Source organism: Ixodes scapularis, unplaced genomic scaffold, assembly GCF_016920785.2.
Source record: "Ixodes scapularis isolate PalLabHiFi unplaced genomic scaffold, ASM1692078v2 PGA_scaffold6__148_contigs__length_123643588, whole genome shotgun sequence".
NCBI classification, from domain to species: Eukaryota; Metazoa; Arthropoda; class Arachnida; order Ixodida; family Ixodidae; genus Ixodes; species Ixodes scapularis.
Window position 1 is genome coordinate 71,950,849 of NW_024609881.1, and position 70,473 is coordinate 72,021,321.

General features: G+C 45.2%; 5 protein-coding genes across 5 annotated transcripts; 2 read left to right on the plus strand and 3 right to left on the minus strand.

The window, feature by feature from the left end:
* Positions 1-5,145: 5,145 nt before the first annotated feature.
* On the minus strand, positions 5,146-13,513 carry LOC121838514 (the record flags this gene model as incomplete). The annotated part of the gene is made up of 3 exons (XM_042294804.1): positions 13,488-13,513; positions 5,416-5,560; positions 5,146-5,352 (listed from the first exon to the last, which is right to left on the minus strand). Coding segments are annotated over exons 1-3 (378 nt in total), but the record flags the coding sequence as incomplete, so codon positions are not given.
* Positions 13,514-16,035: 2,522 nt separating this feature from the next.
* LOC121048346 lies at positions 16,036-17,157 on the minus strand. The gene has a single exon (XM_040504566.2). The coding sequence runs from the start codon at positions 17,050-17,052 to the stop codon at positions 16,036-16,038; it is 1,017 nt and encodes a 338-aa protein (XP_040360500.2). The 5' UTR covers positions 17,053-17,157.
* A 4,311-nt stretch (positions 17,158-21,468) lies between these two features.
* Positions 21,469-28,087, plus strand: LOC121838411. The gene is made up of 4 exons (XM_042294658.1): positions 21,469-21,532; positions 24,892-25,094; positions 27,808-27,882; positions 27,976-28,087. Exons 2-4 carry the CDS (start codon positions 24,893-24,895, stop codon positions 28,077-28,079), a joined length of 381 nt encoding a protein of 126 aa, XP_042150592.1. The 5' UTR covers positions 21,469-21,532; position 24,892; the 3' UTR covers positions 28,080-28,087.
* A 17,136-nt stretch (positions 28,088-45,223) lies between these two features.
* On the minus strand, positions 45,224-46,049 carry LOC121838515 (piggyBac transposable element-derived protein 4-like). Its single transcript, XM_042294806.1, has one exon. It carries the CDS (start codon positions 46,019-46,021, stop codon positions 45,224-45,226), a length of 798 nt encoding a protein of 265 aa, XP_042150740.1. The 5' UTR covers positions 46,022-46,049.
* Positions 46,050-47,470: 1,421 nt separating this feature from the next.
* On the plus strand, positions 47,471-56,251 carry LOC115327885. The gene is made up of 5 exons (XM_040220477.3): positions 47,471-47,483; positions 51,896-52,012; positions 53,446-53,717; positions 53,976-54,141; positions 56,091-56,251. Exons 2-5 carry the CDS (start codon positions 51,991-51,993, stop codon positions 56,240-56,242), a joined length of 612 nt encoding a protein of 203 aa, XP_040076411.3. The 5' UTR covers positions 47,471-47,483; positions 51,896-51,990; the 3' UTR covers positions 56,243-56,251.
* The last annotated feature ends 14,222 nt before the right edge of the window (positions 56,252-70,473 follow it).

Below are 70,473 nucleotides of genomic sequence, written 5' to 3' on the forward strand. Positions count from 1 at the left end.
CCGTGACAGCGAGCTTTCACAGTTATTTTGCAACGCGCATTCCGAACACCGTCAAGATTTCCGGTCTTGGCAGACTAAAATTGTGGGCTCGTTCTGAGCGTGCGCTCTGAGCGACGCCTTCAAATATGGCGTCAAGTGAACCCCCCCCCCCCCCAAGGCCGTCTTCCAAAATTTCCGCAATCTCGCTTTTAGAGTAAAGGCACAGTACCTTGGCGTTCGAAGACCTACCAACGTCCAGCGTTCCTCCATTTCTGCTGTCACGTAACATGATCCGCCGGAGCACCTCAGATACATTCGAGTAAGATCTGCAACAAGGCCTTCCTCACTGCAAGCTGCCAGTGAGTATGACAAGATGACAACGGGAGGGAGGAGTGCCCCGCCTCCAGCTGGACCTTCCTGCCTTCTATAGTGCTTCGGCATCTCGCGATCCTCGAGCGCGCATGCGCAGCCAAAGTGAGGGTGAAGGCAACGAGGCGGTGCGGGAGCTGGGCCATTTGAAAGGGACGCTCTTCTATTCTAATCTTGTCTGTGACTGTGCGGAGCACAAGTTCGTCTGCGTCTTGCGCAGGTGTTGCGGAGATGTCAGAACGCCAAACTCTAGTTTTCTGACTGAAAAAAAAAATAGTGAGTAGTCCTTCTGGTTTAAAAGGTTAAAAAGCGCAACAAAACAGGTACAATAAAGACACAAAGACGCGAGGACGTGCGCTAACTCACAAATTATTTTATTAGAAAAAACACTCACTTTTGTACACAAGATCGTTTGCCCAAACCCATACTGCAACCAATCACCACTCTCACAAGCAGCTGTTTAGAAACATTACTTCTTCCTGGTGCAAAAAAGAGAGAAGGCATGCTAACGCATTTGTCATCTTTTCTTTTGATATAAAACGCCTCTGTAATCTCTCTCTCGGTCTTATCTTTTGATTTCTTTAAAAACTTTGTTTCAGCCAAAAGAGGCTTACAGTCAGCACATCGCCTGCAGTGGTCTGTCAGGTTTCCACCCGCGTTGTTGCGCACAGAAAGATTATGCGCACGTGCAATCTCGTTAAAACAGCGGCCGGTTTGTCCCATATAAACTTTTCCACAGCTTAATGGAATCTCGTATACAACAATGGTCACATATTCAGTGTAGTGTATAGCGTGCTGCCTAGAGCACAGTGCTTTTTTCTGCCGTGTAAGCATGAAACAGATTTTTGAGAGCTGACACGGGGCTTAAAAAACAACATTTACATCGTATCTACTAGCTATCTTTTCAATGTTGTGAGGCACTTTATGCCAATAAGGAATCACATGTACACGGCTTTTAACTTTATTTGTCTGGCTGCCCCCTTGTAAGTTAGTTCTTTTTATTTTTAGAAGTAGGCTCTCACAGCAGCTCGAAATTAGGTTAGGTGGGTACCCCACGTTTTCTAACCTTTTTACTTGCTGAGCAAAACTGATGTCCATCTGATGTTTGCAACTTTTTGCAAAACCTGCCTGAAGACATGTCTGTATTGATTGTGAGTCCACACATCTCGGTACCAGAAGAGAACTGACTCTCGTGCTTTATGCCATGAGCCCGCGCCAGGCTCCGAGCTGCTGCTCGAGCGCCCGCGCAACACCGATACATCTTCCGCTCTTTAAAGAAAAGAAATACAAAGAAAATAAGTACGAAAATAACATAACATACAAAAAATGCGGATAGCATGAAATGAAAAATAAACACACAAAAGAAACTATGGAAACTGTTCAAATGTTTTGTCGTAGGTTAGTCGACGTGGTGCGTGTCTGCTTCGTGATGATCTTCTCAGTGCTGGAGCCTCATCTGTCAAAGTTTCACCGGATGCTGGGGATGGATGTGTGGAACGATGGTCTGTATCTGGGTTACAATGTGGTTGTGGAAGCTGTGGAGACTGCGAAGTCCGTGAAGGCTGCGGATTGTCGTGGGCGTCGGAGTGCTGCTGTGGTGAAGCGGCATCTTCATCCAGGCAATCATTGAATGCCTCCGACGTTTTCAACAAATGACGGCGGTTTCTCCTATAGATCCTGTTCCGCTCGGTTTGGACAGTGTAGGAGCGTGGCCCGGCACAATTTGTTACCCTAGCTTTCTCAAACCAACCGCCTTTTCCTCGCGTGCGGACGACGTCACCGCTCTTCAGGTCCTTCAGCAACGTTCCAGGCTTGTTTTGTTGCCCCTTGCACACAGGTTTCCTCGGGTGCGATGAGAAATCAGTAAGTTGTGCTCGCAGTTTTCTTCCATACAGCAACTCTCCCGGAGACTGTCCTCCTATCAAAGGAGAACACCGATAGTTCAAGAGACCGAGAAAAAAATCCTCCCCTGCATCATCACATTTCTTTAAAATTCTCTCTGCAATTTGTACCCCTTTTTCAGCAAGACCATTGGATTGCGGAAAGTGGGGGCTTGATGTCACGTGATGGAAGTCATAAACCCTGGAAAACCGTTTAAACTCGGAAGATGAAAATTGTGGCCCATTGTCTGAGCAAACTTCTATTGGAATGCCGTGCCTTGCGAACCAGCCTGACAATGTATGGATGATGGTTTGCGAACAGGTGTCCTGGAGTCTTTCAACCTCTGGGTCGTTGGAATACGCATCAAACGCAACTAAATAACAGTAACCTCCATAGGCAAACAAGTCAATGCCAACACGATACCATGCGTAAGGAGGGGGCTCGCGCATCATTAGTGGTTCGCGGGGTTGCTGATATGCAAACTTCTTACATGTCGCGCATTCCGCAACAAAGGTGTGAATGTCCTGTGCCATTTTGGGCCAAAACATGAGTTGGCGTCCCCTTTCTTTACATTTGTTTACACCTAAGTGCCCTTGGTGGACCCGAGCTAACATAACTCGCCGAAGTGACGAAGGGATCACCACCTTCGTTCCTTTAAGAATGATTCCATTGACCACCGACAGTTCAGGGTCTAGTGAGCTGAAGTTGCCTTGCAGTGGGTACCCGTTCTCTAGACAGTGAAGAGCGTGTTGTAACTCAGGGTCCCTCTGTGTTTCAGTTCTGAGTCTGTCCTGTGTTGTCTCGCTCACAAGTGCGGCAAGCATTCCCACAGCGTGTACTTCAACATCCTCCAAGCCCTGCTTGTGATGAGGACTATGCTGCCCAGCTCTTGACAAAGCGTCAGCTAGCACAAGCTTTCTGCCAGGTAGAAACTGTAGCGTGAAGTCGTACCTCATCAGTCTCAAAAAGAAACGTTGTAGGCGAGGGGGAACATCCCCCAGTCTTTTTTTTTTTTTTTGATAAAGCGACCAACGGGCTGTGATCAGTCTCGAGAAGGATGTGTCTACCATATGTGAGGTGGTGAAACCTCTCACATCCAAATACCAGCCCAAGCGCCTCCCTCTCAATCTGAGAGTATCGTGATTCGCTGTCCGAGAGTGATCGGGAGGCATACGCTACAGGGCGCCACAACTTGTCGTACAGCTGCAATAAGGCCGCTCCGAGTCCATCTGTAGACGCGTCAGCCGACAGTTTTGTGGGTCTACTAGGTTCAAAAAGTGCGAGGACTGTAGCACTGGTCAGCATGAGTTTTAATTGCTCCCACTCATTGTCATGAGCCGCTGTCCACTCAAAAAGTACATCTTCGCGAAGAAGTTGTCTAAGATTTGCTGTACGTTCGGATAAACTCTTTAAGTATTTTCCAAAGTAATTTATAACGCCAAGCATGCGCTGGAGAGCTTCCTTGTTTGTGGGTGCATCCATCTTCACGATATTTTCTAAAAGACTCGGATCAGGCCTGATACCTTCTTTGCTCACTACATCCCCAAGGAAAATTACTTCTGGAATTCCAAACTGGCATTTCTCTGAGTTTAGCGTCAGGCCTGCGCTGTGTGCAGCTTGCAGAGCTGATCGCAGCCGATCATCATGCTCCTGTTGCGTAGCTCCCCAGACCAGCACGTCATCAATGTAAACACGTACCCCCTTCAGTCCTTCAAAAATTTCAGACATCGCACGCTGGAATACCTCTGGCGCAGAAGCGAATCCAAATGGCAACCTCAAAAATCGGTATCGTCCAAAAGGGGTGCCGAATGTGCAAACTCGCGATGTTTCGTCAGTCAACGGGATTTGGTGAAAGCCTGCCCGCGCATCAAGCTTTGAAAACACTGTGGCGCTAGCAAGCTCAGCTTGTATATCTTCCCTTCTCGGCATTTCGAAATGCTCACGCCTCAGACACTCATTGATTCTTCGTGGGTCCATGCATACCCTTAAATTGCCGTTCTTCTTTTTCACCAAGACTAGGGGGCTTACCCAGTCTGAGGGCTCCTTCATTCTTGTGATAATTCCTGCCTGCACCATGCGGTTCAGTTCTTGCTTCAGCGGCTCCATGAGGGCTTGAGGTAGCCTACGGGTGGGTTGAACGACAGGCACTGTGCCTTCCTTAAAAGAGATGCTGTATGGACGTTGAATTTTCCCGATGCCTTCAAACAGTGCTGGAAATTCTCGCTGAACTTCGGATTCAGTATTCGTGATGGTGGCGATCTCGTGCACACGGTTCACCAAGCCTAACTCTTCACAAGTAGGCAATCCTAGAAGTGCACGCCTGTTCTTCTTGACGACAAAAAACTCGGCGGAAACAACTTTTCCTTGGAACTTGAGCATGAGTCTGGCTTTTCCAAGGTGGCCGATAGCGCTGCCGTTGTAGCTTTGTAACACTGCCGGACTTGGTATCAGGTGCTGCCTGGAGTTGGCGCTTCAGAGGAGTGACAGCGGGAGAAGATTGACTTGGGAGCCGGTGTCTACCTTGAACTGTAGAGGCACCTTTTCAATCATTACCTTGATCAACCAGTCTTTCTCAGCGATTTTCCTGGACTCGCCGACTTGGAGTATCTCAAAGTTATCTTCTGACGGTATTTCTACTTCCTCCACTCGCCGACTGCTTTGCTCATCTTGAGGCTTTGCGTCACAACATATCGCGAAATGGTTTTTCTTTCCGCACAAATTGCATTTCTTGCCGAAAGCTGGGCATCGGCTTGGTGCGTGAAATCGGTTGCACTTTCGACATCGCAGACGTGACGCACTTTTTTCACTCTTTTGCATGGCATCTAATTGTTCTACTGGTGTCGGGTGCTGATCCATCCACATCCTCGCTTGTTGCAACGAATTCTCTGCAGCTTTGCAGATTCTCGTTTCTTTCTCAAGGGTCAGGTCATCCTCCCTCAGCAGACGTTCCCGCAGTTTGTGATCTCTGACGCCATCGACAATCTGATCTCTCACAAGAGAATCTGTCAGGTCGCCGAAATTACACGAGCGCACTTTGAGTTTAACGTCTCTCAAAAAGTTTTCAAATGACTGAGCTTCCATCTGGATCGACTTGCGGAAAACGTGGCGTTCGAATGTTTCGTTAGCTTTCGGTGCACAATAATCTTGAAACTTGTAAACTACCGCCTCGAAGCTTTCCCTTTGTTCTTCCGTGAGAGTGAATGTGTTGAAGACGTCGACAGCTTCAGGTCCCGCGACGTGCAGCAAGATAGCTATCTTCTGCCTGTCTGTTCGAACCTCTGGATCAGACCCGGTCGCTTCAAGGAAGAGCTCCACTCGTTGAAGGAATCGTTTCCAGTTGTCTCCGACGTTCCCTGAGAACGATAAACCTTCCGGTGGTTTCAGCATCTCCATATTGGACTTCAAGGTTCGCCCGGTCAGATATCAGTCGGGTTTCGGCACCATGTATTGTTTGTGAGTCCACACATCTCGGTACCAGAAGAGAACTGAATCTCGTGCTTTATGTCATGAGCCCGCGCCAGGCTCCGAGCTGCTGCTCGAGCGCCCGCGCAACACCGATACAATGTCAACGCGATACCTCTCTTGACCAGTTTGGAATGTTCACTTTTGTAAGAAACGAGGCTTTCCTTAGAACGCGCGCCATACTTCCAACAAACATGATCGTCGGAAAATATGACCATAAGGTCCAAAAACCGAATGCAGTTCATCACGGGCATTTCCCATGTAAACTTAAGTCAACCTGACGCTTCTTTCAAAACATCAAAGATCCCCGCAACAACCTCATCCAAACCCGAATTTGTGTCTAAAATGAAAAGATAATCGTCAACATATCTGAAGACTTTAATTACATGCAAATCAGGTAGGCATTCCAAAATGCGTCTGTCCAATGACGTTAAAAATATATTACATAAAACAGGGGCAACCAACGAGCGAATACAAACACCAGATTTCTGTACAAATAACACTCATTGTAACTGACGGCAGTGGACTGAAGGTAAAAGACCAACAACTCTAGAAACTATTCGCTACTAACGCCCGCAGAACTTTGAAAGTTGACCTCTCCCGACTCGTCTGTTTTATCCCGAACAGCTCGGAGTAACCCGTCGTGAGGCGCAGAATAATAGAGGTCCTTAACATTCACAGAGAAAGCCGAGAGGGCATTTTTACACCCCTCTCTAAACACGTCAATGACTTCATCCGAGTTTTGTACAAGGAAAGGGTCCTCCGAAGCCAAGGTTGCCAGGTGGCGCTGAAGATAACGGCTAACCATAAACTGCCACGTGTTCTTCTCAGACACAATGGCTCGGAAGGGACAATCAAGCTTATGCGTTTTTCCTGTGAAGAACACTTCCAAATAATTACTTTCCGCTTTTTTAGCTGCTTTCCTCAAACTTTCCAAATTCAAAACTTTTAGCATCTAAAAAGCGCGAGTGTTTTGTGACTTCGGATGGAACTTGATTTCCTTGAAATTCATAGCTAGCTATCGCTGACAACACCCTCTCTTGGAAAAAACCTTTCGGCAAAACAACGAAACCGCCCTCCTTATCAGCCTCGACAAGGGACAGATAATTTTGTTTTAAAAAACCCACAACTTTTTTCAAAAGGAGGCTTCGTCCTAGGAAGGTGACCCACAGTGTCTCGGGGGAAGTCCACACCATCGCCAATCGCACGATCTTTGTGCTGTCCACCGGCATGATCGGAAACGACGAGTGGCCATTCATGCCGGTGAACAGCAGAAAGAGCGTGCGATTGGCGATGGTGTGGACTTCCTCAAAGACACTGTGAGTCACCTTCCTAGGACGAAGCCTCCCTTTTGAAAAAGTTGTGGGTTTTTTAAAACAAAATGATCTATCCCTAGTCCAGGCTGATAAGGAGGGCCGTTTCGTCGTTTTGCCCGAAAGGTTTCTTCCAAGAGAGGGCGTTGTCAGAGATAGCTAAGAATTTCAGGGAAATCAAGCTCCGTCCGAAGTCGCAAAAAACTCCGGCTCTTAAGATGCTAAAAGTTTTGAATTTGGAAAGTTTGAGGAAAGCAGCCGAAAAAGTGGGAAGTAATTTTTTTTGGAAGTGTTCTTCACAGGAAAAACGCATAAGCTTGATTGTCCCTTCCGAGCCATTGTGCCTGAGAGGAACAAGTGGCAGTTTATGGCTAGCCGTTATCTGCAGCGCCACCTGGCAACCTTGGCTTTGGAGGACCCTTTCCTTGTACGAAACTCGGATGAAGTCATTGACGTGTTTAGAGACGGGTGTAAAAACGCCCTCTCGACTTTTTCTGTAGATGTTGAGGACCTCTATTATTCTGTGCCTCACGACAGGTTACTCCGATCTGTTCGGGATAAAATAGACAAGTCGGGAGAGGTCAACTTTCCAAGTTCTGCGGGCGTTAGTAGTGAACATTTTTTAGAGTTGTTGGTCTTTTACCTCCAGTCCACTGCCGTCAGTTTCAATGAGCGTTTCTTTGTACAGAAATCTGGTGTTTGTATAGGCTCGTCGGTTGCCCCTGTTTTATGTAATATATTTTTATCGTCATTGGACAGATGCATTCTGGAATGCCTACCTGATTTGCATGTAGTTAAAGTCTTCAGATATGTTGACGATTATCTTTTCATTTTAGACACAAATTCGAGTATGGATGAGGTTGTTGCGGGGTCGTTGATGTTCTTAAAGAAGCGTCAGGTGGACTTAAGTTTACATGGGAAATGCCCGTGCTGAACTGCATTCGGTTTTTGGACCTTATGGTCATATTTTCCGACGACAATGTTTGTTGGAAGTATAGCCCGCGCTCTAAGAAAAGCCTTGTTTCTTACAAAAGTGCACATTCCAAACTGGTCAAGAGAGGTATCGCGTTAACATGTCTTCAGGCAGCTCTTGCACAAAGTTGCAAACATCAGATGGACATCAGTTTTGCTCAGCAAGTAAAAAGGTTAGAAAACGTAGGGTACCCACCTAACCTAATTTCGAGTTGCTGTGAGAGCCTACTTCAAAAATAAAAAGAACTTACAAGGGGGCAGCCAGACAAATAAAGTTAAAAGACGTGTACATGTGATTCCTTACTGGCATAAAGTGTCTCACAACATTAAAAAGATAGCTAGTAGATACGATGTAAATGTTGTTTTTTCAGCCCCTTGCAAGCTCTCAAAAATTTGTTCGATGCTTACACGGCAGAAAAAAAAACACTGTGCTCTAAGAAGCACGCTGTACAGTACACTGAATGTGTGACCAATGTTGTATACGAGATTCCATTAAGCTGTGGAAAAGTTTATATTGGACAAACCGGCCGCTGTTTTAACGAGGGGGCACGTGAGCATAATCTTTCTGTGCGCAACAACGCGGGTGAACACCTGGCAGACCACTGCAGGCGATGTGCTGACCGTAAGCCTCTTTTGGCTGAAACAAAGTTTTTAAATAAATCAAAAGATAAGACCGAGAGAGAGATTATAGGGGCGTTTTATATCAAAAGGAAAGATGACAAATGCGTTAGCATGCCTTCTCTCTTTTTGCTCCCGGAAGAAGTAATGTTTCTAGATAGCTGCTTGTCAGTGTGGTGATTGGTTGCAGTGTGGGTTTGGCATACGATCTTGTGTATAAAAGTGACAGTGGTTTTTCTAATAAAATCAGTGTTGAGTTAGCGCCCGTCCTGTCGTCTTTGTGTCTTTATTGTCCCTGTTTTGTTGTGCTTTTTAACCTTTAGAGTCAATATGAACCAACTCGCCCAAACACAAGTTTTAATCCCTCCTGGCATCTAGCATCGAGGTCTATCAACCATCCTTTCAATCAAAGTCGATCAAAACTCAAGGTCGTTCCCACATCACCGCAACTCCTGCGCAAGAAGCAGACGACTTGCTCTCCGCATTGGAAGCGTGCGACAAGACAGTGGCGCCACGGTGCGGCTCCTATAGCAGGAAGATTTCGCAACTGAACACGGCCGGACTGGCTACAAAAACGGTGACCTTCTCTTGACCTTGGACGTCCTTCGAACCCCCAGTCCTTGAAGGTCTATCAAAGAGTTTCCTGCTTGTGGAAATTTTATTTTTCGCAGTTTATTGGGGATTCTCATGCCGCGAGACCACTCTGCCTCGCCGCGGCCACCGGCCATCCAGCCACACAAGACAGGGTTTTTCTTTTTCACCAAGTCTATCCGCGACAACCAACCCGGGTGTCATGGAACATCGTCCCGGTGAAACAAGATGCCTACGCCGACGCCAGCTCCACGGGCCTGGGTGTGTACTTGTCCCAGGGCAACGTTGCCGTCATCACCTCGTTACCGGCTCCGATCTTCCAGAGAGGGTTGTGGGCTGTGGTACTCGCCTTGTCCCGCACCCCTCGCCCCCCCCCCCTCCCCTTAAGAACTCTCATTTTTTCCGACATCCAAGCAGTTGTCCACGCACTTACTCGCGCCACGGGCATACGTTTTTTTTTTTTTTTTCGTTTGTGGCACTCACCTGTACGCTTCTCCTAACAATAAAGAATGGCTAGCTGGCTTTGTTGCACACCTACTGACAGCAACCCTGCCGACGGCCCCTCTCGCTTCCACCTTACGTAGCGCTGGGAGCGAAGGAGGTCGCCGCCAGGAAGCCTCACCCTTATAAAGGGAAGTGCCCTCTGAGCAAGGCCAGCTGCCGACGAGATCCGCGCCAAGCCAAACGGGTTTCTTTGCTCCAGGATAAACACCATTTATTCCCACGAGGAAGACGGGTCCTGTTGTTGCGACCCTCGTTCACCGTCGGTGCTAAGTCCGAGGACGACCATAAGACGACTACTTATGTTGGACATCTCTTGGCTACGTACAGTGCTCGCCTTGAGTTGGCCTTGCACAACAATCGGACGCAGACCCAGAGAGAGCTGCGGACCATCTGTTGGGATTAAAATTTACCGTATCGCGTATGTGGGCGGTGAGCGCGTGATATCAGCCGCCCATTCTGTGCATGGAATACGAGATAAAGAGAAAGACGAAGCACTCTCGTTCTGAGCCTGACTGAGAAATACGTCGTTTCATTCACCGGCGGGTCCCAGCTTTGGACTACGCTATGACCCACGCGAGGTAGCCCAAGCACGTAAGTCCTCATCATCAGACGAGGCGGCCACGACCAGCCCAGGTCTCCTAGATACAACACCATCCTCTCCGAGACATCTGCCCACATCGCGACAGCGGTCGCAGTGGCAGTTAGACGTGCCCCGGTCCAATCAGGAGGCGCCCGCTACCATTACACACATTTTATGCTTTAATAAATGGAATTACACTGTTTTTATGCCAAGCAGAATTCATAAATCAAACACGAAAGACCGTAAAGATAAGAGAGTTAATAGATTGTTCCGATCACTACGATAATGATACCCGATACTCCGCCAACGCCTTCGCGTACATTGTATTGTTATCGGGGCTATCGAAGGTATCAAAACGGCGTCTGCAACGCACGAACGTAAAATTACACTGAAAAGCGCATTTCGGAAACAGTATCTAAGTGCCCCCTATACCAATCTCCATAACTTGGCAAGCGGCGAAGGCTACGGCCCCAGCGATCGCGTGAGAGCGAGTCACGTGACAAATTTTCATCAAAGCAATTTTGCCCTGCGGAGAGTGATCACGTGTTTCGCGCCAACCCTCTGATTTGCTTGAAGCAGCCGTCGTGCTCATTCGCAGCCACACGAAGACACAAGAAGGCGGGGAGACTTAATAAACGGCCAGGTCTTAGGGTGATAGACAATACAGCTAAGCTCCCTCTGTTTGCTTTGTTTTTTCTTCTTGGCCTAAAAATCAGCAGATTCCGTTTTGCCTATTTCATATTTAATTTTTTTTTCAACCTTGGTTTTGAGTTGGTCAAAAAATCCGAATACCTGGTCAGCATAGCCAATTCACAGACGACACTCCCCATACTCAACGAAAAACGGTCGTTGATACGGTATGTCAGGATGGCGTCGGCGCGGCCCATCCGATACTTTACAGATATCGGCTGGATCAAAATGGTATCCGCACAATCTTCCTGATTTGACGCTAATATCGGTGCAATGCTGAGTGCTGCCTGGGACGAAATCGTGATTTGTATTCAGGTAGGCGATATATAAAGTGTTTTTTCTAACTACTGAGAAACGAAAAAAAAATTCATTGACCAACTAGCGAATTCACGCAAAAAAAAATTTAGTCCTCTTCTTTTGTTTCAGTTATGCAACGCTTTATTTGACCGTATTGAACTCACAAGTATGTTCTGTTTGATGCAGTCAGAGGGCTGTCCTCCTGTCTAATCTTGGCAGACGCAGACGTTCTTTCCGTGTCTTCCGCGTTTTTTGCAGTGGCCTTTCTTGTGACCGGTCTTCTTGCACATAAAATTGCAGGTCACTTGGCGACATGGAAACCTCATCCCTAAACAAACAAAAGGAGAGCGTACAGTCAAACATCGCTTATAACTATAGGGTTCTGTCTTTTCTGTATGTATCGATAAACACCGAATATTCAGTTCAATTCGTTTTGTTAGCAGAAACTCATGTACAAGTTACTGGCGAAGCATATGACCCCTTGGGTAATGGGCTAGTTTCGGTTTTTTTTTTTTAAATTAAGGCATCTGAGGCGTAGAGTAAGCATCACAGGTTATTAAGAACTAGATAGAAATACTAGAAATCTAAAAATACAGAACAAGAATTGTACAGTACCCAGGTAGCACACCACACTGGGCCAATATTGGGCCAAGCCAGGCATGCTTGGTCCAATGTTGGACCAGGTTTGCCATTTTATGGCCAATATTGGCAAATGTTGGGTGAAACTTGGTTTGCTCGGCCGTTATTGCCAATTTTAACCATTATTCTGCCAATGTTGGCTCAATATCGGGTTATATCGGCTAAATCGGGCCGTTATTACCCATTTTAACCATTATTCTGCCAATATTGGCTCAATATCGGGTCATATCGGCTAAATCGGGCCGTTATTGCCGATTTTCACCGTTATTCTTCCAATATTGGCTCAATATCGGGTTATATCGGCTAAATTGGGCCGTTATTGCCAATTTTAACCATTGTTCTGTCAATATTGGCTCAATATCGGGTCATATCGGCTAAATCGGGCCGTTATTGCCGATTTTAACCGTTTTCCCCCAATATTGGCTCAATAACGGCTAAATCGGGCCATTATTACCTGCTTTCACCATTATTCTGCCAATATTTGGCTCAATATCGGGTCATATCGGCTAAATCGGGCCGTTATTTCCAATTTTAGCCATTATTCTGCCAATATTGTCTCAATTTCGGGTCATATCGATTTGGATTGTTGACTAAAGTGGGTACTGGAACGTGACACAACCGTTGCCAGACTAAACTGTCCAAAACTCTGGTATTACCGATAATCGCAACTCCTTCGTGGACACAGTTCAACCACTGGTGGGATAGGACCATTAAAAAGGTTAACGACAACCATTCAAAAAATTAATTCTGTGCATGGTTCGTACAAGTGGTACGCGTGGTACGCCCTTAATTCGCACTTCACGCAGTGTCAATTTTCGGCACCTGCCGAAATTCGGAGCGCACAGCATTGTAGGTGGCGCCACAGCGCGTGTCATCTGCTTGGGCCTAATCCTCGGGGTGCTGTCGCGACTGCCACGTATACTTGCCGCTTCCTTTTGACCTGATTCGACAAAAGCAGCTGGCACACGTGCTAAACACGACCATGGGAACATCGTCCCTAGCGGGCTGTCCTTTGCTTGCTAATCTGTGCCACAATTGTTTTTGTTGCTCGGGCAGTCTCTTTACATGACAGTACAAGCTACTGAAGAAAATCAGCCTAGCTCCTGTTGCCTGACTAAGTCTAGAGTATGAGAATACAGTCAAACGTGGACATAGCAAGTTCAATGCTACAAAATTTTCAATCTAACGAAACTACTATTGCGTTGTCCACAACCCCTTGCTTACGCGGCGAGCAAGCTTGTCTGCTAGGCGCGCACAGCAAACGACAGCCGCCGTGGCGTCACGCCAATGTCGTATGCTTGATTTTCTGTCGTCTGGTCTGTGGCAGGTCGCAGCAATGGCCAGCCCTTTTCGGCGCCTGTCGGCAATTTACTGCCGTTTTAGGGATGAGGACAAAGTGTATCAAAAAGAGCAGAAATACGTCGAAAAGTAGGTTATTTACCCTGACGTGAAGCAGTTAACTGTGAGAGGACATGCACAAGTCTCGGCCGCCATGAGTTTTGCCGAGAGACGCGGAACCCGAAGACACTATGAAGCTCCTGTCTCGCCTCCACATTTCCTCGCTCAACTGCAGCAGACCAAAATGGGCCCACTTGCTGCACGTATAGGCATTATGCATTTTGGCCTCAATATACCAGGCTGAGTTCTGTCGCAATTTCAGTTTAACCAAGTGAGTGTGGCTCAGAAGAGAGAGAGAGAGAAAAATAAAAGCTCTGAGGCAGCACTATCAAAGTTCAGTCTTCAGAAGGAGTTTTGCTGCACAGAAGCGCTGGCAGGGTTACTTTACGGTAACAGGTCTCACAAAATAGCATGACCAGTTGCACCGGCGGGGCTTATTACATAGCGAGTGTCTGCTCCGTGGAACTGTGCAAGTGGCTATACAAAACTCCACATGCTTTATATAAATGCAGTTTTAGGCTATATAACCATTTTACACAGAAGTTCAAAGAATGTGAAAGAATTCATACTTGTTAGAGATCCATGTAAGGTCCACATTTTTCCAATGCTAAACGATTGTGATATCCATCCCCGAGATATCTATCCACCAGTCACCCACCTGCAGTACACTCCGACACATTTTCTCATGAGATCTCTGGACGTAAGCTACTGTTGTCCCAAATAAAGGCTAGTTTCGAAGAGCATATGCGGGAAGTGAGCTTGTCTGCTAGTTATGCAGAGCAGACAGTCGTGTGACGTCAGGCCGAGCTCCTGGGAGGATAGGGCAAACAATGTCCGCTCTCCAGCAGGTCTTTTATTACAGCTTCTTTGCCTTTTCTGCAGTTGTTGGAAGTTTACTGCCACCTCAGGGGCGAGGTGATGTTGGGTGAGGATGCGGCATACAGAAAAGAGAAGCGGAAATACCCAGAAGGGTACATTCTTTCACTTGATGGGAAGGTATTCACCTTGAGATAACACATCCAAGCCTCGGCCACCATGATTCATGGCCAGAGACGACGGACCCTGTGGTAGGCCAGAGACGATATATAGGTGCCATGAAGCTCATCTTTCTCCTCCACGCATGTTCTCTCATTATTATTATTTTAGTTTTATTATCTAATGCCCCACACAACCAATAGGTCTTGGTGTAGAGGCACAAAGAAAAAATTGAAAAACACAATCAAAACTACCTGTCCACTTGCACAGAGTATGTCCACACCTGAGCATCGTACCGGCTGCGCTCGTGTAATCACATACTGGTGATGCACGTTAAAGACCCCAGGATCGCAATTGTACAGCACTGGCCAAATTGCCCATCTACAGCATGAGACATGTATTAAGATGGCTGACCAACATAACGCTGTTGGTCAGCCATGCCCTCAACAGAGGGCCCTTAAGGATTAATAAATTAATGAAAAGATCCAGGTCCATTCCACGTTTGAATACAATGAAACGTGATCAAACAGGCGTGACGGACAATGACGAAGGACAGAACACAAACATGCCTTGCCCTTGTCCGTCACACCTGTTTAATCATGCTTCACTTGTACGAACTAGCATAGCGCACCACTTTGCATGAATATAACGAGATCAGAAAGCACATCAGTAGCAGGGGATAATCTGTTAACACACATTTGCATTCGAACAACCGGAGAAAATTTCACATGAGTAGAAAGTAAAACACATAACAGCCCCTAAAATCAGAAGGCAATGCATGAAAATTAAGAAATTATGCAAAATCACCATCCAGAAGGCCATGAATGGTTCTACATAAAAATAATGCATTGTAAGCAATTCTTTTTTATAGGTTCTGCAGGGAAAGTATTTTAAGGATGTATTTATACTCATAAGTACATAGGCTTCCAAAGTACTCATCATAAATAATATGAATAGGTCGCTTTTGTGCCTTTTTCTATGTGTCATGTCAAATCTAATCGAATTCCAAGCCACAGTACAAGACTTAAGTTGAACTTAAACTAAGGAACAAACTAGCCTAACAGCACATGCAGGATTAGCACCATCCAACGGGCTTGTGATTGGCCCCCTTGGCCTGTAGCTTCATTGCTTAGTCCAGCTTAGGGCGAGACAGAGTATAGAAGTTCACACAGGGCACAAAATACACCTGGAGATGCTCCAAGAGTCGACTGATGCCTGACAGTGCCGCTGCACATGACACTTCACCGTCAGCTCAAACACTGGCAACCACTCGCAGGTCGCCTGCTTGATGCCCTGTACAATGCGCTTGGCAGGCTTCATGAACAGCTTGAAAGGACATTGAGTGACGATTGGTAGCACTGCTGCACACAACACTCCACTGTCAGTTCAAATGCTCGCAGAAACGCACAGTTTGAAGGGTTGGCACCTTGCATGCTGCACTTGGAAGATTCCTTGCACAGTTCAGAAGAGCTCTGACGGACGCCTGGCAGCATTGTTGCACACAACACCGCACTGTCAGCTCGAATGCCAGCAGCAATGCACAGCTCATCTGCTTGAGGCCTTCCACACAGCATTTGGGAAAGCTCTGTCAGCTCAAAAGAGTCCTGATCAACATCCGGCAATTTTGTTGCCCACAAAACATAACTGTCAGCTTAACTGCTGACACTAGCGCACAGTTCAATTGCCAGAGGCCTTTCAGAATGCAGCCTGCAGAGGTTGGAAATCATACGAGGGCCTCAAAGAAGCTACAAAAGCTATGTTAAAGGCCTACAGCAGATGTAGAAGTGGAAGGATGACATGTTTGCTTTTGTAGTCCAGTCTGAGGTATTGAACAGCGGTGTCAAGTTCGGAAAGGTTGTACATTTTAGGCACGTGCGTGAGGGAATCGCACTGCCAGATGCCGATGGCGGACGACTTGATCGGCAGTTCAAAAAAATCTGTCATGTTTGGCAGAATGCTTGCCTTGAACCTGTCTTCAAGGAGCTTCAAGACGACAACTGCAGACTCGTTCAGCATGAAGCACTGACCTGCTTTGACAATGCGTTTCGGTTCCGAAATCTCAGGTTGATACAAATGTCTGACTTCAGACATTCGTCTGCTGATCTGCGCTAAAGGCTTGCTTGTTGAACGTAGCATTTTCTTAACCTTACCCAGGAAACTTTCAAAAGGAAACGCACTAAAACTGTCAAGAGGGCCATGGTCCAAACACTGCTCAGCCAGATGGCTGAGCGTGTGCACGTTGTAAACGAGCTGCTTGGCGCCATACAAGGTGCCAAACTCCTGCACAAAGTACCTAAGAAGGTCCCTGGCAAATCCGTTATAAACCTCGTAATGTGCAGGAGATACAAGAATTCTCACTGCCACATGCAGCATTAAAAAGTGACGGTACTGATCGTTTGGCAACACATGCTTCAAAACCACAGGTCCCACATACAAGAGGAAGCTTCGAAACTCTGTGGCCTTCCACCGGTCAAGTTCCTCAGTGCCTCTTGGCTTCCTTTGAAAGTTGCTGGGGAAACGCTTACTGCAACTTCGAAGTAAATCATTCAAATTTTCACGCTGCTGTCGACTTAGGCGTCTCCCGAACCCTTGGCTAACCCAGTTTCTCAGAAGGCGCCGCATAACGCCAAGACAGACGAGATGCATGTACTCCGTAGGAAACCATGACACCATGTCGACATCTAAAGATTCAAATGGCGACGTTCCCGTGTGATGGTGCTCGTCTTCCTGAGACCGGAACGACTCGTTGGTGCGTTGTGGTGAGTGTAAATCAGGAAATGTCATTCGACCCTCGAGATGCAGGCCCCTCTGACTGCACCGTTCGCAGGCGTGATAGCCAGTGTGCCCAACTATTTGCTTGATAAAGCTTCTTGCGGGTGCGTCGCACACCATGGCCGTGATGCTGACAGTGATGTGGCTCCCCTTGAAGACCATGCCATGCACTGTGAGCTTGCGGGCTTTCCTGTGCCGCAGTATAAACTGACCATAAAAGGTGACGGCAGAGGGGTCAAATTCGTTATCCGGCATAATAAGGGCCAGAAGCTCACCTGTGAGCTTTTGAACAGGGGCAGACCGTCAATGTTCCCTTGGAGCTTAATCTCCTTAGGAATGGGGCAGCCTTGCAATGACTGACGGATGCCTTCTTCTAAGCCGAAATGCACAAACTTGTCACATTGCTCTAGTCGGGACTTCCGTTCTGTGCACAACACAGTCCGCGCGTCTTTGGGTAGTCCGGCAATGCCTCGACGCCGACAAAAGGCAAGAACATCGTTCAGACATACGTGGCTCATGTTGTGCTTCCCAGCAATACTTGCGAGCTCGTCGCATGCCGAGAGTTCATGCGGCTGGGATGACGACGTAGTGACAGCGTTCGGATTCGCGCTGCCGTTTGGTGGCTCCGAGTTATGGTCAGCGCTTTCCTCTGACTGGTACTCATCGCTCGTATCGTCTTCCGACGAATCATTTTCTGAAGAACTCGCCAGCACGTCAGATCTCGAGACTTCAAAGCTCGCCGACTGCACCTGGACTTCCAAGTCACCCGAACAGCCAGCTTCACTGGACTGGAAAACGCCTCCGGCTGCAGGTTTATCAGAGCGCGCAACATCGCTGGAAACGGCATTGCCCGTCAAACCGCCTTCCGTTCTCGGCTTCTTGCAGCTTGCAGCTTGAAGATCCGCCATGAGCTGCTCATGGTCCTTCTTGAGCTTCCGGTACTTACGCCACTTGTTCATTATCAGGAAGTAGCGCACCAAATGCAGTCTTTAACACGGCGAAATACGAGCCACAACAGAACAGAGGCGCAGACCACTGTGGTGCAGACGCAAGTTGTTGCCAGATGGTCCCAACAAAAAACCGCCAAACGCCTGGGTGGTATAGCCCAAATATAGCCAAAACTAAAAACAATGGTTTTTAAGCCTTTTTTGACAATTTTTCACACACATACAAGGCACGTTACATTATCTTTTTCAAGCCCCAGATGCGCCACATTTTGTGCACATTATGTCACTTGCGAATTTAAAAAAAAAAAAAAAAAAAAACACTTCGGAAGGAAGAAAACAAAACTGTCACCTCCTTCGCAGGTCTTCAGAAGTACAAAACACACAAAGACAGTTTTATCGTGAGGCCCGGGATATGATCATTACAGTAAACGAACAGAATACAGAAGCAGAACGGTAACACTTGGTGTTTCAAACAGGGATCACAATATCTAAGGTCCTTACCAATATCCTACCCGTCTCTTTTTCTTTGTGTAGAATATGAGTGTTCCCCATTTCGGTTCACGCTATTTCTGATTGTGTTGTCCTTTCTTGGGGTGGGCGAAGACTGGAAGGTAGTCAATTGTTCAGCGGTGAAACTGCGGACTTTATATTTACGAACTTGGGTGCCTAAGGATTCTCTCAATGGGCACCAAAGCACGCTTGAACTTTGCAGAGTTTAGTCTAGGTCCGGGTAGAGGACGCCCTACCACTGTTTGGTTTGCTTCACCGCGCACTGTGGAGACCGCTTGAACTGTGCAAGCATTGCTTCTGTGCGCATTGTCAAAACGACGAAGTTTGTAGAAGTTAAAAGCCGTTCTCTTTCCTCTCTCTTCTATCGAATGGCCAAAAGAGATACAATTTTTTTCGAAGCTGATAAGAAGTTCAAAAATTAACTAGTCAAACCTCAAAGTTCCACGTCGAAACTGAGGTTTCGACAAAAGTTCGCCGCATCCTTAGAAGTAGCCCAAAAATACCTCCTACGGAGCAGAGTAGCGCAATCCTTTGAACCCCGTGTTTTGCCGACAACATGGCCGACAGAGCGGCTCGGCGCGAGTCACGTGGTACTCAGGGTTCCAGGAGACGGCCCGCCCTATGGGAGAATACATGGAGATCGACATAACACGGCTGATTAAAAAAAGTAACGGCGAGTTCACATTTTTCAAAACTAGCCTGTCGTGAAGTTAGTAAAGCGCTAAACGCTTTACCAAAGTTTTAATAATATCGGATGCGTGTGCAAATTTTGAGAAGGCAATTTCCAAGGCAATGGTGTTTGAAGCAGACGATTTTTGCTCGCAGCGGAGATGGGCTTTTCGGGTTGGCCGGAGCGGGTCACGTGAATGTTGTGACGTCGCCGCGTCATCTGCTGCATGATGCCGCTCAGGCAATTTTTTAAAAAAAGTTACGTCCTTGTATGGCACAAAACTTATCGCATATTATTCTAAAATGTTTAATTATTATGTCAAAAATGATTTCCATTCCGCACATCCCCACAAAACTGAAGAAACAACGATTTTCTCACGTTCTCCTTGCATTTCTGACCGCAGTTGGAACCTCCGGGCGTTCGCCACTAGTCGCCGAGAGACGGCGTTCTAGATTGCGCTACTCAGCTCCGAAGGAGCTATATCACAGCTATATAGTGCTCTAGCCGCAGCCACGCACACACTGGATATAGCGCTACATTGGTCGGCCATCTTTGTGTGGCGTGTGCTGGCGTGGTGCACCCACAAAGGACTACAACTTCCAGGATGCACCGCGGCCGTCGTGGGATCGGTCCATTGTGACATCTTGATGATAGCGTCACTTGCATCTGTTAGTATGTTTTGCCGATACTTTTTAACCAACCGCCAGGATCGGGCTTTCCGACAGCATGACAAACGTGACGTGGTCGGGTTTCCGCATCGCGAGCAACTTGATACATGGGAACTATAGGACAGTAAACGCGCCAGTAGAAGACGCGTTTCAGGCATCACAGTTCCCACCACGCAAAGGCCTTGTCCTTTGTCCCTCTTGTTCCCCTTCTTTAGGGATTATTTTCGTCATTCTTGTCCAGCTCGCTTGCACCTTTGCATTTAATCGCAATTTAATCGTAAGTCTGAAGAAGAGGTCTCTTAGCGGAACGTCGGCCACATTGTGAGGCTTCCAGGAGACTTTCATTTAAGTACGCAGAGGTTCGGCCATCAAATTTGAGTCTACAACAAAGGTGTGCTGCGAACATAATAACGTATTTCGTGCACCATGCCGTAGAAGGACCAGGCGACAGAGCCCCACAGTGCCATGGCCACAAGTTTATTTTGAGTAAAAAGAACAGGAAGCATCTGTGGGCAGAAAAGCACACACAGGAGAGCGCTCTTTTCATATGCGGGATTACCGCGCATGGGGCAGAAAGAGCAAGGTAATCCCACGAACTACCCGAAGGCGAACGACGTGACGCATTGAGGCAAGTTGCAGCCCAACGAAAAGACATGCAGGATGCGGCCAATGTCCATGTGACCGAGGTGGGCCCATTTATGCTCATTGCTGCCCCTATGTTCGAAGAATTACTCGCGCCATCAGAGGTCACGAGGAGCGGTACGGAAGGGAGCTGATATTTTTGAATGCAACAAGTTACTGAAAATGTCGTAACCCCTGCCCTCGCCCTCCCAGAAAAAGACCGCTTCTTCCTGAAGAAGGAATTGTAAGTACCGTAGCCAAGCCGGATTTCGACACCCAGCCGGCCCCTCCAAAATTTGTTCCCCATAACGCGGATCCCAAAAGGCCCAAAAACTGATTGGCGTTCACTCTGTTAGACATATGCCTAAATGTAGTCCATGCGGCATTGTATACGGGTCCCATGTCAACCACCGTTATTAGATCTAATAACGGTGATGTCAACGAGCCCCTCTACCTCGTTGGCCCATATATGTAAAAAAAGTACATTTGGAAGCACGTAATTTTGCGTGATTTAGCGGTCTCGCTTCACAAGAAATACATGTTAAAAATTTCGGTTACTCGTACAACAACTAGCGCACTGCTTGTTTTAGAACTTCCATCTTAAACCGGAGACACGGCAAAATAAAAAAAAAAAAAACGGACAACACAACAACAGTTGTTGTGTTGTCCGTTTTTTTTTATTTTGCCGTGTCTCCGGTTTAAGATGGAAGTACTTCACCAGCTCGCCTGTGCGTTTACCCTTTCTAACTAAAGAGTGCAAAATACTGTATAAACAGTTCATAGAGGGCGCGCTAAAACTTTTAGATTACGTTAGGCTTGATGACTTCATAGAACTACGTCTATTCATGCCTTGTTCTTTGCTTCTCCCAGCCACCTTCCCAGTATATCCGGTCACAGCGCATCCGGTCTCGGCCTCGTGGCTCGTTTCATTAGGGCTAGTTTCATTGTGTCGTGTTGTGCTGGAAGCTACTCGGCCCACTGTGACTCGGCCGATCATCGGTGTGCTTTTCCTCTCGACCTGTGACCTGTGTCGAAGTCTTCTGGAACATTTGGCTGCGAAGAGACGGCTTGTTTGCGTAAGTATAATGTCCTCTAATGTCCTAATAGCGGTGTACAACGTTGATATCGGAGATGCTGTTCCGGACACGACGGCGCTCGTCCGATAGGACTTTTGCTTTTAATGGATCATCACCGATTACCAATCTCTAATCTTCGCGTTTGCATTACAACACACTTCTGTTTTCATCAGTGCTGTCCCGGGTGAGATGGACTGCGGCCGAGACATGTTTCGAGGAACAAGTAGTATTGACCTCGAATCGTCGGTCCGAGCAATGGACGGGGTTAGAGGACCGGTTTTGTTCGATTTGGTTCAACTAATTCTAGCAGGTACAAAACGAGCTTCCTTTAGGAACCTTGACGGGCTCCGGTTAGTTCATATCGGAGACCCCCCCCCCCCCCCTAGCCCCTAGCCCCTAGCCCCGCGGCATCTCCAGTAATCTCGGGGGCGGCCTGGCAACCAGCGCGGAGGCGGTGGATGTCGGATTTGTAGCGTCTGCTTATCATTCTTTTGCCTTGTATTGCCTCAGCCGCTACGGATACAGCTTGAAATGTGGAATTTCAGAACTAAAGCACTTCTTTGCGGTGCACATACATTGTTGGTAAATCTCCAGGAGGCTAAGCTAAAACACGGGCCGGCTCACTCGAAGCAGCGTCTCATTAAATACTGTTAAGAAAGCGCTGTCAAAGGTAGCGCTCAAAAAATAAATCGCGCATCACGCGCTCCAACCTTGACAGTGCTTTTTTAAGTCTGTCTCAGCTGAGACTATTCGATCAAGTCGGCCCTGGGCAGCGGTCTTTCCGCGCGCTTTAGTTTACTCTATCGAGCTGTTTCCACAACAAAGGAGGACCTTTATTCTGCGAAAGCACACTGGAGCAGCAGACATTGTCATTATGATGCCTTCGACAACGAGAACTGACTTAAGCGATGTGAGGCGTCCGGCCGAAAATTCGGAAGGTCCAACAGGAATGAAAACGCACTCGTGGGGTATCAATCAACTTACCTTGCGGAGGCGGCTTCATTTTGTCACCACGAGTAAAGCCTAGTTCCACTTGTCTCGAAGTGTTTTAATTCACGTGTTTTATTTACATGACAAACGCTCCGAAAAATAAAACAATATATGCGACACAACAGTGCCTCGACCCATCGGTTGCGACACACGACGTCTATCGGGAAATGGGAGCATATTCGGAAGCGACATATATCAACTTTGAAGTTTCATCAGCAAAGGGTGTACGCACTCACCGAGGAAACGAAACACCAGTGGGCGAATGTCTGCTCGGACCGATTATTGCAATTTCCTACACTACACACTCCGGTCGTGGTTAGGAAATTCCAGAGACAATGCGTCCACAAAATCAAGCGCGACCGCCACGATCGCGAACACTCTGCCAGGTTATTCTTCGATAGAGACTACACCTTTAATGTCGTTCTCCGTCGTCAAAACTGTTGCTCAAGCGGTGTTCTGCGTTATCACGCGGATTTCACGCTTTGGTGGTTCGCAGACTCTGCATGTCGAGGATCTCGGGCATCGCCGCGCATCTCCTCCGTCGGTTTCGTCCGTCATGCTTAAAGCAGCTTAAAGTTAAACGCCAAAACAACAGGGACATGAGGATAGATGCAAACGGGACGAGGCGCCTCGTCCTGTCCGCATCTATCCTTGTACCCCTGTTGTTTTGGCACAAACAACCAACTAGCCTAACTCGCCGTCTAAATTCCGCCAATCAGTTCGTAAATTCTACCGAACGAGGTATAATTTTATAGTATACCGCCAACCGCACCACTTCCGGGCCGACTTTTTTTTATGACTAGGCTTCAAAAAAATCACGTGGTGCCATCCCCCTGCGAATATCGGTACGCCCGACGAAGGAATACCAAGTGTGGTACGAGGTGTTTTGACGCGAACTATTCGCGTAGTGCATGCGAGCAGAAATCGTTGTTAACTCCGGAGTTTGTTTCGTTCCACTGATCGGTTTTTACTCATAAATAGCGCTTCCTTGCCTAGCCCAACGAGGTGAGGGGCTTAAAGTGCTTAACCGGAAGTCCAAAAATGACCCCCCCGTAGGCGCTACCACCTTGACCATGTCCGCCGCCAGTCACGTGACTTTTTAGCAAAAGTGACGATACAGAAAGAATATCTGCTGTCCGAGTTACCCAAAGCGTCGGTTTTAGGCAAAGAAAGGTTTACTAGGGGGCTACTGAGGAACAGACGCCTAAATCACTTAATCAAAAGTGACTATAGCACCCTCTACTTTGAAGGCAGTACATCATTATTTAACTTTCGGCGAATCGACTTGGGCACTTTCGCCTCAATCTCTTTCAGCTGAAGTTCTCCTTGCTAAAAAAGACGCTTTGAATAGTTCAAAGCGCAGCAGTCTCGTGCGTCTTCGTCTTTTTAGCAGAAAAAGTCACTTGACTGACGATGGAAATGGCCAAGATGGCAGCGCCCGAGGGGGGGTCATTTCTGGGTGCGCAATGCAATGCCTGTTGAGCTCTCTAAGCCCCTCTACCTGGTTGGCCTAGACCTTAATTGAAAGACTACAGCCGATTGCAAGCTTCCATTTACAAATTTGGTACTGGAAGTGCTTATATACGTCCGGCGCGATGGCCGCGCCGTCTTCCGCATAGTTTCGAATTTGAATCGGCAGTGTTCGCCACGGCGTTTGTCGAGGCTTTCGGAACTGAACCGCCGTGGGATTGCAATATTCGGCGTCCATAGTTGCCCGCCGACCGTCAACACTGCAATTGCTTACAGCATGGTTATACGCTCACAACTGGCCTACGGTGAAACAAAAGCGGTGGCTCGGACAAGTAGGTAATCGCGCTGAACCCCGAATGCCGCGGTAGTGTGATGGGCATACAGTGGTCGCCCTCTCGCTATCGCAGGTCGAGCTTGGGGCCCCGATGCCAGCATAGGCTAAACTGACTGCAGCAGCATTCAGTCTGCTGCGCGTATACCCACCTCACCGAGGCCCCCCCCCCCCCCCCTACCCCCCGTCTCAGTAGGGAAAACTCACTATCGCACTAGTCTTGCACTAGTCGCTAGTGCAGTCGTTCCAACTTGCATCTCCTGCCACTCCGAGTTAAGATATGATAGAAAGGTTCCATAGATTTCACGGAAAGTGCTGCATCAGCTAAAACAATTGCTCACACAGCCTAGAAAGAAAAGGATAGCTAGTTGTGTTCTTATTCTTCGATCCACAGTTTGCGTGGAAGAAAACATTGAGACGCGTTCTGTAATTTGGAAACTTCCATGAAGATTTTGGACACTGAGAGTGCTTCTGTTGGTAATAATATGTGTCACCAATATTTTTTCTCATTTTCTGTGATACTAATGGTTAGAGCTTGAACAAAATGACAATTTTGTTGTCCCTGCAGAATGGCAAAGCAGTATGCGGTGGTGAATTTCACCGAGGAGGACCATGTGTCCGCTGTGCCAATTTCTTGGTTGGTGGTTGACAAGTGGAGTTGCCTGTGGCCAAAAGATTTCGCCGGATCCCGCCTCCTGGATGCAATTAGGGACAAGATTGATCCTGGCGCAAACTGGGGTCGATACCCGGTTAGGGTACTGACACGATGCAGTAAGCTTGCGCTCTCCTTCTCTGTATGCACTTCTGACTGAAACACTGAGAAAACAGAAAACACTTGGAAAAAAATATTGTGGAAGAGACCATAAGAATGGAAAGCATGACCTCTTTCGTGAGAGATTTATGCGAGTTCAATTTCTGTTGTCCGGTTGTAAAGCTGGGTGGCACCTTTGCCTGACAATTTTGATATTTGCATATATGAAACCTTTCTTCTACTTTCTCCTGTTTGTAATGAAGCCCATAGTAGTTCTTTCTGTTTTTTAATTGGAATAAAGTATTCCTTATAGCTTGACACGTTCCTTAAATGTTCATTGTTACGTAAGTCTACTAATCAGATTACAGTTCAAAATGATTAATATTAGAAGTTTTTGCTCCACATAACAGTGCAGCATATTGTGTCAGTCTGTTTGGCTTAGCACGCTAGCCTAATATTCATTCTGAGAAAGAAGAAACATGAGGCATACCTTACTTAGCATCGTCTGTTTCATGTAAAAAAGCTAATGTCATTGTCATGTAGCTTTAGTTCCTTTTGCAATTAGCACCTGTTTACAAGAGGTTACAAATTTATATTAACATGAACTAGCTGAAACTTAAGGATCATGCGAAATGTTGGAGACATAGTTGTACAACTAATTTATGTTTTAGGTGTATGGTCTAATTCATGCCTAAAGGGAACAGCACGTCTGTGGCTCGTGGTATGCGCAGCGCTGCCTGCGGGAGGCAGGGAAGTTTGGCACAGGCACAGACAATGCGCAGAGGTGCTGGTGTCTCTGTATCATTTCCCACTGCACTGCGCACTGCTGCGACGGTTATGACTGATGTTGCTGCCAAAGGGGAGAGAGGGACACCGTAAAACAGTGTTTAAGGCCTTCTTCCTTCTCTCTTTTTTCGGAAAAGGGCACTTGAAAAATTTTTAACCTTCAGGAACCCGCAGGGCAAGCAGCACTCTGTGTCATGGCAGGCATTGCGATGCCAGAAGTGCTCCCCCGCATTGCCTGTGCCTGTGCTGAAGGTTGGCTGGCTCCCATTGGTGGCGCTCTGCAAAGAGCGCGCCACTGGCACATTGTTCCCTTTAAGCCTGAAGCAGACTGTACTATCTTGATTCGAGTCAGCGGGAACACGGGAGTGCGTGGCATGATACTACCAGACCAGCCTAGCGGCGCGGAGCGGAAGTTTCAGTGCACGCGCATCGCGCCCGCTGAGGCAATATGGTCTCATCGTGCGCATCGCATCATTGGAGCGCTCGTGCGTCGTCTGCTACGCACATTGCGTGCTACACGCGTTGTCTGCTGTGGGTAGCGTGTCGTGTGAAGGCATGGGAGATAACTGCGTGTAGTTGAAATTGTCAGCCCATAACCATGCGATAAGCTTGCAAATATTTTGATGCGTAATACAGTGTCACACTCTTTTTAGTTTTCTCAACATTATTGAGAACATGTGGGCCGAATGAGGGCGGCCTAGGCCACGGGTTTCTATTTATTCGGCCATGGAAGACTAGCTATGGAACACATTCCTAGCAGAATGGGAACGCTTGAGAGTAGACGCGTTTTTGGGTCTAGTCTCTAAGACTGCCTGCCATCAAAGATGGCAGCTGTTGTCCACCAAATGGAAATAGAAGCAGTTCATGAGGCTGCTTCAATTGATGTGAGCTTTTTCAACGGCAGGTAGCAGCTTATAAATGTTAAGATTAAGTTTTGATTGAGCAATAAAGCTTGCTGCTGCTGACCTCTGACAGGCACACTCCTGACGGAACCTCGTCATTACTGCAATCGGCTGCAGCAAGCACTTCTGTCGTCTTATGGGCAAATAACTAAGGCGTCTGAACTCAACAGTCAGCGGCGCAGATCGAACTATAATGGACCAAAAAGGCAATAACGGTAAGGAAAACAACAACGCGGAGCTATGAGCGTTGTTACCAAAGTCAGGGTTACATTAATAGGCAGACACACTAGCCGACAATTAGTCTACGATCCCGGCCCTCGTCACAGAGATTTCACAGGAAGCGGGTTCAGCAAATCTGGCGTGATTGATATAAGAAAAACCCACAATTTTTATTTGTTTTAACAAATATTTAGGAACAGATGAGCACATTGGCGGAGCTTGTAATGTAGGGTTCGCCACCTGTTGGATAGACTGAATTTCTTGCTATCACCAGTAGCGTGCGCGTAGCGGGCGACACATGTGTCAGACGACACACATAGCAGACTACGCGCGTAGCAGACGACAGACGAGCGCCGCGATGACATGATGCGCGCGATGAGGAGGTAATCTCACCGCCCGCGTAACACGCATGCCCAGCAGTTGCGCGCTTGACCGGTAGAGCGCTCTGATAGGGTACGATGCCATGCGCTCCCGTGTTCCCGCTAACTCGGATCAAGATAGTACATAGTTTTTTCTTCTCCTCCAAAAATGTAATTCTTTGCCTTAAATTTTTGTGGAATAACTATAACAAGAAAGCTAGATATAAATTTACAAAATGAGTGCATGAGCTTCCATTGCATTGTTGTGAATAAGCTGAAAATTTGTAAAAGCTTGATTTTAGTTCTGCGGAACAAGAGTTCTCACAATCAAATATTTCTATGAATGAGCTTGGGGAAAACATGTGCTAATTTGCTTAATCGCTAACAATACAGGCCTTTTCTGTAGGGCATGCCTTTATTGTGTTCTAAAAGTATTTCTGGTGAGGTTCTTTGAATTCATTTACTAGAAACCTACAAGAAGGCCCTCAAGAAATCTCGGCTAGCCGAAGAAACATCAACACTTGAAACGTCGGAGTTTTCAGGTGTGTATTAATTTGCAAATGTCTTGGAAAATTGTTTTGAAGCAGAGAAACATATATTTAATGCAAGGGCATCTTTGCTTGTTGAAATTCCAGCCCCGGAGGCCGAAACTCCTGAGGATGTCTTCACAACCTATGACGATGCGCCATCGCACCGTCTGGCCTTGCCCTCTCCACGTAAGTTGAATAAATATTGGTAATGTAGGCATACACTAACTTCGGTCTCCTTTAAGGTATCTAAACTTATCTAAACATCATTGCATTTCTGAGCTAGCCTTGTAGACAGCCAGCCATATGGCTAGGAATTGCTGGAATAAAGCAAGCCAGCCAGTGAGGGTCTTAACGCATTGACTTCAGATGCAGTTAAACACTTGAGCTGTGGTTGACGTGGGTGACTTGTTGCAAACTGCAAGCCAATGTTAAAGTGCAGCAAATTTCATGGCTCACCAACATCTAAGGCTCTTATGTGCAAGACATAATTCTTATATGTGCCATGCAGGTGCTGTGGAATTACTTATTAAACGCTATGATATAACTAAAAGCAATTTGCAGTTGAAAACTTGCTTAGGGTGAATTTCTGCATATGTATATATGCTTCAGGAAATAGTAAAATTTAAAACCATTTGAAATGTGGGCATATGCACAGGTGTGTGATATATTTGGTAGATTACATGTCACCATAGAAATATTAGTTTCATTTCATGTGCATATGTTTTTATCTATTGCTTCACATTCTTATGCTTCTCTGTGGATCTTGTCTTTCGGTTACAAATGAGGCAGTCACCGGGTTTAGTTGCAACGGTTTGGTGACTTTGCCTTCAGGCCTCACCCCGAGCCACTTGTTTCAGCCAAGTCTGAAACAAAGACCAACTAGACCTGCTGTTGGACCAGCTGGTTAGAGTCACCTGAACAGATCACAGCACTAGAAAGGACAGATACAGAGACACACCACAACAGGATGAGTGCTACACAGTCATCTGGTTTATTTGCCATGAGAATTCGGCAAACAGTGTAAGCAGTGTAAGTGCAACATGCAACAAGAGAAATACGGAATCATACGTCAGAGTGCCAACAACATAGACAAAAGAATAGAAGGAGGCCATCCCAATTTGACATGAGTCAATGAAAAAGGCTCCACCATGTGGCATACATTTACTTTTTATATAATCTGCTTCCAAAAGTTTGTGTCGTGGTACCTTTGCTTGTTCCAAGGATCCTAACCTTCTGTTGGAGTGGCTCATGTGTGCAAGTGAGACAGTAAAAAGGCAGGTGCGTGCTTTTATTTGTAATAGATGGCTTCCCTATTGGAAAAACGTACAAGAAACAAACCTGCTGCTTGTACAGTCCTGGTATGACACCACCATAATTTATTGTTATTATACATGCAGCTAGTTTGGTTTTGCGTTCTCCATAACTGGAGATACCGGCACCGCTATGGCTCCGGGTCTGTCTATACTGGCAGCCGGTTTGCTCGCCGATATGACTCGGTATGGCTGGTATGATTTTGCGTCCGATGACGTAGGCGACCGCCATCTTTCCAACGAAACGCCTATACCACAAGACCACCGGTATAACTAAACCATACATGCAGAAAGACGACCGCCATCTTCCAACAAAAAACGTCCATCGTTTACCACCGGTATCGTTACATACATCATACATGTCGAAAAATAACATAAGCCGCGTTTACATGAATGCGACTTAGTCGCATTGAATCCAGTTGCCGCATTCAATATGCGGTCATGTAAACGGCATAATGCGCAAAGCGCATCGCATTAAAGTCGCTAGACAGAGGTGGATCGAGATGGCGAGTGCGCATTCATTCAGCCCATGCAAACGAAGATCGCATCGCATTTTGGAACGGGGAGGATTATCGGAAGGCGCTCGCTGCGGGAGCGAGTGAACAGCTGAGAACATGGTGGCGGCCAACCTCGTCGGCGGCGCGGAGAGCGGTCCCGCAATTTTTTTCCCGAGAACAAACGCAAGCTTTTATTGCGATCATAAGTAAGCGGAATTTAGCGGAGCTGCTCGGTGACGGCGGCCCCGTCCAAACCTTTGCGAAGTACGACTTGCGCGTCCGAAGGGGTCACAACGGCTTCGGTGCAAGCACGCATGACACCGAGAGCTCCGATCACTGTAGAGCACTGCATGGTTGCGCAGAACGAGCAGCTCCTACCTCGCTGCCGTTCCTGGCTGCGCAAGAGCCTCTCGGACTCGGGGTCTGGTCGCGATCGGCGAGGTCTGGTGCGGCGAAACGTGGAGGCTTCCTCAAAGCGTGCACACACACGTCGCCTCTCGTTCAGAGTGGACCGGCGGCCCGGACTGGAGTCCTAAACGCCTTGGTTTTGATGCTTCTTCCGTCTCCCAACTTCTTCCACAGCACCGAAGACAGCGGGCGCGATCTTTACGCTCACTGAATGCGTCGAAAGGCCTCCACGTGCGATGCACCGGAAAACGTGGTGCGGCTGGTGCCGGAACGGAACTGACGGAACTGCATAACTTCGAGCTTTGAGTCAACGTGCACGGCAACAAACCGATCGTGACACTAAGCCGCGGATACCGCATCGCCGGTCGACAGGGGCAAATGGCCCGTTGCTCGTATCGTGGGCCGTGACTCGTACTCGGCCAACTCGGCGTCTTTTCGTGGCCCCTCGCGTCGTCGCAACCAGCCGCAAACATACCAGCCCGCGACCGTGGCCGATGTCGGAGAAAAGCGAAACCGAAACGTAAAGCTTCCGCCCAGTGGCTTCCGCTGCCGCGCCTTTTCTAACTTCCCGGCCAGTCCCGGTTTACACACTTCCGGTCGTCGCGGAGATGGCGACGCAGCCAGACGTAGCGGTTTTGGCGCTGGCTCCTTCTGCGTTTTACGGGACAGATGTTTTACGGTCCGTTTCTACTGCGTCTCTGGCTCTCAACTCGACGACGCCTCTCATGGTTCAACCAGGCGTGGTCAGCCGGGGTCAGCACAGCGCGGCCGGCTCAACTCGTCCGATCGCCGGACCGCAGGCGACTTCCGATTTCGGCCGTTAGGCCTAGGATCCGAAGGACTCTGTTTCCGTGAATCGGTAAGCGAATCTCGTCCCGTTTTCGTTCTACTTTTAAATTACGTTAGGTGCGCTACAGTGTAAGCATGCGTGCCAAGTGTTCGTGACAATTTTGAACTAGAATAATTGTGCTTCATTGCGGTTTGTCATTTATGAAAAAGTAAATCGAGCAATGAACGAGGAGCCATGCTTGAAAACGATGTATGTACGATGTTAACTTCTACCTGGGCGGCTTAAAAAAAAGTCAAGACTGGTTACGGTTGGATGCGAGGCTGGTCCCAATGCAATGGTAACCACTTAGAGCACTTTTCTGAACAGCATGTAAGCAATATAGCGATCAACGAGACGAGCGACGACGAGAAGCTACGAGTGCCGGCGCCGAGCGACGAAGATTTCTCACTCTCGCTGCTTGCGCCGCTCGGTTCCTGGGCTTCTAGAAAACGTCGCTCATCACCTTGATCGCTCGCACCAATCGCTTTCATAATGTGTGTCTCGTCGCGCAGCTGACTACCGTGTTTATTCAAATATATGTCGACCTTTTTTTTTTCTTTTCTTTTATTTTTTTTTTTTCGGGAATCGTGACTAAAGAATTTCGACCTACATTCGCGACCAAATTTTGCGACCGTACCGGAGGCATGAAGCTATCGAGTCACCGAGCCGGCGTTGCCGTAGAGCTGCGCCGCTTCTTGTTTCCAAAGGCTTTTGTTAAACAACCGAAAACAACAGCGGTGGCCGATGCCGCTATCGCGCGCACCTCTTGGGGCATTGGATTTCGCCATCGCACCTCTAGCGTTCCCCTTGCTGGGCAATGGGGAAGGAGAGGAACGCGATGCGCCATGCACTTTGTCCTCCATCCTCGCAAACGCGCACAAAAAAAAAAAAAAAAAAAAAAAAAAAGGAAAGATACTTTTGTTAGTTGCTTGAGGCGGCTCGGCTCGCGTGTTGCTCATGGCGACACGGCGGCTTTGCTTGCGTCTTTGTAGTTTGTCTTTCGTCGCTTCGCACCTTCTTTCGTTTCTTGTCGTCATTTTACAACGGTGTCAGTGAAGTATTGTGGCGGATTTGCGAGGATGTCTACCAAGCTGTGAAGTGATGTAAATAAAGGTTTCTTTCTTTTGCCCAAAATTTCCCCTGTTCTTAAAAATAAAAAAAAAAGTCGACCTATATTTGAATTTTTTTTTTTTATTCTCGGTGGGTCCAACAAATAGAGTTCGACCTATTTTCGAGTAAATACGGTAACTTTAATTTTTATTTTGGGTTACGTCGGACGTAACTCGAATGCTTGACAGTTACGTTGGGCGTAACTTTAATTTTTATTTCGGGTTCCGTCGGACGTAACGTTAGACACTGCGTTACACTTAAGAAAAATAAGGGCTGATGGTTCATCATATAACCCAACCATTTGTGTTTAATTAAAGCGAATCACTGGCCTAAAAAAAATACTGCTGTCCTATAGGAATGTAGCGCTTCAGATAAATTTGTTAATTTTTGCTTTTAGTCTCTGCCCCACCAGATACAACATCTGGCCTACAGCAGTGTTCCGGATCTCCTTCCAAGACCTCAGGCGGGTCGTCATTCAATCCAGGAGGCGGCGGCGTCTCATGGGCGTGTTGCTGGTGCTTCTTACTGGATGGTGCTACCGAGGGAAAAGTGGTCGTGCTTGGGAAAGGCAAGTATGGCCGCCGTAAGTATAGATATTGTTTTTACCTTTGCTCGAACCCACCTTTAAGAAATGCACAGTTCGCATGTGGGCATCTCTCAATGCTTCTACAGTCGGCTGTTAATATTTGGAGTGCTCCAACTCTGTCAGTGCTAGTTTCTCTAGATTATGCAAATGGTATGCAACACTAAACCACATATGCTCTCGCAACAAACAGTGCTCTGCTGAAGCACGCACTGTGGAATCTACTCTGGCTTTATAATGCAGCACAAAATAGTTGACGCCAAATATAGCTACTTTTGTGACTCCGTTTTACCAAAAGCTCTGCCGAAATAAACTTGCCACCTTATAGGTAGTGCAAAAGAACCTCGCGTGCCTAACCTGGAGAAGGGCATTTTTTTCATAGGTCAATTTTTTCTTAAACCAATACCTTCAGCCTCCTTGAAATGTTAACATCATGTGACACTCAGAAGAACAGTAAACCCCTTAATGTTGGCGAACCTTTAATTTTCGCGGCCTTTAATTTTGCGGAATTCAGTGACTGCGATTATGTCCTCTGTGACCGATTCGAGAAGAAATAGGGGCCACCAAGATAAGGGGGTTTTACTGTCCATCGGAGAAGAGAGGAAGTCACCTTTGTTTGTATGCAAGAGTAAAACCAACAACAACAATCATGGTGCCGACACTTTGTGAGCCTATCTGTGTCTATTGAATGATATCAATTTTGTTTTTGTTCGTTAAAAATTGTTGCCTGTCCACTGTGGGATGTCGTCTTCAACACGAGCAGTGGTTTTCCTCTGAAGCAGGCAGCATGGACGCGTGCCGCAGCACAACATAATTTATTTGCAGGTGGTACCGCAGTTTGAAGGGTGGTTCGCACAATATGGGGGAATCGCATTTCAATGTTCTACCTCGGGCGTAGACAAGATTTGCTCATTCTAAATCATTTTGTCTACAAATCGGGAACTTGCAACGAATGTACCCGCATGGTTGGAAGGGCCAGACAAGCCTTGCGAGCGCTTCGTTTTCTAGCCTCTCAGTCCTGAACCTACTCACGCACCACATGTGTAGATGTTCCGGTACGTGGGAGCACTTATTTGGAAAATGGTGAATGGCAACTGTTGTTATCTTTAAGGTGGACTGCATATTTGCAGTACTTTTCCTCACTTAAAAATATGTCTTACTAAAAATATGTAGTATAGCCGATGACAAAAAGAGAATGGCTGGGCGTCCTCCAGCACATGCTTGTGCTTTTCACCCCGCTTTAGACAGATGTGCTCGCTCCAGGCTCATCAGGCGCTGAAACGTCATCGAAGGTAGCAGACGGGCTGGAGGTCGAACAACGGAGACTTCTCCCTGCCTTTCAGATGGTGTCAGTGAGCATGTACTTCTATACTCTAACTTAGCTTAACCTGCACAGAGCTGAGTAGAATAGGCTTGGCAAGTGCCCTTATTGCATATGCATTTGTACAGCTGAGGCACTTTCTAAATCAAGAACATTGTGTACCTTACCTTCAAAAACACATCATTTTGGGGGTGCAAAAGGAATTCTAAGGCATATTTTTGTTTGTATTGTCCTATTACGCATCGACTCCTTCAACTTAATGCGGAGTCGACCCAGCCTCTTGAAAAATTTAATGCTTGCCAGGTAATTGTTTTGCATTTAGTTGATATATCAGTATTCAGTTAGGTATCCCAAGTCATTAGTCGTTGAGGTGGAGTCTCTCTGTTAGTCAGTCATGCTTAACAGTCATAGAAATGCTTGTCAAATAATGGCACTGTCGAGGACATGTATTCAGCTCGAACAATCGCTGGGCACAAGCTGGTCGTGTGGTTACAGGCAGCAAACATCCCGGTTGGAACGTCCTATTTCGCAATGTAGCTGCAGACTAAATGAGGGCCCCACTCATAAACGTCTATACTTTTAGTCTCTTTAAGCTGGACCACTTTTGAAACTACAAGCCTTTGCAGCAAAAACAGCATGACGCATGATTATAAGCTCGACGTACCATGGCGTCCAACTAGAAGGTCACATGGTTTGCTTTGTGCACTGAATTTGCAAGGATGGCTTGAAGCTTCTGTCGTGGTTAACTTTAAGCTGAGATAGTTTAAAATAATGCTCTCAGTTTTTAGTGTTGCCCGGCATGGTTAACAAGTTGGTGATATAGCGCTGCATTGAAAAGTCTGTGCATTCATGACTGTATCACCTTATGAATGCAAGCTACCTATTAAACTCTTCGTTTTTCAGAGAAATGAAATGCACTTTGCTTCCAATTGCACCCGCTTCTGTAACTTCATGGTATGAAGCACCTTATGGCTGCAAGCTCTGACCGATCTTGTTCTGTGGTCTGCGCAGGCCCATATGAGGGAGTCACTCCGAGAGCCTCACCAGAGTTTCCTGCCCGTGGTCGTTCTAAATGTTTTTGTTGTAGGTATGCATCCTTTCTGTCTTTCCCTTAATTGTACTCAAACGTCTTCTTTTCATTGTCGCCGATTTGCCTCAAAATTGGTTAAGCACACAAATGCACGCTGTACAACTGTATTGTACATATTTTTTCCAAGGTAACTTTTCTTTGCCAAAGTTAGATTTTTTTATGAAGGTTAGTCTTTTTTGTTTTTATTTTCAAATTTATGTGAGTTTCCATGGGCAACACTAAAACGTTATGCCAGAAGCAAGGACAAGTTCACTGCTCTAATTTGTTCTCAACTGATTGCAAGAAATTTCGTTAATGTTGGAAACCTCCTTCCAGCGCTTGCTTTGCAGCATAAAAAAAAATTATACATAGGACATCTCTGTTTCTTAAACTGCTTGCTCATTCTGCAGGTCTGCCTGCCATAGATGTCGTGCTACTGGAGAGCAGGCGAATTCGATTGCTGGTTTTGCCATTGCTTTTTTTTAGACGTTGTCTTAGTAGTTCTTGTAAATTTTGAGATTTTCCTAAAAAGCAAGCCGGGAAGAATATTTAGTTTAGTTAGGAAGCTGAAAATAATGATTTAGTACCCCTTTGTCACTAAAATAGATACTGTGTGCCGCTGTTAGTGTCAAGCCGAGATCCACGCTTTTTTGGCATTTTGATCAGAGTGGTACCCATTCTTATTTGTTAGCCTCTTGGTGTGCCAACTAAACTCTGTATACAGACACCTGCCCTCTGCTGGTACACTCTACCCTCATGTTCAGCGAGTGTATGAACCGGAGTTGTATCCACAGTCGACACTCGCTGAGCACGAGGGTAGGAAAATCTTTCCATTGCAGCAGAGCCATATATGGGGAGAGTCTGGCAGTCTATGATTTCGCTGTCGTAACGTCTCCCTTCCGAGTGAGCTGATCAGCCCGCGGCACAGAGCAAGAGGCGTGAGCGCATGCGCGTGAACTCTAGGCTGCTCCCAGCTGAGCGGGGAGGGCCGCCATTTTCATTCATTCGCCCGGCATGGGATCGATATTCAAATTTCGGTTCTTTCCTTTTATTTGGCAGGCTCTGGCAATAAAATGATATAGTGTTATTCCTCGGTGGCTTAAAAACCCAAAGAAAGAAGTTCCTCCATGTTTGAACGCACTTTTATTTAGGCAAAAAAAATAAATAAGCCCGTAGCAGACGACACGTAGCCTCAACAGTGCTCCGTGCAGACAGCTTTGCGTCAAAATGGTGGTCGTCTCCTCTTTGTTTCCCTGCTGCCTTCTCTCTCCCTCCTTTGGCGTTCTCCTCCCTTTCCTCCTCTCCGGCGCCTTTGTTGCCACACCCGCTGGCTAAACTCTCCCACTATACGGCTTTGCATTGCAGTAGTAGTTTTATTTGTAGTCTTTACAGTTGAATGTGAATATTTGACAGAAGTCTCAGGTTGGGGCGAAAGGGGGTTAAATGAATGCATTTGATCATTCACCTAAATTCGGTACCCATCATTTTAACGCCTACGTAGCTTTGTCCTGGGGGGTGACTATGACTAAAATAAGAGGATCTATGTGCTGATCACGAAAGAATATGCTAGCCATTCTAATGTAGCTCTGCCAAGTACTTGATTGTGATTTGTTTTTATTTTCAGCTACTTGGGTGCCTCAAGATCTGGAGATCCTAGTGGCCACAAGCTTGGACTCAATCTTTTTCTGTGGTCTGGGCAGGACCATGGGGGAGGTAATCCCAGCAACAAGAGCATCGCAGTATCTCCCTGGCTGTGACTTTCGGTCTGCGTCACGACAGGGGAGTCCTCGTGCCACCAGGTGTTAGGTATGCCACTTGAAATAAGCATTTTTCTTACCTATTAATAGAACAGCAAAAGCACTACTAAGCCTAAAATGAAAAAAAACATATTCAAATCTTGGGTTGGATGAAATTCCAATTACAAAAAGGAGTCTGCTGACATGATTAACATGTGAACTTAAAGCCCGCGGATGTAGGTTCGACGGTGTCACAGAAATAACTTCCCGCAGATCGCCTTGCTCGTGCTATACCCAAACAAATTCTTAAAATAATCATTGTGTTTCGTTGGTGTCATCAATCTTATGTCCCTACCACACTCACCAGTCGGGACATGTGAAATATAAAAAAACAGGAACTTGCACATTGTCAGCTCTGCAAAGATTTATATAGTAAACAGAGCATAGCACGTTCAGCTTAAGAAAAAAATTCATTGCAGGCCTATATTCATGGTTCACATATGTGTAATTGCTCTTTATAATGAAGTGAAAACTGCTTAAGTTGTGGCCCACTACAGGCTTTCTATTAGTGTTAAAAAGTGTGGTAGAAAATATGATTGCGCTTGGAAGACGGGGACATAGGAAGGACAGACACAACAGAGCGCTAACTTTCAACTGATTTAATTCAAGAACCTCAGCGTAGAAACGGACTGTGTCACCGCACCACATCTCAACCAATCCGTGGCCCTGCCACGGACCGCAAGTACGCCAAATCCTTATCCGCCAAGTCAATTGACGCCACACTGACACAACTTGTGCCGGAACTATTTATAGTGTCAGCCTCCATAATCTCGCTAACAGTCATATCTTTGTGCCTCTCAAGAACAATAGACGAAACAAATAATGGTTTGCACCCGCAGTCATGACAGTGACACGACAGATCATGACTGCGAGTGCAAACCATTATTTGCTCAGTCTACTGTTCTTGCTAGGCACAAAGATATGACTGTTAGAGAGATTATGGAGGCTGATGCTATAAATAGTTCCGGCACGTGTTGTGTCAGTGTGGCGTTAATTGACTTGGCGGATAAGGAGTTGGCGTACTTGCGGTCCGTGGCAGGGCCACGGATTGGTTGAGATGTGGTGCGGTGACGCAGTGTGTTTCTACGCCGAGGTTCTTGAATTAAATCAGTTGAAAGTTAGCACTCTGTGGTGTCTGTCCTTCCTATGTCCCCGTCTTCAAAGCACAATCATGTTTTCTAACGTACCGTACCAACTTGCCCAACAATCAGCACTTGCTAAAAAGTGCTATTGTGTTTTAAGCAGCTCGCACCAAATATTTTCTTGAAATACATAGGTTCATGGAAATTATTATGTAGATGTTGGCAGACAGTCATGGTGAGGCCAATCTTTAATGCCAAGTGGTCCACTTATTCAGAGTTAATTGAGTTTGTAAATATTGTAGGTCGCAAATTAAATTTTTATGGTACGCAATGGGCACAATCATCCGTAATGACTAGCTCTACCTAGGGGAACTTCATACGTTTACTACGGCAAGATGGTTTCGAAAAACAAAGTATTTAGTTTATTCAACTCCTGCACTAACCTTGTCTTTAGAAACTTTTTATATTCTTTGCGATGCTGAGATAAGATTCTGGAAATAGTTTTTCTAGAACTACTCTAGATATTTCCAGTTCATCATTTTTCTCGCAAAGCATTCGAGAGAGCCAAACCCTGTAATGTACGGAGGGAACTCACAGAATGATGCGACTGACAGTTTGTACACATTCGGCACTGTAACAGTAATAATGACATGTCACTTATGTAATGTTCATTATCGCAGATCAAACTGCTTTTTCCGTCTACACTCATTTTCAGTAGACTCATTCAGCGAACTCCCACCTGAGACTGCAGCGCTGGGTTCTGCAAAGTAATTTGAATGAATATAGATGCAACAGGTTTCTTTGAGCGTGCGTCTAACACATATTCTTCATATTGAATCTGCTAACTGTATTCATGTCCATGTCCATAATTCCACATTCCAGCTTATTTTTATTTTGACATCTGAGTTTTCTTCAGTACTTTTCTCAACATCTGTGCTTGCTGAGCCGTACTCAAGTCCATACATCTTGTCTTTCGCTATTACATTAATATATAAAACTGTTGATGCCGAGTGAGAATTCAAGGTACCGAATCTGTCGTGCGAGCTAAATAAGAACCAATAAAAAGCTCTACAAAGGAAATTTTTTTAAAGGATGCTGTATGGGCATTAGAATAGCACATGCCATGCTAAAAAAAAAAATACAAATTCTTGTTAGGTATGCGAGGATGACAGTGCTGTGCTGTTTCTGATGTGTCACAAAAAAAAAAAAAATCAGTGCCATACAGTGTTCCTTATGGAAGTACAAACTGTTGAATTCGAAGCCCAGAAGTTTTATTCAAGAATGTTCCTCAATACAAATGTATTTAGAGATCTGAGCCACTGACTCATACATGACTATGTGGCAAACATTAATTTTCATGTGGATTATAGTTTACAAGGTCTAGTCTGCATTGATTTATTGCATTCATGCTGAAACTGGGAGGGGTTCTCTGGGTATGAATAAAGAGATAAACATTTCTTGAAATCAAAACATTTGAGAACGGACAAAAGGAAGGATCTGAGAACGGTATCTTAGATTCTCTTCTTTTTCTTACAGTATCTCTAATGTTCACTTTATTTCACCTGATGCATTTAGTTTTTAGCGCAGCTCTTAGCACCCGTTTCCGCGTTTCGCGGCGTCGCTGTCGGCGTAACCACCCTGCTAAACTTGGCAGGAAATTGAATTAATGTTGTGGTCATGTGACGTTAATATTTCCGCTAAGTCTAGCTGAGAAACTGAATTTTTTTTATGGCTGACGTGACACGGTCATGCGACGTCATTTTCCCTGCTACTTTTAGCGGAAAAACTGCATTTGTGTTGAGGTCATGTGACATCAATTTCTGTGCTAAATTTAGTGGGAAACTTAACCAGCTAAATTTAGTGGGGAAATTTTCCCGCTAAATTCAGGGAAGTTTCCTACTAAATGGGAGGGAGCAGAAGAGGAGGAGGGGAGGGGGAGGAGGGGCATACCTTCCCATCCTCCTCTTCAAGATCTGTGCTCTAATTTCACGTTACAGAGAATTGTAAACGTCTCATATTTCATCTCATGTTTATTCAACTTTTATATTGCAGGTGCGCTCGCAGCACAAATCTGGGTTGTGCTGATCCTCTACGCACAAGTTAGGAACTCCTGAGTGGCAAGAGTGGGAGTTTGGTCTGACAGCTCAAGGGACACCATTGTTCAGTATTGAATTTTTAATAATCTTCTTTTAAGCAAAGTTAAGCTTTGCTGCATGCATTTCTTGTAAAAATAAATACCTGCAACCAAATTTACCAGGTCACGACATTTCGCCTCTGCTCTTAGTGGTCCTGGTGAGCCTCGGATAAGAGCTTACTGGTGTGCAAACACCATGCTTGTTTGAAACCACTCACTGATGTAGAGACTCGCTGACATCCAGCATTCCAATGAAACGCTGGATGTCCACAAGTCTTTCTTGAACAATGCAAGCGGGGAAGGAACCATACAATTGTATCGTATTGGGGGACATTCTACAGAGTTTTTTTTCTATGTTTTACAGATTTTTTTTAAAAAAGCCGTAAAAGCTACTTTACGCGGTCTGTGCACGTGAGTTATATGGCCAGGGCGGCATAGTATAAAAGGCTAATTTGTAATGATCCGTCGGCTTATTACAGAGATGTGCCAGACTTCTTTCAGAAAACTAGATGGAGGTTCATTCTAGCGTAGTTTCATCCCGCGAATCTGAATATCCCGTTCGTTTTCCTCAAAGATATAACTAAACGTGAGAAAACACAAAAAAACATCCCACCAACAGTGACATCGTAAGAAGACCTTTGGCCGCCAAGCGTGTGTCGCTTAAGGGCCGCGCGTCCAATCGCAAGTTTTCTAGGTATATTCTCCGGCACTGGCACCAGTCGTGACACATTTTTCTGCCCTTTTAAAAAATTGCATGTGCGTGCATAGCTTTGATAGGCGCTGAAGATGCGTGAACAAAGATTTTGAAAGCTGCTGTTGTGACGTCGCTCTCTAGGGAGGTGCTTTCACAGCGCTTTAAAAATGACTATGCAGCCTTGATTAATTAAATTAGCAAATAATTTTGATATTTGAGATTCTGGAGGTCGAATGAAGAAGATTTAAAAGTGTTTTCTCAAATACAAAACTGCTTCAGCCTCTCTCTAAGTATAGTATGTTCGTGAAATTTTTGATCAGTGAAAATAGACCCATGGTTCCAATTAGAAACCTGCTAAGCATCATCAAAACACACTAAATCAATTTTCTTTGTAAAGATATAAGACGAGTAGCATTTTATGGCGTTATAAAAAAATGGTCAATTTGGACGCATTTCCAGACTTCGGTTTCTTACCAGAGCGCATCTTTGCACCTGCGGTCCAGCTGCCCGGTGACCGCAGTGCGAAGCCGCCCCCTCGCCTCCCTCGTAGGATGAAGGGAAGCAAGGCGCATGTGTGTTGCGTGTCTATGCCCCTGGGGAACAGGACCGTGGGCGCAGAGATGAGCTCTGATAAGAAACTGAAACCTAGAAACTCGTCCAAATAAAGCTTTTTACAGAATGCATAAAACGCTACCCCTGAATTATATCCTTCTAAAAAAAACTTGATTTTGTGGTTTTCAATGACTCAGCAAGTTTCTAATTGAAACCATATTTTCATTTTCACTAATTAAAAAGTTGATTAACAAATTGTATTTAATTATCTGACTGATCGTTACGACTAGGTCCCTATACTACGTATGCCTGGCCGTATAACTCGCCTGCACAAACCACATTAATATAGCTTTCACGACCTTTCTAAACATATATGTAAAGCTTAAAACTAAATCGCCCTGTACAACAGTGAAAAGGCGAAACCAACACGCTGGAGCCATATGGCTCCACCATGCTGGTATCGCCTTTTTGCTGGTATAGGATGTCCCATATTACGTTCTGCATGTACGGTTCCGTCCGCCTACATGGTTCCGCCTATATCCACTACGCTGGTATAGGATGTCCCATAATACGACACGCTTGTATGGTTCCGCCCACCTGTATCGTTCCGCCTTATTCCACTATACTGGAGCCGCCTTTTTCGCTTGTATAGGATGTCCCATATTACGGTTACGCTTGTATGAGCCTTTTCCGTCATCTTTCCATCATCGAGATTTTCCAACAGGGTTAGGTCTCCACGCTCATTGACATGATGGCCTGTATGACCCTTACAGGCCTCCCCCCAAAGAGGGCCTGGCATATTTTTTCTGGCAGCCAGAGCTCCTGTCAGAGGCACGATGTGTAGAGGAACAGATGCCCGCAAGTTTTCGTAGCACAGAAAGCTCCTTGAGCACCCTATACCTTCTTAACGTTGTGCACACCCTCGTGAAAGCACGGCACAGCTTCGGGCATCTGTCTCTTATGTTCAGTGTTAATTCAACCTCTTGAAGTGCCCTTAGATTTTTTAATTTTTAGAGATGCCATTGTGTCAATGTGCGAGGAAACCTAAGCTGTCTATTACAAATAAAGGAAGCACGCACATATCTTTTTACTTTCTCACTTGTGCATGTGAGCCGCTCCTACACAAGCTCAGAATCTTTGGCACAAGCAAAGGTACCATGACACAAACTTTTGGAAGCACATTATATAAAAAGTAAAGATACTGCATGTGCTAGTGGCTATTCCATTGTCTCGTATCAAAATGAGGTAGCCTTCTTTGATTCTTTCGTTTACAGTGTTGGCACTCAAACATACAGGTATGTATTTTTCTTGTTGCATATTTGCTGTGCTTATGCCGGTCCTCATTATTTGTTTAAGATCGAAAACTGCGCAAAAAAGACGGGACACAAGAAAGGAACGAGCAACACAACACAGGTGCAGACTTACAACTGAATTTTTAATCTTTCACTTCCTTTAACGAAGGAATGCAATGTGCACGTGGGCCGCTGAGATGCGCTATCACTGGCTCGAATGGGCACGCTGAGGGCAGAAAACCTAAGGACGGTGGCAAGCGCAAGCGGGATAGGGATAGCGAGGAAACTGAGGACGATGGCGAGCGAGCGACTTGTCGAAGCCCTACAAGAAGGCCTGTGTGGTGTGAATGGTGGATTCGCCGTAGATATTGAGGAGCTGTTTTATTTGATACCCCATGATGAACTCTTTGTCGCGGTGAGGGACTGCATCGAAACCTCCGGAACGGTTTAGTTCCAGAATGCCTGTGGTGTGTCAGTAGATGGATTCTTAGAACTTTTGTCCATTTATCTAACATCCACCATTGTGGGCTTCGAAGTAAAGTTTGTAGTTCAGAGGCAAGGCATCTGCATAGGTTCGAGTGTGGCACCAGTGTTATGCGAAATCTTTTTGGCTGCTTTTGACCGTTTGTTAGTGCAAGCACTCGCTGACGACAAACGGGTCCGAGTCTTCAGATATGTGGATGACTTTTTAGTCCTTTTAATTAAAAGTTAACTCCTGGCGTTCTTTCTTGAAGATGCCACCAACGGGATTTTAGAAACTTCGTGCCACCTCCACAACCTTAACATTTACAACCGAGCTTCCACTGCGGGAATCTTTGCAATTCCTTGACATAACATTGTCATTCCAGCTAGACCACCTCTGCTGGGAGTACGCACCCCGCTCAAAAAAAGCCCTCCTGCCTTTTGATTCAAGCCATTCCAAAATAGTTAAGAGAGGCATAGTGAGGACATGCCTGAGATCATCACTTGAGAAATCTTGTGCTCACACAGTTCAGAGTAGCTTTGATTCACAGGCCCAACGTTTGTTGAGAGCAGGATTTCCACCTTCCATCATAAGGGCGGTAGCAGAGTCTATGTTGAAGGCCTTGCGTATGCGGGCTAAGGAAACAATGGGTCACTTGGAGGGACCAAAAAAATTTGAGGTCATGCCATATATACACGGGGTTTCTCACAATTTAAAAAGACTCGCTACTAAGTTCCAAGTAGATGTGGTTTTTTCAGCCCCGTGTAAGCTCTCCCGGGTATGCGCCTTAACCTCGGAGCGGATCGCTCACAAGGATGGTTGCAACACCATGCATTACAACCAGTTCGTACCTTGCTCAACGGGAGTGGTTTACCACATCCCGTTATCTTGCGGGAAAGTATATATCGGACAGACGGGTAGATGTCTAAATGATAGACTGAGGGAACACGGAGCCTTTTTGAATTCAGCAAGCGGAGCGCACCTTGCCCTACACTGTAAAGAATGTGGGTGTAAACCAAATTTTGGTGCCACTGAGATAAAAGGTCGCAACAAAGACAAACTCACTAGGGAAATTTCTGAGGCGGCCCAGATTTCCTACAGTGGAAGTGACAAGTGTGTTAGCGCACCATCTATTTCATTATTAGACAGAGAATTTGGTTTTTTGTTTACTTCCCAGTTCCATCGCTCTTCTCTCGCTCGCGCTCGCCATCGTCCTCAGTTTCCTCGCTGTCCCGCTCGCGTTCACCACCGTCCTTAGGTTTTCTGCCCTCAGCGTGCCCATTCGAGCCAGTGATAGCGCATCTCAGCGGCCCACATGTACATTGCATTCCTTCGTTAAAGGAAGGGAAAGATTAAAAATTCAGTTGTAAGTCTGCGCCTGTGTTGTGTTGCTCGCTCCTTTCAATTGTGTCCCGTCTTTTTTGCGGTTTTCCATCTTAACCCTTTCAGTACCGTAATAATTTTTCATGTAACATCCTCAAAATCCGGAATTATTTTATTCATGCAACCTGTTCAGCCTAGTCCGTAGAGCACAATCATATAAAAATTTTTATCAAAAGCACAGCATAAATGGACAAACAATATTTTTATAAATGTTAAAAAGGGGGCTTCACTGTACGTAATGTGGAAAAAGTGGGCTTCACTGCACATACTCACTTTATTTTATTCATGAATTTACAAAGCAATTCTGTCAACATCAGTACCTGGTGTCTCTGTTCACGAGACTACGGGCTTAGTCAGTCCCAGGACATCCCGTTCAAAAGTTTGCCTTTGTGTGATATGTGCGAAAACACTGTATCGCACACAGGGCGACACCACAGTCTGGGCACCACGTCCTTGTTTCCTTGCGAGCTTTTTTTTCTTGTGCAGACAACGCATCTTCTTGTTGGGCACTCTTTCTTCTCAGTTGGAGGTAGGTAGTCTGGGAAGTGTCGCTCAGTCAGTCGCGAGAGAGTGTTGTCAGAGAGCCTCCCTTTCTTGGGTCGACTCTGGGGGTCACAGTTCAGTTGAATGAGTCCCTCCACTAACTTGAGCCTGAAGTCAAGATGTGTGGTGGTGTTGCCACTCTTCTGGTAGATAATGAACGCATTGTAGATGGCCATGTCTAGCAGATGACGGAACACCTTTTTGTAGTATATTTTCTGTCCATTTCTTGCACAGGGGTAATATGAAAGATTTTGGTCACTCTTGTCAACACCACCCATGGTGTTGTTTTAATTCATCACTATCTGTGGCTTGGACGCAACTTCACCTCTCTGGTTTGTTACATCCACCATTGCCACAGAGTGCACCGTGCTGAGGAAGGTTACCACCTTCTTGTCCTTCCACTGAAGTGAGAGGCACTTGCCTTTTTGGTAAGCTTTAGTTTGACCTTTCTCAAGTTGTCTTGTATCGAAGCTCGGCATTCCCTTGCGTCCAGATCGTGCTGTTCCGTAGACATCTGTCTTGCGCTCCAGAAGTGCTTCAACTAGTTCGGGTGAGTTGTAATAGTTACCCACGGTTACACAGTAGCCCTTATCGAGAAGGGGACTCATCAGGGACAATACCACACGTGTACCCATGGCCACATCTGCGTCACCAACAACAGCACCTTTCCCAGTGTACATAAGCATGTTCCAGATGTAACCACTGGAGGACTCGAACAGTACAAAAAACTTGACGCCAAAACGGGCACGTTTCAGTGGCATGTACTGTTTCCAAGACAGCCTGCCTTTGAAACGAAGAAGGCTCTCGTCAACTGACACATCTCGCTCTGGTGTGTAGAGAGTTTGAAACATCTCGGTCATTCTGGTGAGCACGGGCCACAGTTTTCTAAGCTTTGGGTTCGGGTGCCCGTCGACTGGCGCCTCATTGTCAGTGAAGTGTAGAAATTTCATTATCAGCATGAAGCGGTCGCGGCTTATCACGTCTCCGAATGCAGGCGTGCGGAGAACCTCTCTTGTTGACCAGTAAGATTTCACGTCTGGTTTCTCAATGACCCCTTGCAGAATGATGAGCGCGAAGAAGGTCATCAGTTCTTTTTTGTCGATCTGTCTCCATGTTTTGAGGTGGAAAGCGTGGTGCGACCGAAGAAACTGGGTTGCGTAGCGGTTGGTCTCTGCGACAATCAGGTCGACCAGCTCTTCATCGAAGAACTGTTCAAAATATTCGACAACGCCGTCACCTTCTTCCAGGTGGCCCTTGAATCCCGGTGATCCCACAAAAGGGAAACGAGGTGGCGCACGAGGAATATCGCCCACGTCGATCTTCGTCCACACACGTGCGGTGTCGAAATCATCATCAATCTCTGTGTCGCTCTCATCTGAAGTCAAATAATCAATCAACGACTCACCAGAATCACTTTCCAATTCGTAGTCGCTTTCACTCGAAGTTTCAGAAACTGCGCGCTGTTTCCTTTTTTTTTCCTTGTTTCGCAACGCGTGGACACACATCGTGCGGCCGCCCGGACGACGCCATTTCTAAAGTTCAGTGTAGCCAGCAGCCTCACGAAAAAACGTCTAAATTCAGCTAATTTCACCGGTTTTGACTTCTCCTGCCATCTGTCGGTCGTTCTAAGAAGCTCCGTGATACAGACGAGCTGAATTCGTCCTCAGGATCGTTGTATTGATAATGCGGACTCTGGACGAGCTGTACTCGTCTTCAGGATTATTTGTGCGTAAATGGTGGACGAGCTCAGCTCGTCTTCCGTACTGAAAGGGTTAAACATGTATAACCAACTAGGCCAACAGAGTACTCTACTCCTCATTATTTGCGTGGCACTTATCCCCTTTTGGTCCTTCTATATCTGTGTACTGTGGTATTACGCAATCAGAAAACAATGACTGTTTCGTTCACCCTTGAACCTACACGACAGCAGACTAGTACCTGGATGAATTGCGATGTGACCAGTGGAACTGGTAGTTTTTAATACAAGTTGTGTCACCTGACATAAGCAGCATGAACTCCCAAGTGCAAGAGGTCATATTCTGTTGTTTGCGTTTCTGTTTATCCCGGTAATACAAATGTGCTCGCTGTTGGTGGTTCCATCACGGCGCCACATGTTTTAAAACCAGCAGCGTGCTTTGGGCAGCTGTGAGTGGAAATCAGGGAGCATTTGTGGTAGAGCCATATCGATATGATATGGCTCTACCACGTAAATGGTGGACGAGCTCATATGCTCGTGACCATGGGGTGTGGCATCTTTAATGCCTTTGCGTTTTAAGTCAGGTTACATGTCTTCCTTGACAGTACCGTTTTATTTCACATTTTCCTCTTCAATGTGTCCAGAGTGTTCCACTGTAGTTGCCTTCACATGTGCTTTCTTCTCTTCTAAGCAGTTTGTTCCAATTTAGAATGTACACCGACTGCTTTTAGTCTTACTCCAGTAAATAAATATTTACTAGAATGATCTAATCAAAACTGGAGGAGGGTGACCAATTGTAAACTTTTCCTTTTTAGCGAGTGGTCTCACTGGGACCAGCTCCTCGGAGCAAGGTAAGCCACATTTTCGTATTCTTGTAGAAGTCATACTTTGCTTATTGCTTGGTTGCATTGAAGTCCAAATCAGCAAATGATAAAAGTCGCAATGTTTCAGTTGAGAGGTCTTCGTGCTGGGCAGCAGCTCTCAAAGTGATTACTTCGAAACTCCTTGGTCGAGCAGATCATTCTTTGGTTCCATCAGCACCCACATCGATCACCCTCTCACCCTAACGTTTTAAGATTGAGAAAGACCAATTTCGCAGCTCATTCTAATATCTGTACTTTTTCAGTTCTGCTATCATTGCAATAGAGCTCACGCAGGTTGGTTTTTAAACTCTTCTATTCTTACTGGTATAATGCCCGGTGGTCAGCATTATGGTTCACGGAGACAGGGGAGTTCGCAAACCCTAGCAACAAACTTTGTTGCTGGTTGCTAGGGCTTGTGAGATGACAAATTGTGAGAGCCTCTGGTCTGGGGGTTACTAGCAACTTGCCAAAATATCCCCCTCCTCTCTTCCCCGATCTTTAAGTGGCAACAACTTTAGGTAAAATTGTTGCCAGCTTGCATTGTACTTGGAGTAGAAGAGCTGAAAAGTCAGCCTGGAAGAAGTCTGTTGCAGTGGTAGAATGAAGAAAACAGTAAGCATATTACTCCAAAGGTGAACATATTTGACAGAATTCTGTCTGGTTGGGTAGAAAATCAGGAAAAAAGGAATTTGCCTACCAAATGTGGAAAAGATCTGGAAAGAGATAGTCCCAACATTTCGAAACTATTTGTTTCTTCTTCAGGGGATGAATAATAATAATAATACTTTTATTGAATGAAAAAATAGCATGTACAGATTCAGGCCTACCGAAGCCTCATCGGGCTTGAAAGGTAGTGCCTGGCAGACAGTGACAAAGTAAAGCAATGACAGTAAAACACAAAAACCCCACATAGATAAATCAAGCTATGACACACACAGAAAAGAAATCTTTATACAATTCTATTTCTGAGCGCTTTTTTCAGTTTGTATTTTGTACTAGCACAAAACATTTTCATAGGAAGCTTGTTAAAATACGAGGGAACATAGTAACGGCGCATGCGTTCGCCATATCTTGTGCTGCACCGAGGTATACAGTAACGTTTTTTTGGCCTTAGGCAACGGGCTGGGGCATAAGGTACTTTAAAAGAACTATTGTAGAAATGACGAAAAAGTACAGTTTCTATCAACAGAGAGTTGAAATCCGGAAAGCATAATGCTCTAAATACGTCAGTATCTTTATCAAGACTTAAATCATAAGAAATAACTTTTAACAAAGAACGTAAAATTGAATTGATTCTTATTTTCCATCGAAGGGCACAGTGGCCGTACACAGTTATTCCATAACGAAGCACACTATAGCCCAGGGCATGAATGATAACCTTACGAACGGATAATGGCATAACGTATCTAACACTGTACATCAAACAAGACACCGCGCGAAGCTTCTTACAGATATGAGCGAGCTGTGAATTCCAGGCAAGATCGCTATCAAAAATCAAACCAAGGTATTTAACTGTAGATGTGTAATTCACAGGGGTACACGCGCAATTAAGACAATTAGACGTGTGCAAAAAAAGCGGAGAAGTGAGACTGACTCGTTTTAATGGGCTATGAAAACAAATTAGTTGAGTTTTTGTCGTATTAATAGAAATTAAATTTGCATCAAACCAGTCCATTGCCCTATTTGCCGCATTTTGAAGCAAAGAGATTGCGTGCAAATACTTAGAAGCGCAGGCTACAATTACAGTATCGTCCGCATATTGAAATATTGAAGTGGGCACGGTACTAGAAAGATCGTTCACATAAATATTAAATAATAAAGGACTAAGTACTGAACCCTGCGGAACACCAGCTTTAATTATCGAGAAGTTACTTCGAAATTGTTCAATCGAAACACATTGGCGCCTATCCTGAAGAAAATTTTGTAACAGCAATAAAAAGGAACCGTGAAATCCCACCATTGACAGCTTATTTAGCAACAAACGGTGACATACACTATCGAATGCCTTACTGACGTCTAGAAATAACGCGCACGCGACTTGATTCCGCTCAAACGACGAGTTCAGCAAATCAGAAAAATCTTCAAGTAACATTTGAGTGCCTCGACCTTGCACGAAACCGTACTGAGAGGGCGACATAATACGATGCTTATCCAAAAAGCGTGTCATGACCAAGCACAAGTGTTTTTCTAACAGCTGAGCAATACCTGGTAAAATTGAAATCGGACGATAATTTTCAATATTATTTCGCGCTCCAGCTTTGAAAAGCGGGATAACGATTCCCGTTAAGGATAAAGGATGTCAGTCTCTTCATCTTTTAGGTGTTACATCACTTTGTCTTTGTCGGTGTTGTTGGGTTAGCTTCGTCGTGCCCTATCCGTTACCCCATTGTGGAGGCCGTTCACATATAACGTAGGAAGTGTCCCTAGTGACCTATTGATGATGTTTGAAGTGTGTTGAATATGCCATGATTCAATGAGCCGCCTCCTAAGTAGATTTGGTGCCGTGTCCAGGATGCTTGCGTTTTCAAATGCAATACGGTGGTCGAGGTTATCACAGTGTTCAGCGAAAGCACTGCGCTCTTTGTCAAAGTTTCTCACATCGTTCTTATGTTGGCGAAGCTGGTCGTGAAAGTTCTTTGTTTCGCCGATGTAAGAGGCATGGCACTGGGAGCATGGGACCTTATAAATGACACCTTAATTGGGCCTTCGCCTTCGGTGGTCTGTTCTTAGGGCGAGGTAGAAAGCATCCGACACTGGTTTGTGAGCAACCAGGACGTGTTTTTTTGCAAACAGTCGGGATAGCATCTCGCTTATCCCTTTCTTGTAAGGGATGCTAATCCGTGCTATCGGTTTGGAAACTATCTAAGGTTGTTTCATCCAATTACGGTTCTGACGACGGATGACGTGGTGAATGAAGTTACCGGGGGAGCCGTTCTTCCTTAGGTCGTCCATGATAATCCGTTCCTCCTTTCTTTTGTCGTCCTCAGATGAGCAGAAGGTGTTGGTTCTGTTAAAAAGAGTAGAAACGACACATACCTTATGGCCGACAGGGTGGTTGGAGTCCTCCAACCATTACCTCCAGTTCGACTCCACCCACCGTCGGCCATAAGGTATCTGTCGTTTCTACTCTTTTTAACAGAACCAACACCTTGTGCTCATCTGAGGACGACAAAAGAAAGGAGGAACGGATTATCATGGACGACCTAAAGAAGAACGGCTCCCCCGGTAACTTCATTCACCACGTCATCCGTCGTCAGAACCGTAATTGGATGAAACAACCTTCGACAGTTTCCAAACCGATAGCACGGATTAGCATCCCTTACAAGAAAGGGATAAGCGAGATGCTATCCCGACTGTTTGCAAAAGAACACGTCCTGGTTGCTCACAAACCAGTGTCGGATGCTTTCTACCTCGCCCTAAGAACAGACCACCGAAGGCGAAGGCCCAATTAAGGTGTCATTTATAAGGTCCCATGCTCCCAGTGCCATGCCTCTTACATCGGCGAAACAAAGAACTTCCACGACCAGCTTCGCCAACATAAGAACGATGTGAGAAACTTTGACAAAGAGCGCAGTGCTTTCGCTGAACACTGTGATAACCTCGACCACCGTATTGCATTTGAAAACGCAAGCATACTGGACACGGCACCAAATCTACTTAGGAGGCGGCTCATTGAATCATGGCATATTCAACACACTTCAAACATCATCAATAGGTCACTAGGGACACTTCCTACGTTATATGTGAACGGCCTCCACAATGGGATAACGGATAGGGCACGACGAAGCTAACCCAACAACACCGACAAAGACAAAGTGATGTAACACCTAAAAGATGAAGAGACTGACATCCTTTATTCATCCCCTGAAGAAGAAACAAATAGTTTCGAAATGTTGGGACTATCTTTTTCCAGATCTTTTCCACATTTGGTTGGCAAATTCCTTTTTTCCTGATATTACTTCAAAGTGTGGAACTGCTTTGCTCATGACTGCAAGTTATCAGATTGTTTGGCCACAAAGGACGGGAGAGAGACTTCAAAACTAATTTTAATTGCACTCCAGTTCGTAGAAAGAATAACACACAGAAGGACGAGACACAAACACAAACACTCACATACACAGGGACAGGACACGAACACAGGCACGCATACAATCTTTCTGATTTTATCTGTGTCTGTTTGTGTGTCTGTGTTTGTGTCCTGTCCCTGTGTGTGTGAGTGTTTGTGTCTTGTCCTTCTGTGTGTTATTCTTTCTACGAACCGCAGCGCCTTTCACCAACATGCTCCCTTTGCTTCTAATTTTAATTGTCAGAGAGAGGCTAACAAAATTTGCACCATGTGTCTACTATGTTAGCCAACTGTTCTGGGCCGAAATAATTTTTGTCATTACATTGTGGTTCAGCCTCATCGACATCATCTGGGCAAAGCCTGACCAGAGTGGACGGTGCCCTGGAGGCGCCTTCAGGTTCCATTGAGGAACTCCCGGCAGGAGCTGGGATGACGTTGGGGGCCTCAAATTGTAAGTCCTCCAATTTTTACTGTATGCAACCAAGCACAACACCAGTCAGTGGTCCTTGTGTTAGCCTTTTTAATGTTTTATTTCCTAACACCGGCCTAACCAAAGGAGCTTTGACATGTGGTTTTTTTTTATATATATATATATATATATATATATCCCTTGACGTCAGCCATCTTGATAGTGTCAAAATGAAAGTGTGAAGTATTAATGCTCAAGGTCTGAATATTTGGTGAGTAACAACTGGCCACAAGGTGGTGGGCACTCCAGCTTTTCTCCGGGTATTTTATACTCAGAAACCTGTAATCTAACTTGCGAAAGCAAGGGCCTGCCGGCCTGTTTAACCACTGTTATAGTAGACTTGTTTGCACTGGCTGTCCTAGTTTAAGTGTGCCGGGCTGGCATTTTGAACCTGTCGGCTGCAGTGCTGGGATATGGTTTCCAAATTAAGCTTAGGAGTTTAAGAATGTTGGAACATTCATATCTTTTATTCAGCATGATTCTACTAGGAGCCAAATGTGGGAATTACTAGCTAGTAATTAGCTTGTCAGCTTTGGACCTTATAGCGTAACCATCATTTATCTTTTTTTAATGCTTCAGCTGAATAGTGCATGAATAAGAGGTAATTGCTGTAATGTGTTTCCCACTGGCAGTGACACAGCTACCTTTTTTTTTACAGCTAATTTGTATAGTGTTTCCTAGTATAGCAGCCGTTGAGTTGTACTGTCAAAATAGCTGAAATAACTTTGCTGACTATGATTGCACCTCCTATGTTAGTTATGGTGCAACAAGGTTGCTGATCAGCTTATGAGACCAGCTCTACCCAATGCTATCTCCTTCACTCTGGGGACTTCTCAACATATTCCTTGCATTGGTGGAAAACTGATGTAATTTTTTGTCTACCATTTGTTGCATTGACATGATTGATGCACAGCTGATACAACCTGGCTGGTTTATGACGGCTTAATGCAGCCCTTTTTCATACAGCCATGTGCTTTCTTTTATGGTTCAAATATGAGATAATAAAGATCAAGGTTAAATATAATTGTTTGTTTTTTTGTATTTGCAGGCTCCTGCTATGCACACTGCAAAATATATATTTTATTTATGAATTTTTTCACACCATTTATACAATGGGCAAAGTGTGTGCAACCACGGTGTGTTAGTTGTGTACTCCAAAACTACCATCTGCAGGCAGCCTCAAATTTAGCACACACATAACAGTGCTTGTCTCTTAGCGAGTGCAGTCATAAACATATATATTTTTAGGTTCACGGCTCCTGATGATTTCTTTTATCAGTCAAGCCATATTAATCTTTTGCTTTTAAAGAAGGGAAAGACTGGTGTCCGCTAGTGCTGCACAGCTTACTTCTCCATAGGACCCAGGGCCAGAGCTTGATAATGCATTACTCACCCTAATTAATCTTCCATTTCAGGTCCAGAGCAGTCTCCAATAGTTAAGCTGGTGCTTGAGCTTCGGCTACAGAATGGGGAGATTTTGCGGCAGTTGGGGGCGATGCAGCAGGACATTAGAAACTTAAGTTTTAATTTATCGCAAATGAAGGCCTCAATGTCTGCTGCACCGCCTTCGCCGGAAATGGCTCCAGAGCCGTCGCGGGCGCCCCTTCCAAAGCTGCCCGCGGCGACTATGGAAGAATTCAGGGAATTGGAAAATGCCCTGAAGGATAAAGCTACAGCCACAGCCCTGGTATGTTGCACTTTCCTCCTTTCATATGATGATTTTTCCAACATGCACTGCAGTGCTTGTCGCTGGCTCATAATGTCGACTATCATACTCGGCCACTAAACGGGTGGACACTGCATTTGCTTTACTCAATGTTAATAAATGATGGCTTTTCAGTATGAAGAAAAATGAAAACTGGTTGTGTCGTCATAGCCGTGTTTCTGTGTTTGATTTGGTATTTGGTCATGCTTCTACATTTCCGTTGTCCCTTGTCTTTCACAGCAGCTGGAGGTGGCTACGTGGGTCAGGGCAACTGACACGGTTGCCGAGGCCTGCCGAAGCCTTCTGGAAAGGGCCCTCAAGAAGGAGGTCCAAATAAAATTTAGCCTCCTGGGCCGGAAAGGCAAGCTACCTTTCCGGGGGACCCTCCTCTGCCACATTGTGACAGGTATGATTATATTTGCTTAATTGATCAACACATTGATAGATCCTTGTTATTCGAGTTTGCTGAAGTGCATGCAACTGCTTGACTGTTATAGCATGTCACTTTCAAATCAAATCCTTTATTTGTGCCTGTGATGTAGCATATAGTACAGGCACTGGGAGGCAGACAAAAACCCAGCAGTTGTTGGCTTGACAAGGTTTGCACACTTGTTCACTCAGCAAGCAGCAAGGTGACAAATGTGATACAAAGAAAAATATAAGAGAAAAAGAATTGCACCAATAAATGTTAGTAAACACTATAAACTATTTGGGGATTAGTTTACAGAGCTTGAAACATGATTTGTCTCCTCGAAGTGTGGTCACAGGTTCTATTTGTACTTTTTGTCATAATAATTGGTTTGGTGATGATGGGAGATGATGCTTTAACATTTGTGTGCAGTGGTTATAGTTCAATTATGAGGAACAGTTTATAGGCTACCATCACGTAGGTTACAGGCAGTAGTGATCTCAGTCAGGTGAGGTATGGAGGGTAATCTCAGTGTGTTAAATTTATTATACTTTAATTATGTACCATATGGTGCTAGAGAATATTCACATTGGCTAGTATTTGGAAGAAGGTTCATTGTATGAAAAAGATTTTTAGTCTTGAGTGTTATATTTTACATTTACAATAATACACACAGCCTTTTTCTAAAGTAAGTTCGTTTTCAACAATGCTTCTAATCTGTTATAGCGTAACATATTTAGTTCAAAAGGCCTATTATAGTGCCTGAAAATTCTAGCTATGCCTGAATGCAGCATATACTCTATCTCACAAGTTGCATGCAGTGTAGTGCAACTGTAGCCCTTGTCAGCCAATCAAGATTATAAATGCACCAGTGTACATGTGTTCTTACACAGCGTATCAGTCTTCGCCTGCATTGTCTGGTCTCTGTAGAAGCCATTACAGGCAATTAAGTTATTCCTTACAGTCTGCCGAGTCATTCCATATGCCTGAATAGTTCATACTCTATAAATACAGCATAATCTCGATGATAGGGATTACCCGGGAACACGAAAAAATATTCATATAATCCTGAATTTGTTTAATCCAAGACAAGCTAACTTGTGTGTATACTTTGTCTGTGATGTTTGTTTGCACTCTTCTGCCCTTGTAGTTGCTCATAAGCCCCATCCAAAATGCATAAAGCTGCGCAGCGCTTTCTCGGCTCATATTGCTTGCACTTATGGTGCAGCATGGAACATCAAGAGCGTTAAGTGTTTCTACCATCGACGACAGCTTTGTTGGGCATGTGAGTTAACCTTGGCTCGTTGGGCTGTGAGCCAGGCATGCTGCCGCTTGGCCAGCATAGACTGGAGGTGGAGAGGGGGCCAGCGGCAACTGTGCGTACTCTCTTCCCCTCTAAGACCAGCTGCGCCCACCCACTCGTTTCGCATGCACCGATGGTTCACGTGCTCATATCACCCGGGACGACTTGAGTACTGTTTGTATCATCCTGAATGGCAATATATTCAATATTGCCCGGACCATCTTTAAATTCACGTGACCCTGAAATTCCGGTCAATCGTTATTGTATCATCGACATTTGACTCTGTGCAATCTGAGCCGTACCGGAACTTGTAACCGCATTGGGTACTCCTCCACCTCGTCGCACCTTGCAGCTCCACACTGCACACAACCACTGAGACAGAGTATAGCTGTGCAGTGCTGATGGGAACCTCTTCTTAGAATAGAAGTGTGGTCATTAGTATAGTAATCAGTAAAAGAGAGGAGCATGTTGCTTCTCTGTACCTAGCTCTTGACCTGACATCTGTATTTTAATTACTACTGCTCTGGATAGAGATTTAACCCTGGTTGGATCCAATTTCCTGATCCTAAGACTATTCTAAATATCAGCGGCAACCGTTATGCCTTGATGTTTAATGCAGAACGTTTAAAATTTCCACTTTCAGAGACCATCAAGAGTGCGAAGGCTGCCAATGTGCCAGATGTCGAAAAGGCCATTGGCAAGTACCTGGCCGGTGCTGTGGACCGGGAGGGGGGCAGGCGCCAGAGGTTTTGCCGCCAAACAGAGGCCAGTCAACTGCCAACTGGCGATGTGTGAAGTGCAAAAAAAAATAGCACAGAAAGTTGTTTTCAAAATAAATTTTTAGCAAAGAAATTTATTTGTTCATTTGCATGGCAAACTAAAATGCACGCAATATTTTCTGATGGTAAAATTATATATTTTTAGCCTGCATGTTGCAAAGAAAATCTTCAGTGTTATCAATACAAGAGAGCTAAAACTATTATCTGTTGTTGCAGTTGTACATTATATTGCCAAATATCGGGAAGAGCCTGGCGGCAAAGGGTTACCAGTGCAAGTGTGGTAAACTGCTCAACCATGGTGCCAGGAGAAAGGCACGCCCAATATTTGTAGTAGCTTGGCGAAAAAGGCCTTCGGACATTTGGCTGCCGTTCCGACAGAGATTGGCAGCCAATTTTAACGTGGTTGGCAAAACCTATCTAGGCTAAAAGGGCAGTGCCGTTATGCCCAATATTGGCTGAAAATGGGCAAGCGGAGTGGTCCAATATTGGCTGAAAATGGGCAAATAGAGTGGTCCAATATTGGCTGAAAATGGGCAAACAGAATGGTCCAATATTGGCTGAAAATGGGGAAATAGAGTGGTCCAATATTGGCTGAAAAGGGGCAAACAGAATGGTCCAATATTGGCTGAAAATTGGCAAACAGAGTGGCCCAATATTGGCAGGCTAGCTGGCCCAATATAGCGCCTGGTAGCGTTTGCCAATATTGACCAATATTGGTGCCAGCGTGAGCCGATATAGGACCGTCATTGGACCAATATTGGGGTGCTACTTGGGTATAGTGATAAGAGTAATACTAGTATCAGTAACCTCCTAGCAGGTTTTATCCGAGTCGTGAAACACCGAAAATCCTCGTACTAAAACTGTCCTCGAACAAAAAAAAAAAAGTTACTGCGTACGGACACAAACTTTTATTACAGCGCATCGTTTCGTCGAACTCTTCATGTTGTCCTTTTCCTTCTCTTTTTTTTTTTTTTTTACTTTTCTAATTTAAGATGTACCAACTTGCCCAACTAAAAATTAATTTATTTGCAGCTTTCAGAACGGACCATATTCCAATTTGAACCGTCCGCACAGCTGCTTGTTTCGTAGCGAATCCTACCCTTTATCTGGTTGCTTTCTCTTATTGGTACCGGAACGTTTTCTAAGCATAGGCGTTCGCAAGCAGCCACGCTTCAAGTGCTCGTCTGGCCAGCTCAAGGAGCTCAAGGAGATCATTGAAGAAGACACAAAAAACAAGGAGGAAGTTTAGTTATACAGTAAAACCTCGTTATAACAAAATGGGATATAACGCGCATGCGCAATACCAACAGCAGCGCCACCGTAGCGGCGTGACGTCAAAGAGTTGTGTTGGTGTGTACGTTCTAGGCGAATGTTCTCGGAGGCCGGAGGATCACACGTCCATGTCCTCTTTAGTAAAATTCCTGATAAAAGCCGATTTCCTTCTCGACCGCGATAAAATGCACTGAAATGCACCGAATTCGAAAAAAAAAATTCCCACCTTCCCTAAAAAACATTTTCGAATTCGGAGAGATACATTCCAAGAACACGAAAACTTAACACTAATAAAATGCACAAACTGAACAAGGACGAAGAGGCACACTTATTTATAAAAACCTAAGTAGAATAAACATGTGGAAAGAGGACAGAGGCACACATCTGTTTGATCACTTTATGTAAGAAGTGTAAAAAAGGGGAACTTGAACGTCGCATAACGCCGATTGACGCAGAATACGTCGTGTGTTTGCGTCTGCCTCTTTCGACTTGTTTTGATTTGTTTCGTTCTGTATCGCCTGATGTTTTTTTTTCACCTAGATTTTGGGACAAGGCTGTTAGGAATAGCGGCAGTAACACACGATGCATTCTGCGTGAATCGCCTTTATGCTAATCTCATCAAGGTAAGTTCAGGCGTTTGCGCCAGTCCTACGACGAGCCGCCGCAAGCTACTCTTCAAGGCAATTTACTGACAGCTTAAAAAGAAACAGGGCATGGCGAGTTCTTAGCATCTCATTATCGGTCCTCAGCCAATCAGGCTGGGGCATTGGCAAATAACAACTCCTGAAGGACCACTCCCGAAGCAAGAAGCTTATAATTATAATACGCAACGCCCCACGTTTCTCGAGCCGCCCGAGACCGGAGTACGAAGCTGGTCACGGACTTGTACTCGCCTCGTTCTTTTCCTCCCTCGTGAACAACAGCGTCCCCATCGGAATCCCTTAGGTCGTCCGTCGTGTCTTCGCATTCGTCATATTTCATGTGCTCTAGGCTTTTGCCGTCATCGGCCTCGTTCCAGTCTTCAGCGCAGCACCAGCATGCCATGCCTGAAAAGATGTGTACTTTGTTTAAATTATACACAGTGAGAAACTGGGGAAGAGGAGGGGATACGAGAGAGTGCGGGGACGTCGCAGAGCGCTAAGCTCCGGTTGGAGAGATTCGTGGGTAAACGAAGAAGGTTAGCTGGCTTTGTCTGTGCCCATTGTCTTGACCCACTCGAAACAAACACGAGCGTCGTCGTCTGGTCCTCGCGCTGTGTCTCGCGTTCGAACGCGTTGGAACGGTAAGTAGACAGAGGCAGCGGACCTCGGCGACTACCCACTAATCATTCCATTGAGAGATCGGCACTCTGACGTCTTTACGCACTCGCTTCTCCTCCTCTTCCTCAGTATCTGACCGTATTGGTCTTGAGAGGAACTCGAGATACCGGATCCACTTCACAGTGACACAGAGTGGACGTACCAGCAAGAAGGGCAAAGAGGGCGATCCCGGAGGCCCTCATGGTTCTGCGGGGATATCTGTTACAATATTGGGAAGGCTATATGCAGGTAGAAAAAACACCGAGAAATGATCAAGGTATTAAAATTAGTGTAGGCGGGAAACTTGCTTAGCTTGTCGAGGGTTGGTACCAAAATATTTCCGACAAAAACGTGGCGAGAGCGGCATTATTATCTTTCCAATGCTACTGCATGCTCATATTAAAGGCAAGTGGTGGTCTTTTCATCATCCCCTGACAAGCAATGTATTGTACTCCTTAATAGGAAGACGCTGAGGTCACGGTGCTATAAGTATTCACCCGACATAATTTTTTTGTTTTTTTGTTTAGGCATGAGTATTTTTATCATAGCAGGATGTTTCATCTCTAACGTGAATGCACCCGTTTTTGCCAAGGAAATTACATATCTTCCAAAAACGTTCGGCACTTTGAAAAGAAGGGTTCCTCTCACGGACGCGTACAAGAACGAGATAAAAATAAAAATAATGCAATGACTTAATATTTTAAACACACAATGAATAATACGTCTCTTCACTGAACTTTTGTCCTGTAATCCCACTTCGTGCTCCCGACATATAACGTGCTTCTTGACAATATGACAGCCTGTAAAAAGAGTAATTTGATCTACTTGCGTCAGAAACCACGGAGAATACCATGCAATTAGAATCAAAAGGCCCACAGCAAATATGAGTTTTTGATGAAGTTGAAATCTCTCTACGAAAAACTGGTGGCACCTGTTAACATCCGCTTGCTCTAGTGGCGGAGTGCTCCCGGTTAGCTTAGTTGATAGAGCGATCCGTTAGTCTTCGAGAGGTACTGGGATCTAATCCCTTGCCAGGCGGATATTTTTAACGGTCGCCTAGAGGGCAAAAGTTGCGCTTTATTTGCGGGGGAAGTCAATTCATTATTTCTGTATGTCTTCTTTATATTAAGGAGTTCCCCTAAACCCATTGCTTCCCGAAACAACACCTCTAGAAATGGATAAACAGAGTTTTGCAATATAAACCTTTAGATCGCCTGTTTTTCTTGGCATCAGCTATCGTCACTGCGAGCTTAAGAAACTGAGAGTGTGGCAAATCTCAATCATCTTATAATCGCTTTGCAATTAACGACATTGTGGCATTGTCAGATAGCAACACACCAGAAAGCAAGAAGTCTGAACATAACAAGGTGCTGCCCTCTCTTTCATAAGCAGTCAGTGTATTATAATGTTTAGAATTCACATATTTGTTTTAGAATCACATAATATAAGGAAGAAAGCAGAAAAGTTTACAGCTAATTGGCTTTACATCGCCAGCAAGTATTCTAATATGCGAAGGGTTGGTAATGCACGGCTTGTCCTCTACCTGACTTACCCTCAGGAGTACTTTGTATAGTAGATGTCCCGATTCCTTCCTTTTATATGCTCCTCCGGCGGGTCACTGAAGGACGCAATAGCATCTGCTGGACTCTGCTCTTTCACGCGCTCACGCGAAGTCTGCAATGTAAGGGCCTGAAAGACACCTGCTTCTGACAGCCACTGGAAGGCATGAACCTGATGTGCATATGCAAGCGATACGTTTAGTTTATTACATCCTTCGCTAAACACGATTTAGATCGCTGCTCGCAGTTCATGAAAAGTAAAGATATCTGGAAGTTTTATTCTTCTCTTAAAGGGGCCCTCCAACAGTATTTGAGCGTCGACTTTTTTTTGCGGTGTCTACACGCTAGTGGTACCGGAAACCCAGTGGACAACGAAAGGGTTTGAAAATATTAGCGCATCATATTTTAATTTGACAACTCGGAAACACCTCCCCCGACGGTGGCGCCGCGAGATGCCGAATGCGCGCGCATAACTGCGCTCCCTTTCACTATACGTCACATTCTCTGGGTTTCGTGATTGGCGAGAGCCGTCCCAGGAATTTTGAAGCGAAATAAAGTATATCACACGTTAACCGTCAATATTTTTCAAACAAGTCATTTTTATAGAGCTAATAAAGTTGCAAAGTAAAGTTCAAAAAGGGCAAAAACAACGCCTTGTCGCTCATGCGCGCCTCCCAGCGGCGTCCGCGACGTACCATCCCGAGCAGACGACAAGTGATCCGTGCAGACAACGCGCATCGTATTTTCACTTGTGCGCCCCCGGTCCCGGTCAACTAAAAGCAGTAAGAGGGGCCGGGGGAACCCTTATTTTCTTTTAGTGCTGTGACAGACTTTTCACTGTTCGAGTGAAGTGCGGCGACGGGACCCAGCTTATATCGTGCCCAAAGGGAACGCTCCCCAGTTCGTACCTCCTCGCCGAGGTGGCGGAGTTGCGGGACACGAGTCTTCCGCGGCTGGTCTAAGCGGACTGAGGCAGAGATGCGGCGCTTGCGTGGAGTGTACTCGTATGGCGCGACGCCCAGATCCGCCCTCAAAATCCGATAAGCCCGGTAAATTCATCGATGATGGCAACCCGATCCCAAAGCTACGATGGTTGCAACTAGGCCTAATGGCCGACGAGCCGACCGGGCCGACGGGCTATCAACCAAGCTCGCGTCCAATTGGCCGACCGCCTTGCTCCAATCGCTGAACTGTTTCATTTTACGTCATGAAGCGCAATGTTTTGCTTATTTAAAGTTGTTTTCTGCAAAATTTAATTTGCTAATAACTCGCAAAAAATGCGAATTTCTGTAAGATTTTTTTTCCTCGGTGTTCCTGCTTTCATGGAGCTCCGTTTCAGCGCGATTTTCAAACCGGTCAAAAAATTGTTGGTGGGCCCTTTTAAGGAGGACGTAAGCATGGTACCGAAGACTGACATCGTGTCAAAGTTGATAAAACCGGAGACGAGCGGACGAGAAAAACGATCGCAATCTGGCTTCATGCTTGATGCAACTTCCTGCCTAAAATAATCACTTGAACAACTCGTAGTGCAATCTTGTATATGCCCTAGAGCACTGCACGGGCCGGAATTTCTAGGCCCGGCCCGACCCGGCCCGGTAGAGACACGGCCCGGGCCCGGCCCGAGCCCGACAGAATATTTTATTTCTAGGCCCGGCCCGACCCGGCCCCGTAGAGACACGGCCCGGGTCCGGCCCGAGCCCGACAACATTTTCAAATATGACCCCGAGCCCGGCCCGAGCCGGAAACCTGGGACCGAGTATTTTATACCATAAATATGTCGACTTAGAATATGGATTGTCGAGAGTATGGGTGAAATATGCGCATCATTTGCGACAGTCTTTGAAGTCATGGCACACCGACAATCCTTGAGACAAAAGTGGGGAATTTTTTATTTAAGAATTTATTGAAGGGATATTGCACTTTTCGTCGTTCTATTCAATTCGTTTAAGAGAAATTTTCTTCTACATATTTTTGTGCAGAAACAATAAATTGTCCATGGACTCTCTCTTCAGGCAGGTCCGTCTTGCTTGCAGAATGTAGCCCGCCGCGCTAAAGTTCCGTTCGCTGCTAGCACTTGTAGCAGTGATGCACAGGATGCGGGAATTCTTTATCGTGCGCTCTCCTGAAGTCACAAAGCTCAGACACTCCTGAGCACGAGTAGTCTTTCTTGCCGTGTAGATACTCCTCCAATTTGTACAAAGTACAAAGTCGGGGTAACGTTTTTCTTTTTTTTAGTTTGAAAAGCAAAGGAAAAGGACAATCATGTTGTACCCTGCGACTGGAGTGCCCTCGTTATCTTGCCCGCACTCTCCCCCTATGCTGGTGGAGTTCATGTCTCCTTTTATCCGCTTGAAGGCTTTCTAACTGCGAGACACCTTTTTGTTAATATTTTAACGGCGCTGATCGCGACTTTGCACCTCGCGTTTTTTTTTTTTTTTTTTTCAATGAACCTAAAAGATTAATGGGGAAACTTTTTGTTATTAACAATTTAAAATTTACGGCACACGACTGACCGACGCGGCCCGGAAACTTTTTTTTCCAAGCCCGAGCCCGGCCCGGGCCCTAAAAAATACGTGCTACCCGGCCCGAGCCCGGCCCGCGGGCCGGGACGGGCCCGGGCTTTCGGGCCGGCCCGAGCCCGTGCAGTGCTTTAATATGTCCCATTTCTCCCACTTGACGTCTCACTGCTCCGGGTTAGGGTGTTAAAGGACACATATTCCTTTTTACTATCCCGGAGGCGTTAGTAACAGTGCAGTTTAGCTGATGTGAAGTGTCTTTCACTTTACATATCATTCCCCTTGTTTCTCCATGCCGAATAGCAACACAAGAAATGTAAGTATGAAAAATGTTTCTTTACTGTCGACATTCTTTTGTTCATTTAATTACTGCCTCGAATAATTTGCTCTGCAGTTCCTTTGCAAATGAAAGTATGTCATATAGCACAAAATGCATTGCAACAAAGGAACAGTGACTTGACAACTCTAGGCCAACGATTGCAGCTAATTACGCCAATAAAAATATCAATGACGAATACTCCAATATTGTGGTGACTAATTATTTTTAGAATTCGGTGATAGTCAAATCAATATGAATTGTTTCTTGGTGTAATACGCCAAAACAACACGGACGAAAACGAAGGCAGAACTGGACAGGACGTAACGTAACTTTCAACTGAATGTTTTTTTTTTTTTTTGAAGTGCAGTCTCATCTTTAGTGAGACCTGTGCCATAAGCCATTACAAAACAAAAACCAACCAGAGAAGTTCACGAAGCCTTCCTGATTAGGCCCCACCACAAGTCCTATGTGAGCGCACCCACTTTGTACTTGTCCTAGAAAGAATCCTACAATCTGAAGAACCAATGAGGCTGGTATTTGGGGGGGGGGGGGGGGGGGGGGGGATTAGACTATATCTTGGTGTTCAGCCAAGTGTGCATGTTTTTATAATTTTAAAAGTGCGTCATCGAAATAAATCATTCAGTTGAAAGTTACGCCACGTCCTGTCCAGTTCTCCCTCCGTTTTCGCTCGTGTTGTTCTGGCGTATTACACCATGATGCAAAACCAACTAGCCCAACTAGCCATCCTTATCTAATTGTTCCTCTATGAGAACAATAGCAAGTTTTGGAAGAATTCAAACTGGCTATTGAACCAGTAGTCGCCGCCGGTGCTTGTACACTTAAAACCTTCATTATGAAAAGTGTATTAAATATACGTAAATTTTATGGGTGATGAAGCACCGAAAGGTTAATTTAACTTTTGTGCGCTTTGTTTTCGTTAGAGATTCCACGGTCAAAACCATCTAAAGTTACATGTATGCCTTTGCATTTATTTTTTTTTCCGATTTATGCAGAACCTCTTCTTTTTCGTACAATTATAAGTGACGCGATAAATCTGAGCATAATTTCCTTTTTATGGTACCAAAAGGTTTAACATAAACCCTATCTCAGTCAAAAAGTAATTGAACAAAAAATAATATACGGTTATTGGAGGAAACTATACCCATCATGGTCTACTTTTGAACACCTATCTTAATATTAATCAAACTAATAGCGTAGATTGCTACACAAGAGGGGAGTAAAAAAATGTCATCTCTGTATATTAATTATGAAGGAAATTACGACAGTTCCTATAAGGGACACAGCAACATTGTTTAGTTAAATTAATCCATCGTAAGAAACAAATTTCTATGCTGAACATTTCTCTCGCCAGATACAAAGCAGAAGGTCTAAGGGGTGTGACTGCAAAATATTTTGTAGAAAGTAATATATTTTGATATTTTGACAAAGTTGGTATCCAAAATAAAAAAGGTTTTAGGCCCTTGTGTCTTGAGCAAATTCGTAATAAATTTTATTGAAGCCATCAACAAAATCAAAGAACTTTAATTCCACAGGTGCGTTCACTGTTAAATTTCAGTCAGGTAAACTAAAGGATGAGACCTTTCTTTATTCCTGTTATGAAAGAATTAAGTGATCAAAATTAAATTTGTGCACGAAATGGAAGAAATAAAAATGAATTTAAAGTGTCTAGATCTCTATCTTTTGTATAACACCGAGTCACTAAAACAACTGATAGCAAGTTAACTATGATGAAGAAACGAGGGGCCTTTCGTGGACACAATCTTTAGAAGTTGACGTACCTAAATATTTTGACGAATGACAGTTGATGAGGCGATAAAACACTGAAGCAAACTAAGCGTTTAATAGAGCGAACCTGTCGCCAAACAATATAATAGTGAGCGGATGATAACCGGCGTCAATGGCAGCGTAACGTCAGGACCGAGAGCCGGCGAAAGGTAGACTCCATGCGGCGCCGCGCGGCTTCCTTTGAGAGTTCCTGGGAGCCTAGATGGTTCTGCCTCGATGCTTCTCGAACTACGCATTCTGAATATAAACCAACTAGATGGCTCTCCAACCTTTACAAATCTTCAACTTACACAAAGAATGGTAAAAGGATAAGCAGGACCGGGAATGGAACTCGAGTCCACTGCGAGTAAGCCCAGCGCACTGCCGGGCTTACTCGCTTAATTTGACTCTGCATCAGATCGCTCGGCTTGGAGGAAATCCCGCCGACAAACTTGAACAGGGCTAAACACATTTGCTTTGAAAGAAGGGTAGTGTGGCAGGCTAGCTGGTGAACGATGATAGATATGCTTATAAACACTGACACAAGTGAACAAACGAGGAGAAAGACAAAGAAAAAAAGTGTACATCACAACGGCGTCAGTGTGTTGTCCCCTTTTTTCTGTCTCTTTCCTTTCGTAATTTCGCTCGTCCCGGGGTTTATAAGTATAAGTATGAAGAGTGTCTTTACTTTTTTATCCTGCGAATTTTAATATTAAAATAGGGCCAGCTGAATTTAGGAAAATAGAATATAGAGAGGAAAAAGGAATAGTCATACCGCTGCCCAAACGTTTTGCAACCACGCGTTCTGGGTTTGACTCGTTTGCTAATCATTTGGTTAAGGAAACTTATAGAAAAGCCGAATCCATGAAACAGTGATTGCTCCAGCGAAGCGTCAAGTTATCTGAATGATCTTATCACATTACATTAATTCCCGTCGTTTGTTCTGGCGAAAGATCCAGCTAACTGCCCTTCGCCGCACCTGGTAGGGCGCTAGATTTTTCCCCCCGCCATTTTGTCTAGATCATCTATCTCGTCTGTTTCGTTTTGGCACCATTTTTAGTTCTGCTTTCATAAAAAAGAAAGCAAGACAGCGTAGTCAGCAATGATTCGCAATGATCAGCACCACAGCTGCGCGTCCATTCCAGCTCGCGCCTCGTAAATCTATAAGGAGGCCAGCGAACTTCGGAAGCAGGTGCTTACTTTTGTTTTCTTGCTGATATTTATTATGATCTTCGAGACAAGTTCTTTATAGACCTTCCGCAAAATAGTATAAAAAAGCAGGGGTCTCGAAAACCCCATTTAGAATAATGAAGGCCTCTGTACGCCCCGCTCTTCCTCCATGGCAGGTCGTCACTGTCGAATGGCGCCAACTCGGCAATTGGACCCAAGAGAGATGCCGAGTGTCCTTCGACGCGTTGATTGGACACGACGCCCGGCCGAGCAATGACGCAGCACTCGTATCTAATCCGTGTCTTCGCTCGATCTCAATGCGATGACGTCAAAATTCTATTGCACAGGCTTTACTTATTCTAAAATCTAGTTGGAGTTGGTTCAGACCGCGAAGGCAGAATTCTCCCATAGGTAACCTCGCAGCTATGACGAAGCTATGACACAGCTATGAGGTATGATCAAAAACACTTCAAAATTACAGAGAAAACATATATGAGTTTTCGATTTTCAGAAAACTAGAGCCTTCTCGAATCGGTGCATGATTAGGGAAAAACAGCGCTATGAGACAAGGGCAATGAGAAGGAACGTTCTTGTCTCGTATCGCTGTTTGCCACTAATCATGTACAACAACTACCAACTAGTTCAACTATCGACCTTACTCTTTCTCGGTTCGGCTTTTTGTGTCACTGTTACTCGGGATTACGTGCCTGAAAAGAAAAATGAACCCTCCTGAGTTTATGAAGGTATACAAAAACAAAACCTCGTTGTAACTTTTGGCCGTAGGGACGTTTCTTATACCTCGTTTCATCTAAGTACAGACACAGCCGACGCTACAAGCTGATGGGATCAATCAGACAGCGTCAAAAACGCACCACCATGATGTTCGTCATGTTTATGTACGTCTCCTATCATCGCTGAATCAATCATAAACAGAAAAGGCATAGTGACTTGCGCTTTTGACACTGCTTGATTGATCCCGTTACAACGCGTAGCAATATATACCGCTGACTGAACTTAAGCTGAAACGAAGTACATTTCTTTGCTACAATACATTATGAAACATCCAATGCATCTACTTTCCTGCATAGCACGAAGAAACTAAAAACATGTCTAGATCTATAAAAAAACATTCTACGCTGTGACACGAAGCATAATGTAATCACATTAAACGTAATGATCCGTGTCACAGCGCAGATTGTTTGTTTAGGTCTAGACATATTTTCAGCTTCGTATATGTCAGCGGTTGGCACCTCAAGTGCTCTGCGGAAAAGTAGTCGCAATGGACTTTTTTTTAGTTTTAGCCGCATGTGTTTCCAGATTTAAATAAGAATTTCCTACAACTCTTTAGAAATCTGTTTTCAGCTACGTACTTCGCTTCAGCTTAGCTCCGAGCCCAGCCAAAGGCAGGTGGACGGTTTCCGACCTTGAAAAGAGCGTTCCTACGCATGACAAAGTAATCCGGCGAAGTAAAATTTTAGAAATATTTCGTGCCCAAACTTTGCACAATTCTTTAGTTCTCTCCTACTCAGACATGTACACCTTACTCCAACAAAGTAAGTAAATACCCTTAATCGTTACCCGCTCAAAAAGTAACTAAATACGTCACTCATTACAAATTCTGAAAAGGAATGCGTGAGTTTACCTCAAAAGTAGCGAGTTACTTTTCTCGTTACTTCGACGACCAAATACACAACTGCTTTTATTTCATGGCTTATTGTTTTCTTTTCGGTAGTCATTGCACTTTAGCAGTAGCTGCCTCTCAAAGTTTTTGTCAGTGATTTTTCCCCAGCTCATTGAGAGAAGGCATCTCCGGTGTCGCCGAAGAGTCGTTACAAAGACGCGCTCGAATGAACGGCAGTGTTGCGCTTCAGCCAGAGCAGGTGAATCCCGGATTCCCCCCTCTCTCTTTTGTTCTTTCTGCTTCTCAAGTTCGAAGTTGACAATGAGTTTTGTGCCTACCCGCTTTGGCAACCGCCAGGCTTACATTCGGTCTGTATACGACTCTAGAATTTCAATCGAGGAAACATATGGTGCTCGCTCGGTCAAGGATATTCCCAGCTGTAGTGTTCAACTGACGCGTTCAGCAATAAACGTTGCTATACTGTCATACTGTTTAGTTGTTATTCGGTTTGCTCGTCTGCCTTGGTCGCAATCGACGCACACTAAGGTTAGAAGTCAAACAAGGCCGCTTATATTTTGTTGAACACGTTATTTGTCGAAACTACCGAAATACCGTTATTTGTTATTCATTAATTTGAATTCCTACATCGCCTAAAGAGGCATTAGTGTAGGGGGAGGGGGGTGGAGGAGACAGAAATCTATACACATCTATACAAAAAAATGGAATGAATGACGTTCCAGGTCCTTATTAATGTAGTAGAGAATATACTCTTACGAAAACGCATACCAGCTTGGAACAGTGCTGCGACTGCTACATGTTTTTCCTGTTTTCTTTGTATGATTTCGTGTTTCTAATGGCAGAATTCTATACTTCGAGTTCGACGCTTTGCTCGCCGAATTGCTTCAGAACGTCTTTTGGCAAAGGCACGTTTGGGTGCCAGGCGCCAGAAATCGTGATAAAGGTGTCGTCAGGAATCTCAAATCGTGTCGTATCGCGAAGTCGTTCAACGAACATCGGAGCTGACGGACGTAGGGAAATCGACAAAAAGATGATCCGCCGACGGCGGAATGCGGTCTCCAATGAAAAATTGGTCAAAATCGGGGATCGGGACAGGGGTAAGAGGCAAAACAATCTGGTGTCGGTGGAGTGCCAAGAAAACACGCACTCTGCGACCGGAAAGACGCGATATGCTTTTGTTGCTCGCTGTTATGCGTTTCGCGCAGAGAACGCACTGCTTTGTTCCCATTCGGAGACAGCTATGCGGCAATCAACCCAGAAAGGTTGAGAGATCAACCCGCTGTTTCCGTGGGCTCCGGACGGTTAGGCCAATCAATAATACTCGTCAGAACAAGGAATACGAGTCCATAAGAATAAATATAGTAATATAGGTTCTATGGTTTCTTCACCACCACATTCAACAAATACTTTCAAGCACGGACTCCAATATGATATTTTGGAAGGTTCCTGCATTAAGAAAATATATTGGATGGTATACTGTTAGGATAGCCGTCTCACTCAAAGAACATTATAGGCCTGAGAAGCACTAAACTAAAAAAAGATAGGAAGTTCACCATGTCATGACCAACAAAATAGACCACTCTGTTCCATAAGCATGTGTCACCCCCCCCCCCCCCCCCCCATCTTTTCCAGGTGTAATATTATTTATTGAAGTAACCTCTGCTTTAATACTCAGAGTTACCGCATTTGGCTTTTCACTTCGGTTAAGTAGCCCCTAGTGTAAACAGGTATACGTATGGTATAATGTTGGTGGATTTAGTAAAAAGTGCGGTTATGTAGTCATAATGTTTTTAGCCTATAACTTTTCAACGAGTACTGGAGCATGGTGCTTCAATAAAAGTTTATTCTCTTTCTCTCCCCCCCCCCCCCCGCACCCTTCAACAAGGCCTGCAAGCAGTGGAACAATTATTTCCAGGTGACAAATATGTAATTGCTTAGGCATACCCTTGGCCTGAAGTAAGGCCGTTTAAGTTTCAATTGAGATCATAATGTATCCTATAAGATTACATTAGAAACTCAATTGAAACTCATTGATCATTTATGTAAGGTTGAAAAGTAAAAAAAAAAAACAGAAAAGATAATTTAAAAAAAACAATTGGGAAAATATCAGCCTCGGAACACGGTCCATTACGCAGTGGACCGGATGGTGTCTTGGCCAGGTGATGGCACAGGATAATTGCACGAAGGAGGGAAGATTCATATTGATTCTTAAAAAAAAAATCCCGTTTCACAATCAACTGAATTGTAAAAAAATAAACTGCAAAATGTTTTGCATTTTCTTAAGTGCCATTTCAGGACCCCAGGATACTTCGAGGAGTTTACCTCGAAAACTTTGGGACGCTTATCCTGTAAATGACACTTTTTTATTTAAATAAATTTTGACATTGTGATTGAGGTAAAAGTAAAATTATTTGTTTGTCCTCTTTTTTCAGGAGCATCACACCAAAGTATAATAAAAGACCCGAGTGTTTCGTTCATCATCTTCCGTTATCACATACTTTTATTTTCTATGTTTCCTTACCTTTTGATGCTATCATCCTTCTCTCTCTTCCCCGTCTCGAAACTCTGGTAGCAAAAATCAGGTAGCGGACGCACTTTTCAGGCTCCCTATACCAGATAACGGTGGCACAGATTTTGACGAAGAGATCTTGTCTTTCACCGCGATAGAAGAAGAATGCATCAAAAAGGT

Coding starts and splice junctions, on each gene's coding strand:
- LOC121048346 (XM_040504566.2), bottom strand. CDS start 17,052: ATGACATTTCCTGATTTACACTCACCACAACGCACCAACGAGTCGTTC.
- LOC121838411 (XM_042294658.1), top strand. CDS start 24,893: ATGGCAAAGCAGTATGCGGTGGTGAATTTCACCGAGGAGGACCATGTG. Junction 25,095..27,807: donor TAGGGTACTGACACGATGCA/GTAAGCTTGCGC, acceptor TTCATTTACTAG/AAACCTACAAGAAGGCCCTC. Junction 27,883..27,975: donor TGAAACGTCGGAGTTTTCAG/GTGTGTATTAAT, acceptor TTGAAATTCCAG/CCCCGGAGGCCGAAACTCCT.
- LOC121838515 (XM_042294806.1), bottom strand. CDS start 46,021: ATGACCTTCTTCGCGCTCATCATTCTGCAAGGGGTCATTGAGAAACCA.
- LOC115327885 (XM_040220477.3), top strand. CDS start 51,991: ATGACGTTGGGGGCCTCAAATT. Junction 52,013..53,445: donor GACGTTGGGGGCCTCAAATT/GTAAGTCCTCCA, acceptor CTTCCATTTCAG/GTCCAGAGCAGTCTCCAATA. Junction 54,142..56,090: donor CCTCTGCCACATTGTGACAG/GTATGATTATAT, acceptor TTCCACTTTCAG/AGACCATCAAGAGTGCGAAG.